Source organism: Magallana gigas, chromosome 6 (genome assembly GCF_963853765.1).
Source record: "Magallana gigas chromosome 6, xbMagGiga1.1, whole genome shotgun sequence".
NCBI classification, from domain to species: domain Eukaryota; kingdom Metazoa; phylum Mollusca; class Bivalvia; order Ostreida; family Ostreidae; genus Magallana; species Magallana gigas.
In genome coordinates this window covers 15757125-15826757 of record NC_088858.1, presented here as the reverse complement: position 1 = coordinate 15826757, position 69633 = coordinate 15757125, and the positions used below count along the sequence as shown (strand labels likewise).

At 33.7% G+C, this 69633-nt stretch overlaps 4 protein-coding genes and 1 pseudogene across 6 annotated transcripts in view; 2 read left to right on the top strand and 3 right to left on the bottom strand.

The window, feature by feature from the left end:
• The first annotated feature begins 9246 nt into the window (after positions 1–9246).
• LOC136276495 (protein mono-ADP-ribosyltransferase PARP11-like) lies at positions 9247–38732 on the top strand. 2 transcript variants are annotated; one of them, XM_066088612.1, is made up of 5 exons: positions 9247–9492; positions 9661–10200; positions 25390–25413; positions 37177–37791; positions 37922–38732. In XM_066088612.1, the coding sequence occupies exons 2-5, from the start codon at positions 10083–10085 to the stop codon at positions 38185–38187; spliced, it is 1023 nt and encodes a 340-aa protein (XP_065944684.1). In that variant the 5' UTR covers positions 9247–9492; positions 9661–10082; the 3' UTR covers positions 38188–38732. The 2 variants fall into 2 exon arrangements, 1 of the variants encoding a protein (XP_065944684.1); XR_010714965.1 differs by lacking the exons at positions 9247–9492; positions 9661–10200 and adding an exon at positions 11406–11489.
• Positions 38733–48427: 9695 nt separating this feature from the next.
• On the bottom strand, positions 48428–64277 carry LOC105324296 (mortality factor 4-like protein 1). 2 transcript variants are annotated; one of them, XM_034468395.2, is made up of 15 exons: positions 64167–64277; positions 61116–61162; positions 60743–60810; positions 60311–60397; positions 60079–60170; positions 59572–59684; positions 59080–59232; positions 54337–54456; positions 53923–54024; positions 52659–52760; positions 52138–52226; positions 51927–52026; positions 51716–51791; positions 51351–51435; positions 48428–49011 (listed from the first exon to the last, which is right to left on the bottom strand). In XM_034468395.2, the coding sequence occupies exons 1-15, from the start codon at positions 64192–64194 to the stop codon at positions 48927–48929; spliced, it is 1347 nt and encodes a 448-aa protein (XP_034324286.2). In that variant the 5' UTR covers positions 64195–64277; the 3' UTR covers positions 48428–48926. The 2 variants fall into 2 exon arrangements, with proteins under 2 accessions (XP_034324286.2, XP_034324287.2); XM_034468396.2 differs by having other exon boundaries at positions 48429–49011; positions 53932–54024.
• On the bottom strand, positions 55404–57114 carry LOC105323554 (uncharacterized protein KIAA1958-like). Its single transcript, XM_066086958.1, has 2 exons — positions 56247–57114; positions 55404–56029 (listed from the first exon to the last, which is right to left on the bottom strand). Exons 1-2 carry the CDS (start codon positions 56932–56934, stop codon positions 55404–55406), a joined length of 1314 nt encoding a protein of 437 aa, XP_065943030.1. The 5' UTR covers positions 56935–57114.
• Positions 62889–63832, top strand: LOC136276079 (uncharacterized; annotated as a pseudogene).
• A 1697-nt stretch (positions 64278–65974) lies between the features above and the next one.
• LOC105335272 (protein PALS1) overlaps positions 65975–69633 on the bottom strand; it is a 26070-nt gene continuing 22411 nt past the window's right edge. The window contains exons 15-17 of the mRNA XM_034468399.2: positions 69569–69633; positions 68387–68503; positions 65975–68080 (exon numbers count right to left, since the gene is read on the bottom strand). The exon at positions 69569–69633 is cut by the window's right edge and continues 138 nt beyond it. Coding sequence (XP_034324290.2) covers positions 67901–68080; positions 68387–68503; positions 69569–69633 — 362 coding nt within the window. The 3' untranslated portion in view covers positions 65975–67900. The remainder of the gene's footprint in view (positions 68081–68386; positions 68504–69568) is intronic.

Here is a 69633-nt window from a genome sequence, read left to right as displayed (position 1 = left end):
TTATTTTCAAGATTAAAAAATCTGAAAAATAAGAAAGGGGTTCATCAATGTCCTTTCTCCAACAATTTTTTGAGAAAAATATCTAAGATTGCTTATTTCAAACCTCTTATTTTAATATATTTACACTTGCAAATGTTTTCCCTTATATAACACTGTTTGAGCAATCCGCTGTTATTTAAGAAATAAAGTACGAGTTTTCGTGAATGTTGCAGAATAACCTCCGAGGTCGAGAAATGTTGTTTTAAAATATAAAAGCCGAGGCGTTAGCCGAGGCTTTTATATTTCAAACAACATTTCGAGACCGAGGAGGTTATCCTGCAACATTCACGATAACAAGAACTTTATTTCTATTCTTCTAACAGCCCATTATTTCTACAGATCGTTTCTTCTATAGAGAGACGATCTAGGTCATTTTGACGGCTGTTCCGTGTAACCCCAACGGTTTTGTTAGTAATGTTTACATGTGTATCGATCAAAGGAATCACATGCAGACGACAGACGTTTTCTTTGGATTTTTAATACTCTTCACTTATTTATAAAATATGTTCTTAATATTTTAAGGGCAATTTAATACGATTATTACTACTACACGTGATATATTTTATGTAAAAACATGCAGTGAAAATGTGTTAGGGAGGTCCTAGGAACAGCCGCATTGATCTCTTAAAAATAAACATTTGAGGCAATACACATCCTTTTGACTGGAACTAACACGTGAAATTGACATGGTTTTAAAAAAATTACGGTTTGAATTTGTACTTTCATGATCAGTGCGAGACAAATAGGTATTTCTGATCTGATAATTTACTGATGACGTTCGTGGTATATTGGAGAATAATGTCCGCGGCATCTCTTTGATCTCGGCAATAACTGTAGTAGAATTCTGCATAACATCATAATGGGTCAAGAGGTCAAAGTAGCGCATGAATAATATAGGTCACTACTTTTTCTATGTACACAAACTAATCGACTTGTGCTGAAAGACACCTATTAGATATCGTAATGAAAACATAATTTAGGCATAAAAATAAATGTATTTGTACTTTGTTATACGAAGTTTTATTCATTCATTCTCATAAAAAATATAACATTAATTGTGGGGATAAATGATTCATGTTAGATAAAACGTTAGGCATGTAAACAGAATGTTTATGGTTCGACGTCGTAACGAGGCGTTCTTGAAAATTACAATCGTAATTTGTCTAAGGAGTTAATTCAGTTAAAATTCATTTCTGATTTTATTACAAGCCTCGGTCAAAATTGCAAACGCAATATTACAGACCTTTCGTACATTCACGGATCACGGTCAAATTTAACTCCTTGTGTTTTCTGTCCGATTTGTTCCGTAAAAAGATCATCGAAGTTAAAATCCCTTTCCTCTATAATGTCGGAGGAAATTATTCTGCTCTTGAATCTGATTCTGCGATATATTTCCCCCTGAAAACGCCTAAGTATACTCTAACCCAACTTTCAATCGCTTGTTTTTAAATTTCTAACCGCTCTACGACTTCAACACATTCCGCCAAGCTTCAATGAGTTTTTTCAACTGTACAAGTGAATTTTCTTTTCTGTTTCCCTTTTTAATGATAAAAAACTGTTGTCTCCTCAAAAGTAGTGTCATATTCATTTATCACAATAATCAAATGCTTGCAACATTGTTGCACTATTTTTTGTTACGTCATTTTAATCGAAGCGGCTTTCTATAGGTCATCACAAAAGAGAAAGTATGGAGCATTGTTAGTGTCATAATTTGCAACAAATGTAAATATAAGAAATAAGGTATCATTTTTGGATGTCTATCGGGATATAGATACGGGTTGGTACGTGATCAAATCTTCCATAAAGCCCTTCGGGCTTTATGGGATTTGATCACGTGACCAACCCGTATCTATATCCCGATAGACATCCAAAAATGATACCTTATTTCTTAAATATATTCTGGAGCAGAACAAAATGACAGCGTCGAAATTTGCTCAAATCTCTGATGAGGAAAGGGAGAAAACATTTAAAATTGAATAGCAACAAAACGTTGTAAGTAAACATGGATGAAGCAAAGATTTTTAAAGGGTATTTGAAAAGTGAGATTGAAAATTTTAAAGAGTTTAAATGAGTTCAATTTGACGAAATGTTAGGCATCTTGTACATGGCTTTGCGTAGATCATCGCTATTTGTGAATAAATATGTCGCTTGATAGTCCTCGGGAAAACAAAACACTTATTAGGTTAGTTACTGACTCACTACGGAAATATATTGGATATATATATATATATATATACATGTATATATATATATATATATATATATATATATATATATATATATATATATATATATATATATATATATATATATATATATATATATATATATATTTGTTTTCCCTTGGACTGAAATGTCACACTTTCATTGGTTTAAGCAAAGCACGTGATTGCCTCATATATCTCTATATTCGTTCGGCGAGAAATAATATTAGGCAATATGGCCGTCATTGGCCGACGCTTCGCTTACTCATTTCGACATTTCATAGTATTTAATACATAAACCGCATGTCGTAAGTTCTTAAAGTATTTGGAGTAGTTGCCCGTTGAAATTCTTTAAAATTAGAGAAGTTGCTCTTAGAATATTGACGTCACATTGTTTTGTCTGGAGGAGAACGAAATGGCAGCGTCGAAATTTGCTCAAATCTTTGCAGAGGAAAGGGAGAAAACATTTAAAATTGAATAGCAACAAAACTTTTTAAGTAAACACAGGTGAAGCAAAGATTTTTAAAGAGTATTTGAATGGTGAGATTGAGAATTTTAAAGAGTTTAAATGAGTTAAATTGGACGAGTTGTTAGGAATCTTGTACATGGCTTTGCGTAAATCATCGCTATTTGTGAATAAATATGTCGCTTGATATTCCTCGGGGAAACAAAACACTTATTAGGTTAGTTACTGTTTTGTAACTCCGTCACTGCCCTAACCCCGTCACTTTTTGGAAACTCCTCGCCGTTTGAAATCAAGTGCAGTTATGGCGTCATCTTTTGCATGTCAAAAATCTTTAGTCAAATATAATCTAATTACAACGGCTAAATTTAAGAATGTGTTAAAACGTAACAAAATTACCACCTTGTTTATTTTATACACAAATGATTGCGTGAAATCAGCTAGCACTTTTTCACGGTTGCACTACAATATCGATATCTCTGCTCGATCATTTACGGTGGTCAGTGATTTTTTTAGAGAGGTCAAGATGAAACATTTCACATGTAATACAACTTTCATTTAGGTTATTAGTACATTTTTTTCAGTCTGCATTAGCGTTTATGCACTACATTTGATCATAACATCATATCGCTCATGCCGTAATTTTTGTTTTATACAGGGTATAGACATACAATATGTTGCTATTTAGGAAAAATGTAATAAAGAAATAATATATTCATTAATATATGCATTAATGATATGAAATATTTGAAATATGTAAGGACAGAAATCAAACGGCATCCCTACATTCTTAAAAGGTCATTGTGATTGTTGATACAAGGACCCATTTTTAGACGGGGTCATGTGGTTTACTGTCAGCAGAAGTCTCAAGCCGGAAGGCACGCGTAGAACACATGAATTGAGTCTACGCGTAAGAAAATAGTGCAGAAAGTTTTCATGCATTTCAATAAATATTTATTATAAAAACACGCATTTTGTTAAGTCATCTGTGTATAAACAAAATTCTATTTAGAAAATAAACAAATAGTTTTATTGATCAAAATATTCTTGCTCGGGTTTAAATGTGGAATGAGTTACGTAACTGAATGCACAGCGCCGTTGACGATTCAGTTGGTGAACAAAGTCATTAATCAATAGAAGAGGTTGATGGTGGAATCGAAATTAAAGTTCCCAAACGCAATGTGCCATTTTTGAAAAGTTGTGAATTTTATTTTGACAATCTTTCACCTTAATACTACCAAACTTCATGCGCAAGCCGAAGTTAAAATCGGGACGGTTACACACAGATGTTTACAAATTAAATAGGTCTTTCATTGGTTTCCAGTCTACTTGCGGTATGACTGCTGTTCGTCTCTAAAGGAATTTTCTACAAAGAAAATAAAAAAAAGTCTGAATTTGCCGTTTGTTGGCTATTTAGTTGATTAAACTGAATTTAAATTTTAAACAATGCATTGTAAGCAAAATCTATAATAGATTATACATTTTGGAAGACTTAAAAATCATATAAAATATACAATCTTATCGATTGAAGAACCAAGTTAAATGTTAATGTTTATGTTTTCCGGCTTAGTTGGAATCAGGCTTGGGGTGAATTACATTGTAAAATAATGCATTACATTACCATTACTTCATGAATTAGGGCATTAAATTACCATTACCATTACTTAATTTTCTTGAAGTAATACATTACATTACCATTACATGAGTAAAGTAATGCATTACCATTACTTTAATTGTGAAAAGTCAATAAGTTTTAAAAAAGTAATTTAAAAACTAAATAAAGAGTTTTTGTAAATACAGCCTACTCCGGATATATTGAAATTCAGGGGACCATGCAAATTATTTCAATATATCCGTATTTCAATATAAGCGAAATTGACTGACGTGAAGTTCTTGGAATCTTATTGTAAAAAAAATATTTCTAACGTCAGGTGCCTGTGTTTGTTATCGGTATACAAATGTTCACTTTGTTTGTTAATTCAGTAGTTTTAGAGTTTTCGGGGTTTTCATAAAACTTTTATTACGGATACCGTTTGACTTGTGGATTATCCCTTGGATCACAAAATTGAATTAATCTAATGATTAAAATTATCTACTTTGATATAGTTGTTTGATTTTTCCCGGTAAGTAGTAATTTTTAAAATTTTTCCTTGGGGTCTTATTTTACATAATATACTGTTGTGTCAATTTTCTACAATTATGAAGGCCGGGATTGAGTCAAATTTAGACAAAGTATCAGAAAATTGCAAAAAAGCTATAACATAGATTGTAAGAACTAATTCAGACTCATAAATTTTGGAAGCATAATCGAGGAAATCCAGGACAATTACAAATTCAAACTTTCAAGACCCCGTCTTTCAGTACTCTCAGTACTTTGATCATTCTGGCGATCATTTCATTTCGATGAAATTAAATGCTATTTAAACTGTATGCACCATCTATACTACTATATTAAAATAATAGACTCGAATTTTTGGGCTTTAATACCGATAAATCGGAAGAGTACTGTCTTTTGTTTTATATATTTTAAACATCACTGGTACTTAAAGATTACCAATTTGCTTTTATTTTTTTCTCAATCAAGCTTCGCTAATTAATAATTAGCGAAAATTCTTTTAAAAAAATCCTGAAATCATCTGAATTTTTAGCTCACCGGGCCAAAGGCTCAAATGAGCTTTTCTGATCACAATTTGTCCGTTGTCTGTCGTCGTCGTTGTAAACTTTTCACATTTTCATCTTCTTCTCAAGAACCACTGGGCAGATTTCAACCAAATTTGGCCCAAGCACCACTAGGTGAAGGGGATTCAAGTTTGTTCAAATGAAGGGCCACGCCCTGTTTAAAGGGGAGATAATTGAGAATTATTGAAAATTTGTTGGTATTTTTCAAAAATCTTCTTCTCAAAAACTATTCGGCCTGAAAAGCTTAAACTTGTGTGGAGGCATCCTCAGATAGTGTAGATTCAAGTTTGTTCAAATCATGGTCCCCGGGGGTAGGGTGGGGCCACAATTGGGGAATCAAGTTTTACAAAGGAATATATAGAGAAAATCTTCTTCTCAAAAACTATTTGGCCAGGAAAGCTTAAATTAAAATGGAAGCATCCTCAGGTAGTGTAGATTCAAGTTTGTTCAAATCATGGTCCCTGTGGGTAGGGTGGGGCTACAATAGGGGGATCAAGTTTTACATAGGAATATGTAGAGAAAATCTTTAAAAATCTTCTCAAAAACTATTCGTCCAGAAAAGCTCAAATTAAAAATGAAAGCATCCTCTGATTGTGTAGATTCAAGTTTGTTCAAATCATAGTCCCTGGGGTAGGGTGGGGCCACAAGGGGGGATCAAGTTTTACATAGGAATATATAGAGAAAATCTTCAAAAATCTTCTTCTCAAAAACTATTAGGCCAGGAAAGCTCAAATTTCAGTGGAAGCATCCTCAGATAGTGTAGATTCAAGTTTGTTCAAATCATGGTCCCCGGGGGTAGGGTGGGGCCACAATTGGGGAATCAAGTTTTACAAAGGAATATATAGAATAAATCTCTAAAAATCTTCTTCTCAAAAACTATTAGGCCAGGAAAGCTCAAATTTGAGTGGAAGCATCGTATTGCAGTAATTTTAAATCAAATTCCTTTAAGTTTCAACAAAGACATAAATGTCAATAAGGCATCTCTTTCTTCGTTTTTTGGTGTATAAAGTATACCTTTTTTTTTTAAGTAGCTCTCGCTCATATTACATTTTATAGATCTATATTTCAAAATCCCTGTCTACGCGATTCTTTGGACAAGTTCATATTATTCTTTTCGAATTGAAGGGCTATTTCAACAGAAGTAGCCGTAAAATTACTTAGTGCTAAATATTAAAATATATTTTTATAATTGGCTGAAATGTACATTCAGTATAAAGAATGTAAAAATAGGATTTCAAAAATTCTTTTAATGATCCATTTTATAATTTTGTTTTCATTATTTGATGCTAAAAGATCTTCTTTACTACATATCAGAACTGAAATTTAAATAACGACTGAATTGAATTCAAAAGTTAGCGACCTTATACATAGACATCATAAAGTGGGTAAGAACAACGTTTTTAACGTTTATTAATACATTCTTGTTTTGTTTAAGAAAAAAAAAACGAATTTAAAATTCATAGTGTATACTTTCATGTGATGTTAAATTGATTTGAACAATCATCGCTTTTCACCCGCAAAGTTGGGAAAGGGAAGAATTATGAAATGTATATGTGCCCTATTGAATCTTTTTGTTTTGTTATTTCAATGGCCGCGGCAGGTGCAATAATCCCCTTCAAAGATTGTTCCATACATTATGGATCAGCGCATGAGAAACGTCCTTGTCAATACCATCTGACGCTATTATCTTCCGTGCTGAAAGAGTGAATTGCCGTATCGGTTCATCGAAAATTAAACGAAATGTCAATTAATATTTCATATATAAACACAACTATACATCTAAATGTTAGATAAAATAAATTAAGAATTTATTTTTTCAAAGTGCGTTACGTGTCATGATGTAAAACATATTGGTCTACACTCAAAACGCACTTTGAAAAAATATTTCAAAGTGCGTTGAATTGGACCAAAATTTAACGCACTTTGAAAAAAAAATTCAAAGTGGGTTAATTTTGTCCAAAATTTAACGCACTTTGAAAATTTTTTTCAAAGTGCGTTGTTACACAACTCGTTTCTGGGCACCCCTTTCTGGAAAGTTCGTTCCATCAAAAACTAAAATCACTTTAAATTGTTCCATTTTATTTATTGCCTTTTTGTATTAATTGAAGTCTGTCCGCGATGCATGATGAACTCGTCCTACACTTTTCGTTTATTAGTCAACTCGCGTTCTAGGTTACTCTGTTCTGGAAAGTACTATCCCATGCATTCTCTCAAAAGTGAATGAGTATCAAAACTAATATAACCCACTGAAGAAACGAATTGGCTAATTTTATTCATTCAACATTTGTCAAATCTTATCTCTTTAAAATGTATTCTCTAAATAGGCTCATAGAAGAAAATATATTCACTCTTTACCCCTTACTTTGATCTGCCAAAGCGTGTTCACCACCTTACTCTCGTTTTTGCTATTTCAGGCTTTTTATCGAAAATGAAAGTAGGTCTTTGATTAAATTCACAATAATAACTTATCAGTTGAAATTCAATTATACCTTACGGACATCATCTCACATGTGTGGAATAGGTGTAAGCAGTTACTCTGGTGCGGACATTTTGAAGTTTATTTGCAAAATGTCTTAATTTATAAGTATGGATATAGATAACATCTGTATAACCCCTATTGTACTAGGGCCCATCCATTTTAGTCTTTTTTCTCATCAAAAAAGCCAGAAAGAATGTCACCGTTATCGGGTCTACAAAATAATCGATAATGCGAAAATCGTATAATATAAGTAAAACGTTCCAAGCCATTAAGACTAATAAAGAAATGTCACTTTACTTAATCCTCGATTTAAAATATCCAAAACCATTGAAAATTTTCTTTAAAGAATTAATATAATTTTGATTCAGTCAAATGAAAAAAAATATAAACGAAGATCAGTTATTTTGCTTGGCAAGTAGTTTATAATCTGTATTTGAATTACACACATTTTTATAATATGAATTCTCGGACTTTTTCGACAAGAATTTCGAGAAAACCTCTTATGAATCATGTTGTGTAATATTTAAAAATAGAATTGATTTCATCAAACTATGTATCGGTACTCGAAAATTTTCAAAAATTGTATGGATCCAACCAATAATGAACTCTAGTCTCGTTCAACAAGATGCTCGGCTGTCTCCGTTAGTCTCCGACAAGTAAGAGATACCACTGAGGTCACGTGATAGCTTGATGATGCGACCTCTAACTATAGACTGACTCTCTGCTTGTCGGAGATGTACGGAGACAGCCGATGGTTGAACGAGACTATATTGAACTCTGGCGTAGGAATACATACGACTGCAAAAAACTTCTAAATTGTTCGTACTATTTAAAATCTGACTATTTTCAAGGTATTTATGAATAAGTTTCCTTTAAAAAATTGCTTCAGTTATATTACATCGAATTTATCGATTATTTTCAAGAACTAAGACACTGTTTCCGTTTCGGTTTGCCAGAGTAACTGCGTAGGAGAGTTGATTAAAATCAACTCCCAAAAATCACCTTGTTGTTAGATATTTTGATAGATCCATTCAGTTCATAACCTCAGAGTCGTATTTTTCCGTAGGGTCGTACAAAAATATCCAAAAAGAACAGTTAATTCCATTAATTTTGCTACTCAAATAACATATCGTTGATTTTAAGATAAATAATAATCGATAAAATCAACTCCCGTCAGTACTTTGATTATATATAGAACAGCGAACCAGGATCAATATTCTATGGGAGTCACTTCACTTAGTTACAAGAACTACCGGTATGTTCAGCTAAAAATTGAAGAATAAACATTTATCATGATATGACAGTCGACTAGTTGTTTATAATTTTTTAAAATTCAAACTGCCTCAATGGTTTTCTAATTACACAGGTACTAGCAGAAATGAGTGACGCCGCCTCAAAATTCGTCGATGAGTTTTTTTCCGCTCGGAAGTCTTACAAGATCTGTTTTTTGAGTTCTCTGATCGCATGTTGTCTTCAGATACTGGCATTAGGAACACAAAACTGGTTAAATGTCAAAAATAGCAGTGTTGGACTTTGGATTCACTGCAATTATTCCGTGAAAGATTTCAAATGTTGCCAGCCACTGGACGATTTTTTAAGACACAGTTATACTATTTACCGCCTTCCGGGTAAATATAAGTTTATTTCTTACTATCAAGTGAACAATATTAATAATCTTTAATTTTTTTATTTTATAACAATCGATTATACATACTGCGTATTTTACAGTCTATTGACAACAATTGTGTATCATGTATCCTTCAAATTCTTTTCATCTGAGTGTCTTCTTATTTCAGCTTGGTTAACGGCTGTTCGGACATTCGAAATTTTTGGTTTGGTGACATCATTCATATTTGTAGTTACGTTAACTGTTCAATTAGCTGCCAAGGATGGTAATCTGAAGGGTAAAGCGAGAATCAGTAACTATTTCCTTTCTGTATCAACAGGCAAGTTCAAAAATTTCAATGCAGTAACTTCAAAAATGTACCATTAATGAAAAATTACATATTCTTTGTCCAACAATTTAAACCACGATATTACAATAATAAGGTAGTGATTATTTTATGAAATTCTAAGAAAAAATTAAAATCTTTTATAAAGACTGATTTGTTTGCAATTTAATTAGATATTATACCATTTGTGTTTGCTTCATTATTGAATGAAGTTTGTTACCTTTTAAGTTATCTTTGTTGGGATTGGCATATTCATCTGCTTTGGAATGCATGAAAACAAAACATGGTTGGACGGCGCTCTTTTATCTTCTTCATTTGGAATATGTTCAGCATCTGCTATTTTGCATCTCTTTTGTTTTCTCCTACTCGTTGTAACCAACGACGGTAAGTTAAACTGATAAATTTTCTTTATGTGTATGAAATGTAAATATGGTTTGTGTGAAATTTTATTGCATAATGAAACGTTGATTTAGTAGTAACCCTTTTAATGATCATAAATACCTTTCATTTTTTAAGTAACTATGCCATTTCAATAAAACCCCATACTGCCATTATTTTTGTCAAATATAGATCCACGTACACAGGGTGGAATTTTTCGACCGTCTTGGTTGAATTTAAATCGTTAGAGCTGACATGAATTCATAAATACGCATTAATTTCCTTTTATCTCCGACTACCGCCATATTAGTTCGATTTTTTTTGTTACGCTCATCGCTACACACAGTGTTCATCCTTCACTGCATTCAGGCATTCAGGTATTTCATCTTACACGTTTCATTGGACGGACAGATTTGTAGAAGCGCGTTTTGAATTACAACTACTGCACTGGTAAGGAATATCCAAAGAAAGATAAAACAAAACCACATATTTCTAAATTCCTCGATCATTGTAGAACGTTTCACCCTGTCGTACTCTTACATGTATATCATCGCACATGCGCGAACCACATACTTTAGTAGATCGTGCAGTGACAGCATGGGCTAAGAAAACTGGGTGTTTTGAAGAAACCATAAAAGCAATGTTACGTTGCTACTTTCTTGGTATTACTATCACTAAGTATTTTATGGGACGTAGTGCGACCGGGGTCTACAATAAGATTCAGACGTTGTGCTGCATGGATAACACACGTGTTCGATGTGCACGCGAAGTAAGACAGCGCAATCTGTGCAAAATAATGCTGTTACCTCGGAAATTCTCTCAAAGAATAAACATTCTTTATAGTTTATTGATTATTGTTTCCTTTATTTTGTTTTTTACAAACAATTATTTTATATATTAAAATTAAAATATTCAAATATTACTACAATGTGCAGTTCATGCATTTAAAAATCCTTGCAACTTTGATCAGAAAAGAATCTGGGGGAATAAGCCGTTGCAAATGCCCACGACCCTCTCATACGTCTTATAAGAAGTAATAAACGTACGGGTTAACTGGGCATTTAAACGGTGGACAGTATTGTCCAAATGAAAATGTCCAAATATACGAGAAAGGGGCAATCGACATTTGAAAGGCGCAAATGCGCTTAAATTTTGTAGTATTTACATATATACATTAAACTGGCAAATTTAGAATGACAATCACATACTCATTTCTTCTTCTTCATTTGGAATATGTTCAGCATCTGCTATTTTGCATCTCTTTTGTTTTCTCCTACTCGTTGTAACCAACGACGGTAAGTTAAACTGATAAATTTTCTTTATGTGTATGAAATGTAAATATGGTTTGTGTGAAATTTTATTGCATAATGAAACGTTGATTTAGTAGTAACCCTTTTAATGATCATAAATACCTTTCATTTTTTAAGTAACTATGCCATTTCAATAAAACCCCATACTGCCATTATTTTTGTCAAATATAGATCCACGTACACAGGGTGGAATTTTTCGACCGTCTTGGTTGAATTTAAATCGTTAGAGCTGACATGAATTCATAAATACGCATTAATTTCCTTTTATCTCCGACTACCGCCATATTAGTTCGATTTTTTTTGTTACGCTCATCGCTACACACAGTGTTCATCCTTCACTGCATTCAGGCATTCAGGTATTTCATCTTACACGTTTCATTGGACGGACAGATTTGTAGAAGCGCGTTTTGAATTACAACTACTGCACTGGTAAGGAATATCCAAAGAAAGATAAAACAAAACCACATATTTCTAAATTCCTCGATCATTGTAGAACGTTTCACCCTGTCGTACTCTTACATGTATATCATCGCACATGCGCGAACCACATACTTTAGTAGATCGTGCAGTGACAGCATGGGCTAAGAAAACTGGGTGTTTTGAAGAAACCATAAAAGCAATGTTACGTTGCTACTTTCTTGGTATTACTATCACTAAGTATTTTATGGGACGTAGTGCGACCGGGGTCTACAATAAGATTCAGACGTTGTGCTGCATGGATAACACACGTGTTCGATGTGCACGCGAAGTAAGACAGCGCAATCTGTGCAAAATAATGCTGTTACCTCGGAAATTCTCTCAAAGAATAAACCTTCTTTATAGTTTATTGATTATTGTTTCCTTTATTTTGTTTTTTACAAACAATTATTTTATATATTAAAATTAAAATATTCAAATATTACTACAATGTGCAGTTCATGCATTTAAAAATCCTTGCAACTTTGATCAGAAAAGAATCTGGGGGAATAAGCCGTTGCAAATGCCCACGACCCTCTCATACGTCTTATAAGAAGTAATAAACGTACGGGTTAACTGGGCATTTAAACGGTGGACAGTATTGTCCAAATGAAAATGTCCAAATATACGAGAAAGGGGCAATCGACATTTGAAAGGCGCAAATGCGCTTAAATTTTGTAGTATTTACATATATACATTAAACTGGCAAATTTAGAATGACAATCACATACTCATTTAAAGAGTTAAAATACAAAAATGTTGATTACTTTCTAACAATATTTAATTTACTAATTTACCTCAGTCATCGTATACAACCCCTAACGCAGGGGAGTCGACAAAGAGTATGGAGGAGTCGATTTTTCCGCTTCGCAGACAGAAGAATTTAGTTAACTCCTTTTGTAGGTATTCAAAACAAGTATTTTCAAAAAATATATACAGTGGCGTCGGAAGCAAATATAAAGTGGGGGGGGGGGGGGGGGGGGCTAGACTTATAAAAAATCTTGACAAGCAAAAAAAGATCTTTGCTAAGTATAAATTTGCAAAAAAGTGGGGGTAGGGGCTCAGGAAGACAGCGATAGTCAAACCAGTAAACAGGGGGTTTGTTATAGGTCACTGGTCAAACTTGTGTTGGTCATTGTCCTAGTGGTCTCTGTGTCTTTTGGTAGAACTACTATGCTTTTCCTTTCACAACGAAACACGCATTTGTAATGTGATTTTCCTGCCAATACAATTGGAAGTGAAATACATGCCTAGTTAATTGTTGAATTTTCTTTAGGCGCATACTGTACATTTGACTTAGCTTGTATTCTGCATTTTGTGCACAATTACATGATTTTGTCCAGCGTATGTCCTTGTTGTGTTAACAAGACTCTCAAGGATTAAAAGATGGAACGTTTTATCTTGCCATTTAATTGTTTCTTGCATGCACAACAACCATTTGTTTACAATATAAAATCGAGCAATCTCAAAGAGAATAACATACATTTCATATTCTATAAAAGTAGTAGAAAACGCATATCAAATAATTTCAAGTTATTATAAACAAATTTTTATTATTAAGAAAAAAAAGAAGAAAATTACATTTTAACAATGTATATTATTAAGTAAAAAAAGAAAATTACATTCTAACAATGTAAACAAAAAAAACCCATAACGCGTACGATTCGAACACCCACTTTTACAGTTACATTTGTTTAAAGAACTCCTCACTTACCACCACACCACCGATTCGCTTGTTTAAACGCTATAATATAGCTGATTCTATTGTTATCAGTTCTACGCAAACGACTGGACATAGTCATTTAAAGACCAAGCTTAAAAATTTAAAGAAGAAAACTTACTTTTTACCATAGAGTGGGGTTTCGTACCATTTTTTTTGGAAAATTGAAAAAGATGGACGTTTATATGTGTTAACAATATTCGTTCTTTAAAAAATGATACAATGACCCACTCTATGAAAAAATATAACTTGAACATCCGATTTCAATATCATTTTGTTGCCAAATTAGCATATAACTGCTTTGTTGTCTTAATATCAATTAAATGTGAAGTTCCTTTTTGTGGGTTATGGCAGCACTGAATGTATATGATCACATATGTTTAATAAATGTAACGAAAGTGAAATTTGCTAGAAATAAAATATTTTTTTTTAATGAACCTATGTGGTTTTCTGCCTCGGCTTATTCCCCCAGATTCAAATTTTGTCGGCAGGTACATATACCCCAGTAACAGTTCACCCCTGCGAATGTAATTGTCATTTAAATTTAAACCACGTGGTTTTATTTGACCCTTTAAGTTTCGCATTAAAAATCGTGCCACGTGTCTATAGTATATTTCCTAGAATCTAGGTACTTGTAGTCTCAGGGGCGGATACAGGATTTGTAGTTGGGGGGGGGGGGGGGGGTGGATAAAATTATTGAGGCAGGGGGTCTGGGGTCCAGGGTTTTCGTGTATTTTGAAGGTAAAACCAGGCTCAAAATAGTGGTATTTTTTTAGTTATGTACACTTTTAAAAGATGAAATAAGCAATAAAAATAAACAAACAAGATAAAGTTTTCATTTCTTTTTTTAATCACCAGTTGGATTTTCAAGCAACATCCGTCTTGGATTTCTGGAAACAAATATGTCAATGATTTTACATCTACCTTGATGTCTTTATGTATAAACAAAAGCATAAGAGCATTAAATCGCTCTCCTCCAATCGTAGAGCGAAGATAACTCTTGATAAATCGTAAAGATGAGTTGGCCCTTATTGTTACTGAAACCTAATACATATATTGGATTAAAAACAAAATATTTTAGGCATTTATGAACTCCCAAAATTAACCAGGTTATCAAAGTTACAACATTCTAATGACGTTACGGTATCCGACCCACTATTAGCTGTTAGAAATATCTGATGCATCAAATCTTCAATATTCTTATAATAAAATAGTCTATTTACCTAGAAAAAAATTCAAAAAATATACAGTAATTAATTAATGATTACACATAGACCATCTGGTTTTAAAAGCAATTATATATTTACCTTCGAGCAGCTTTTAAATATTCAGAATTTTTTGCTTGCATCGCAATAGGAAAATGACAGCGCAGTCTACACTTGAAACAAAACTGCTGGGATTTCCAGTCGACTCTTGGTCGAAGCCCCAAGTTCAGGGCCCTGGGGAATTTGATGCAGCCACCATAATGAAATGACCAACACTGTTTGTTTTAAACACAGTTTAATTGGTTTGTTATCTGTCAACATGCATTAGGATCAGATGTTTATAGATGTTTATAGAGCAGCAGAATTACAGTCAGCATAGCACAACTGGTATATCAGTGAGGTGTAACATTGAGTCAGGCATAATTATAAATAAAGTGAAACACAAAATGCTAACTTTTCTATGTAAAGGTTACCAACTCATCTACAGTCATGCATACTTTGAAAATTTTAGGGGGGGGGGGGGGCGTGCCCCCTAAATCCGCCAGTGAGTCTAATATAAAATCTAGAGGTTTATTGATTTTAAACTTTATCTTCATTTATTGGTGGATTAAATGAGTTCTAGAAATAAATCTGACAATAAAAAATATAGGTTTTTTCTGCTCTTGTAACAATTAACATGCTTAGAAGCGACCCCCCCCCCCCCCAAAGATTAATTTTCGATCCGCGCCTGACCTAGTAATAGCATCAATAGTGAAAAATACTATACTATTTTATGCAGAATGTTTCTTTAAAATGGCTCGATATACTAAATTTTAATACAAAACAGATACCCAATCAATTTATTAAAAAACATGGCATTGCACACCAAACGCATCAAACATTGCTAATATGATTTTATAAAGCAACCCAATGTTTATATTTTCAACCACGTGTAGAATGGTTGAACGCGAACTCTTTTATAAATATCATTGTTTAGTTCAAATACCCGCTAGAAGACGAAATAAGACATATATCTTAATAGATTTTCATGTTTAAACATAAATCAAAGAAGGAAATGATATGATGAAAACCGACCAGTACTTACGTATTTTAAGAATATTATCCGAACACATATATACTTCCGCTCGAAATTTCACAGGAACTGCACAAATCTTTGGGAAGTCTCGTGAACTTTAATTCGAGCACCTCTGGAGTTATTACATACTTAGCAACGATAAAGAAAACATTCCGAACACATTCGCAGGGGTGAGTTTAGGAGCGATCGAAACTAATATGACAACTAAATGTTTAATGAATGTCAGCTTTGCCTGGTTAAGGTAGTTTGAAACACCCCTGAAAATATTTATTTTAAATATTTTCTCAAATACAGAAAACAATGACTTAATATTATGTAAAAATTAATTCAATCCATTATCTTAAGAAAAAATATATAAGGTAGCAAGGGACAGTTTCGGATAAAGTACTCCTCAAATTTTTTTGTAAAATTGAGAGTTGCTGTACTTGAAGGCTTATGAGTGTTGCTAAAATTCATTATATAAATGATTTTTAATGATTATCATTAGTTAGAGGGGTGTCTCTTGTTGAAATTGATATGCAATATGTAGGCCCCATATGTTACGTAAATGATAATCAGAAGTAAAATGCGAAACCTGCGGCTATAACTGTTGTGTTGACTTTACACCGTGAAATTGCAAGTTACAGACGGGAGGTAAAATAACACGAAAAGTAGGTGGATGGGACATTGTAAACTATACACTGGTAAGTTTCTGACATGTGATAGTGCAACATAAACGCGGTACGGAAGGTCAACCCTCTGCAGGGAATTAGCTGGAGAAAGTCTAAAAAGCTGAAAAATTAGCAAAATATGAAAGGGTCAAAATCTCATAAAACCAGTATGTAGAGAATTTTACAGGTTTTGACTAGTAATTTTCTTCAGAAATTGGTAATTAACCTTATAAAGAGTGAATTAAAGGTATTTGAGCTGAATGGGAACTGAGGAAATTCTAGTTACAGAGTTCCGAAGACATGCATCCCTTGGCTACAATGAATTGTATCCAAAAAAAAAAAAACTGTCCCGTGCCACCTAAATCATACCCATCGATTACTCAAGGCTAAAAAAATTTTGAGATACAACATATATATTTTGATAATTTTGAAACATACATTTGGATGGTGTTCATAAGTTTTTTGTGCAATTTAGCCTTATATCATTTAAAAATGCGTAACTTGTGTTCTTTTCAAAGTAAAGACTTGTTTGGATACAACCACCACCAGGGTTAGGCTTTATGTCAAACATATTTCAGGGTCATATCAACTGGTCAAAGGTCATATATGACGACGTTATCTAGGATTTTTATCAATTTTAACCTCCGTCAAATATACTTAAACCTTAATCAATCGAAAATTAATGGTTGAATTTTCTTTTCTTTTTTTGTGATATATTTAAATAACATGGTCATGAGAATTTTACTGTTAAATTTTATTCAAATTTGAATTATACATTTTCATTTTAGATACCGTTAAATGCTGCAAATTTTTGTCTTCAAAGAGAATTCACAAGCGCTAGTTTTACATTATATTGCATCAGAAATTATCATAAGTTACCAGTTAGAATTTATTTTAGTATCTTTAAGTAACAAGAAGGTCTCCTGTATATATAGCAGCTCAAATATTTGAAAAATAACTTAATGTATTAAAGGGGCATAGTCACGATTTCGGTCAAATATTATTTTTCCGCTTTTAATATCTACAATGCTTAAGAGAGGCATTTTTAATAGGCAACCGAAATTTGAGTGTCATTCGTTGAGTATTAAGCGAGTTACAGAGCTTGAAATTCTTCGCTATGTAAACAAAGCGTTTGTTTACATTTTGAACGTATAACACTACCACGCGTTTCTTACGTAAATAGTGTACACGTTAAGTAAAAGTCTTAAGTGATCGTATAGTGGTTTTATTCGACAAAAAGCAAACTAAATACACAGTCCCAATTCGGGGAAGTCAGAGAGAGATGTTGAGAGTTCGAAAGAGCGTCGGAATTTTACCTAACTTGCGAGAAGTTAGTAGTTTTATACTATTTGGGGAAAACAACTATCAAAGTAATACAAGTGTTCATTGGGTGTTGAAAAGCCCATTAAGAGGGCGCCACCACCTTGTTACTATGATGCTCCAAGATGGCGTCAAGCTGGTCAGTCAAGAACCCGCCCTTAATCAGTGTACTTAGGGTCAATCAAGGTTACGACAGATATTTACTAGTGGGAGGGTCACTGTATCGTGACCAATTACTGTCATCTACCTGAGCTGATCAAAGGGCTAATTGACTTCGATTAGCCGAATGATGTATGTAATTATTTAGTTTATATCAAACTTTACCCCCTCAGGATATTTGTGTACAAATCGGGAACATAATGTCCAAATTGGAGACATACTGACCAGCAAGGATTTAATTACGGTCATTAAAGGATCATCACCTCAAAACAATACACCCCATAAATATGTAAACATGGTAGCTATTGGCTCTCTCTCTCTGACCTTCCTTTAAAGCAATAAAGTCTTTGATGGACACAGAATTATCGTGATTCAATTTACATGGAATATACATTAAATAAAGGTATTTACTTTACGAAAGCATTCTATACTGATTCTGAAATTAAATGATAAGTCAAATCACAATAGTTCAAAGAATAATATGTAACGTCCAATCAGTATAGTCAAAGTTATAGGATACGTAAAATATAAAGTCCAATCACCAGTGTTCGATTATATAATAATAGGTAAATATAAAGTCCAATCACCAGTGTTCGATTATATAATTACATGTAACAAGGGCTATTTTGTTACACACCTCCACCACATCGGGAAAAAGTTGCTCAATACACTGCAACTTTTTAAGCACAGTCTCGATACACAAAAGAGACTTTTTAAGCACAGTCTCGATACACAAAAGAGTCTCTTTACACAAAAAAGTCTCTCTACACAAAAGAGTCTCTTTACACAAAACAGTCTCTTTACACAGAAAAGTCTGTATAGACTTCAGCGTCCGGTATTATCGGAGAATTCATCGAATAGCGTATGACACTTCCGGAATCATCGGAAACGAAACACAGGTCTGGTGTAGGTTCGTCGTAGTCGGTGTCATCGGTAACATCGTCGAAGTGATACTAGAAAGTGGATACTTCTAGAATCATCGGTATTTCCTCGGCTTTGGTTGTGATTATACACAATATACACAAAAAGTAGAAGGTAATTCATCCTTCCGTCATCATCGGAATGTTTAACATATTCCATTTCCCTCATCTGCTTCACTATACATGATTGTAGTTTGCTGTAACAAGTATTTAAAAGTTATTGGCTATGGGTAAGGTAGCACATACCCACGGAAAGTTCTTTAGGAAAGTCCAGGTCGTTGATGCAAGTCCAGATCAGGTCAAATAAAAATAAGGCCGTTGATTTACATGAGACGTGCCTAATACATCCCATGTCCGGTAAACCGGAGATGTCCTAATTTGCCTTAGTCAGTAATAGATGTCGGAGCTGACCCAATTAAAGATGAGGCCCGGCTTGTAATCAGTTCAAATCTTGGTAGGTTTTGGATAGATAGGCCCGTGTTCAGCAGTCATCCTGAGCGTCTCTGGAGATTGTTGAGGTAGCAAGGTCGCAGTAGGTTCAGTCTCTGCAGGCGGTGCAGTGGATAGTGTAGGAATGTCACCACCTTGGGTCTTGACCGCTGCATACGTCGGCAGTACTGACATCTTATATTCCCCACTATCCCCCTTTGCATTCCAGAGCCCAATTATTCTACTCTTGATTCGTTTACGACATTTAATACCAATTAAACATACGACAATGAGTAAGATACCCAAAATCCCTATGAAAGGAAAAGACCAATGGGGTAAGTAAAACTTTTTTTCAGGTGGAAAATACATGTACTTTAGCTCATTTTGCAAATCATCCATTTCAATGTGTTTAATTTTGTTTAATTTAAAAGGATAAGTAGAATAGGTAAAGTTTAGTAAGGTTCGGTGAAATTGTTCCCAAATATTTTTGGTGTTGAGGGTGTGTACAATTGTAATATTAAGGTGGTTTTCAGGGAATTTGACAGTCGTTTCTCGGCGAAAATATGGGGATAAGGTTATTTGACCGTGTACAGCTCGACGTGACTTCGGTAAACGTAGCACGCCAACCGGAGGCTTTACCGAACGAATCGTGGTCTCTGTACCGCGTTCACGTGTTGGGCAGACTTGAGGAAATTTAACTCTTGGACTGTCGACACAGCCCACTGACCATCGCTAATATACTGCACCAGCGGCAAATTACTCACATGAACTACTTTTTCACAAAACGTTTTTATTGCATTCGCCTTTTCCATAAAGAGGGCCACTAAGCAGGTTTTACTCAAATGCACGGGATAAAGGGGACTCTTAATAGTACAAAAATCTTTGACAACATTGGTACACTAATCTTTTTCGTGTGAAGTTAATAGGACATACTGGATTTGGTCTGAATTGATTGCTAGCATTTCATTTTCAAGCGCGTATCTTGCAACAAAATTCTTATCATTGGAGTTAGGAGAAAGCGGTTGTTCCGCAGCGGGAACGGAAGAAGTGGTCACTATAGGAACAGATAAATTGTAAACTTGGTAAACTTCAAACGTAGAATATCCGTCTAAGAGAGGGCTGTGAACAATGGGAAATAACTGCTGGGCTTAAACGTCCCATGGCCAACATATTTAATTCATAAACAAACAACAACAAAAAAAAAACAACCCAAAACAAATATACTTTACTAACAGTGCTTCAATCATGTGTCTAGCTATTCCCACCCATAAGTCAGTCATTATGACCTAAAGACGTAAATATCGTCCGGATTTTAAAATCCACGTGGTGAGGGTATATACGAGTTTACAAAAATTGATACAGTGCTTTCAAGAGACCCTTAGCCTTACTGCTCCTTGATTTGGGCCTCTTGACCTTGACCTCCACAATTGACATGTCTTCGTCCGAATTTGACATTATATAATCCCAACTAAGTTGCTCGTCTGTCAGTGGTTCAACGTCACCATGCACAGTCTCATCGGTCTCAATGTCGTCGGGGTCAAGTTTTATCTGGTCACTACGTTCATCTAGCCTATCAGCTAAACGTTCCTCCCTATGTCTTATTCGACTCTGTAGTTCGGCCAGTGGTATGTCATCCTCATCGGAGGAGTCCGTCCGTTCGTCTCGGAACTTGTCACTGAGAGCCTCTGGCCCTTCGTCTTCGATTGTGGAGTCCATATGATCCTTAGGACGAAAATAAGGACGAAAATTAGAAGAATCAAGGACTCCGATCTCGTACGTCTTGTCGCTTACATCCGGTCCCGTCTCTGTGCAAATATCAGAGTCATCAGTCAGTAGTGAGTGATCTATCCGAGAGAGGAGGTCAGCACAAGAGTTTTCTGTACCCGCAATATATTCTACGATACAGTCATACCCAGCCATACACATTGCCCACAGATGAATTTTCTTGTTCGGCATGGGGGATTCCAAGACATACTTCTGTGGTTTTATTTTAACTTTACCCGTGGTTCGTAGCAGGGAAGATATGCACAAATCATCATCCAATGGTACGATAGTATCATTAATTTTCAGTGAGGCCAGTCTGCAATTCGTACCTTTTTCTACAGAGGAGATGTGCACATTCTCCTCCAGGGGTACATGCGCATTCTTAATTCTTAAAGATTTTAGGTCAAAATACAACCTAACACCATTACTAAGCAACCAATCACGCCCAAGGATAACATTTCTGGACATTGAGCGTGTTACATAAACATCTTGTACAACACTATTTCCGCCAATAATAAAAGAAATTCTAGCCACTCCATCTATGTCTAGTGGGGAACCATCCACACCCATTATATTTAACCTTTTTCTTTGTAGTTCCGGTTTGCATTTTAGTGAATCGTAACTTTTCCGTTTGATAAGACTCACCTCTGCTCCAGTATCCACCAGAGCCCTAAGTTTCTGGTTCTGAACTTTAATTAAACAAGAATTTGGACTACCAGCAAAATTAATAAAAGCTGATTTTAACTTCTTGGCAGGTGATTGATTACTTAGTTCTCCTACTCTTACCTTTCCTCCTCCGCCGCCGGCCTCATTGCGACGGAGGGTTTCTAGTTTAAACGGTTTTTCGGGATGGGACGTTTTCGAGCTTGGGGCTGTCCTGGTCTTTCGGGGCAATTTCGAGCTATGTGACCTTCTCTTTTACAATTAAAGCATGCATTCTCAAATTCTTCAGTTCTGGGCCTTCTTCGGTACCGCATGTGACCTATTTCCATAGGCACAATTGTGCGAGGGGCAGGGAGGGGGTTTTGAGGATTTAAAGTAGGGGTAGGGTAGGGCGGATCAGGCGCGACAGGTCTGAGCCTGGGAAATACCACCTCTTCCGGATCTCGCGTCGGGACAAACTCTTTCCCTAACCGCATTTTAACCTCGGTATGAAAGTTCTGTATTGAAAGCGCGCTATCCGCGGCAGCCGTCAGCGTAGTCGGCTTTTGATGCATGATTTTGATTTTCATGTGATCGTCGGACATACCGTTAATGAATAATTGTACCAACTGGCGCTGTACCTCAGGAGGGTCAAGGCTGTCAAATGCATCGAGGGCAAGTCGAGAGAGTCGAGTGCTGTACACTTGGACATTTTCGTCAGGTTTTTGTTTAATTTTGAACAGGGATGCATATGCGTGATGTTTGTCATTACATTCCCCAAATCTTAAAATTAGTTGGTTTTTCAGGTGCCCCCATCCCCTTTCTACAGTTTGGTCATGCACGCGCTGTTCAATGTACAGGCCGATATAGTCACTTACATCCCCCCTGCTATGTCTTAGAGCAAGACGGACTTTTTCATCATCTGTCAAATGGGGATTTAAGACCAAAGCTTTGTTTATTGCATTTATCCAAGCCCGGAATTCCGACGGCTTCCCCGAAAAAGGAGGTGTATCAATTATGATTTCTTGCTTTTTAATGGCAATTTTAATTTGTTTGAGTTTCTCATTCACTGTCGTACTAAGTTCAGTAAATCCTTGCTGTATCGTACCAGCAACAATATTTGTGGCTTGTTCTAAACCTTCAGTCATGTTTACCAGACAATAAATACCCAAAAGAATAATAGAATAAATAAGAATAAATCAAGAGTAGATGAGACTCGGACTTACAAAACAGGACAGTAAAGAATAATAAAATTGTCTTACCGTGACTGGTTGGATAGATCCAAAAATCCAAAGTCTTTTAAAGAAGGTACGAATCCTGGTCACGGCACCAATCAGCCCGTATAACACTACCACGCGTTTCTTACGTAAATAGTGTACACGTTAAGTAAAAGTCTTAAGTGATCGTATAGTGGTTTTATTCGACAAAAAGCAAACTAAATACACAGTCCCAATTCGGGGAAGTCAGAGAGAGATGTTGAGAGTTCGAAAGAGCGTCGGAATTTTACCTAACTTGCGAGAAGTTAGTAGTTTTATACTATTTGGGGAAAACAACTATCAAAGTAATACAAGTGTTCATTGGGTGTTGAAAAGCCCATTAAGAGGGCGCCACCACCTTGTTACTATGATGCTCCAAGATGGCGTCAAGCTGGTCAGTCAAGAACCCGCCCTTAATCAGTGTACTTAGGGTCAATCAAGGTTACGACAGATATTTACTAGTGGGAGGGTCACTGTATCGTGACCAATTACTGTCATCTACCTGAGCTGATCAAAGGGCTAATTGACTTCGATTAGCCGAATGATGTATGTAATTATTTAGTTTATATCAAACTTTACCCCCTCAGGATATTTGTGTACAAATCGGGAACATAATGTCCAAATTGGAGACATACTGACCAGCAAGGATTTAATTACGGTCATTAAAGGATCATCACCTCAAAACAATACACCCCATAAATATGTAAACATGGTAGCTATTGGCTCTCTCTCTCTGACCTTCCTTTAAAGCAATAAAGTCTTTGATGGACACAGAATTATCGTGATTCAATTTACATGGAATATACATTAAATAAAGGTATTTACTTTACGAAAGCATTCTATACTGATTCTGAAATTAAATGATAAGTCAAATCACAATAGTTCAAAGAATAATATGTAACGTCCAATCAGTATAGTCAAAGTTATAGGATACGTAAAATATAAAGTCCAATCACCAGTGTTCGATTATATAATAATAGGTAAATATAAAGTCCAATCACCAGTGTTCGATTATATAATTACATGTAACAAGGGCTATTTTGTTACAAACGTTTAGGTAAAAATTTCGGCTTTAAGCCGAAAATGTATGTGTTAAACGTTAGGGACTGTTTATCTATGCCTACAATAAATAAAAAGATAGACAAATAAGCGGGAAAAAGTTTGTACTGGTATATTGAACCTATGTAAACAAAAACAGGGCACGAGCCTTGTTTACATAACAAAGAATTGTGAGCCCTGTATATTACTTAAAACTCAACGAATGACTCCCAAACCTAATTTGATCATTCGAAATGCATTTCTAAAGCATTGTAAATAATAAAATTTGACCAAAATCGTGACCATGTCTTTTTAACAATGACTATTTCATTTTACACTTCACTGAAAGGAGATTCAAATGGTCTGTTTTGGGCGATGTGGGCAAAAATTGTGAGGTCCGATTTTTTTCCTTCAAATTTTACATATTTAAAGATTTCATTCCAAAGAAAAAAATATAAAAAGAACTATATATGATATTAGTCAAATTTGGCCCCCCAAATTCGCTATTTTTAAAATGATTCAGGTACATTAATTTGTTGTGTTATTTTATAAAAGAGATGACATGAAATATGTTTTTCACCTATTTATTTGATTGATATGCACTCACTGTTTGTATATGACGTCAGAAGTGACGCTATTTTTATAATTCAATCAAAATCATTCAAAAATCGACATTTTTCTTATCTTTTTTCAAATAGGAAATATAGAGCGACTCTTTGAACAAGAACAAACTTTTTGTCACTTATAAGTATTGGAGAGATACATCTTTGGGGAAAATATTTTGTTTGTTCAAGCAGTCGCTCAATGTTTCGTTAAAGAAAAACTGCCTCCAAACAAGCCATTTTATGCTAAAAATTTGAAAATGGCGGGAAAAGGTAAACTTTTTGACGTCATATTTTTAAATTGTGGGCACTTGAATCAAAATAAAAATTATGAAAAAAAACCTTCTAATGTATATTTGTACAAATAAAACAAAGGATTACAGTAAAATGACAATGTTCATTTTAGGGGGCCATTTTAGGCTCAAACCATATTTAGTCCTTCCAGAAAAATTGAATTATAGGAAAAATTTAGCTTATCTGTTTTGTACTACCTTATGTAACTAGAAATATGTTGCATGCCATCAAAATCGGTAAATATACGTTTATTTATCTTATTTATTTTATTGTCTTAATGTACACCTGCTAAAACTCAAAGCAACACAAATATAAGCATCTTGGGTTTTAAGTATTTCTCACTATTTTTTTTTAGATGCAGTTCAGAAAATAGATGTCGGTAAGTTTATATGATAGTTCTTAAGGGATCTATTGCGAATAACAGAAGAATTGATTTATAGGGGAGATGGGTTTCCCGCAAAAAAAGGCACTTTTGAAAAAGTTTTTTTGCTATTTTCTATAGTACATACTTCTAAATTTTTCGATTTGCATTTTGAACCTGTCTTATTGCTCTTGCAATTTTATTAATAATCTTCAAAGTTGGCTAAAACAGCATTTTCTCAGTAAAATGGTATATTTCTGCATAGTTTTTTGCCTAAATATCCTTCAGGACCGGCCTGCCCCAAAATCTTTGATATTTTGATTGGTTTTATTCAATGAAAAAAAAATGGATAGACTTCTTTTAGAGGCAACTCGGCCATGGGGTCGAAGTTTGCAAAAACCCGACAAAAATTTCAGAAACTGATTTTTATTATTACAGTGGTATATATTAACTTCGAAAATGATAAGAGCTGGATAGCTGAGTATGTTAAACCGCTGGTTATGTCACACATGATGATTTTTGTGCCAAGCAAATCAATTCCTTCAGTGGGCATACTTTTTCTTTTTTTGAATTTAACGGCATTTATTAACACTGTTTTATTTTTTATGCAGAATTGTGCATATTGTTTAATTTCGATCTTCTTCCTTAAATGCACATATGTTCTTTGAATAAAAGATATTGATGGTATAAGTATATACTTATCTACATGTAAAAGCAATCAACTGGAACTATAACTTAGCACGCTTTGTTTGAGGACAAGAATCATTCACTCTGTGTTACTCGAGACAACTGTCACGTAAAAAAAAATCTTGTCGAACAAAACATGACGTGCTTTGCCTTTCCAGAACATCTATAGGAAATAATACAATTTTGGGAGAAGTACTGAAGTTATAAATGCCGTATATAGTCTAACGGGATAAGCAACTTCTTTACCGCCATGTTTACATTTATCTCCGGAAATATCATGCACGTTTTGAAAAAATCGCCAATTTTGCGTTATCCTCTGACATTAAGGACCACATCGCGTAAAACATCCGTACAAACTAGAGACATTATTATAAGAACTTGCTTGTCAATCGTTGTGAAATAAATAAGTTCAAATAAAACAAATCTTGTAAAAACATTGTTCCTGATTAAAGCAAGTGAATGGTTCTTCTTGTTGATACGGATCTGTTTCATAAATTTTGAATTATCATGTTCAAATCTGAATGAGATATATAGAAAATAGATACCCGATTTTAACGTCAATGAGGACAGAGCTCATGTGAGAATTTAACCATCGTAACTATGATCATATACGGAAGTAAAATAACACATTCCTTATATTTTTAAGAATAATGTTTTATTGTTTTCAAAAGAATAAAAAAAATGATGCATAAAACGACCTTTGAAATCGCGTCCCGCGAGACCTTCGATAGTTGCTAATATGCCCATGGTTGTAAATAAACGCATATAAAGTACATGTATCGTATTATAGAAAGTAAACTGAAAATTAAATTTAAAGATAAAGTAAAAAAGCGCCCATAACTCATACTGCTCGGACAATGACGGTAAAATTTTTTTAAATCACTATACATTATGAGAACTAGAACCTATGAGTTTTCTGTCTATGGCCTAAAACCAAGAAGTGGAACGAAAATCGCTTTTTTAAGACAGAAACCAATACCGGGTGTAACGTAGAATAATGAACCCCGTAGAATAATGACCGGGGGTCATTTTTCGACGAAGAATAATGATCCCCCAGTCATTATTCTACGTAGAAAAATGACCCTTTTGCCTAAAGAATAAGAGTCATTTTCACAAAAACGAGCACACTCTACATGAAGAAAAGTGACCCCTGTAGCATAATGACCTCTTTTAGATTAATGTTTTTTAGTATATTTTTTTATTATTTGTGAAATAGTATTTACAATATTGTAATTTTTACTGCAGTTTATAGAAAGTAACAGAAATTATAATTCATATTCAAATAAACTTTAAGTGAAAGAAGGGGTACATCTTAGAAAATAAAAATCCTTCAGTTATTACAAGATACTGACGTATTGTATCGGGGTATGATCGTCATATCTTAACGATTACATTTACATGTACAATGTATCTATGGTGTTCCGATAGGGCCACTTCGACCTTTGGCGAAGTTGCGAAGACGAAAGTGCAAGGGTGCGACGGCGAAGAAGAGAAAATGCGAAGATGCGACGGCGATGCGCGAAGATGCGATAGCGAAGGTGCGATAGCGAAGGTGCGAAGGCGAAGTAGCGACACTACTATCGCTCCTTCGCCTTCGCACTCTCGCCTTCGCATTTTCTCCTTCGTCTTTTTTAATTGTATTCAGCAAGTCTCGGTCGATTCCATAGAATTTGATGCAGGCACCGGACTCGCCAAGGTTTCCCGATTAATCCATACTATTATTGGTACGCATGCGCTAGGTCATCGTGCTTAGTATGAATGTTTATAAATATTTTAATGTGTACATGTGACATATATGTTTACCAGTGCTGGCATAATCATTATATACTCCACATAAAATGTAATGTCCGCCATAATGTGTACATATGCACTTCCAGACTCACTGGATCAAACACAGTAACAGTCTACTTTCATTATGCGACACTCCTTGCTCATGCATGGATCTGGAGGGGGAGGGGGGTCCGCCCCCCGGAAAATTCAATGTTAATAATTTCACACGGTAAAAGAGGAGAGGGAGTCTGGACCCCATCCCCCTTGGATAATTAAATTTTATTAATCTTATAAAATAAAATTTCCAAAATATGCCTCGGAACCCTTTAAGCGATCGAGAGCTCTGCAATTATAAAAAGGCGAAGGCGAAAGCGCGAAGATGCGAAGGCGAAGGAGCGATAGTAGTATCGTCTTCGCACTTTCGCCTTTGCATCTTCGCGCTTCGCCGTCGCATCTTCGCACTTTCGCTCCTTCGCCGTCGCACTTTCGCCATCGCAACTTCCCACTCTCGCATCTTCGCCCTATAGGTCGAAGTGGCCCCATCGGAACACCATATGTATCCCATTATTACGAGTGGCAACACATTAAAATTATTTCGAGATACAAGAAATTATAAAACAAAATTCTGTTAATTGACGATGAAAGAGTAGACTCGATATTGTTCATGAATTATACTTGCATTGACGATTTTCCCCTACTACAAACTGCTGGGTATGTAAATGCATCACCCAGAATTAATGATGAAACCAAAATTATGAAAAGTTTACTCCACTGTTAGGCATTATAACCAAGCTGAAGTTAACGGCCAATAAGGAAAATCGTCAAAGTACTGAGAGTACTAGATCAGAAAATAATTAATGCATCAATAGTTTATATGAGCATTGACAACTTTGGATGCAGTAAAGATCGTGTGATCAAATCAAGGGGATATGAACCCCTAATATGAGCCCGAACCCCTTATTAACGCTTTTAGAAACAATCTCTTCTTATTACAGTATATATAATCGATCATTGTTTATTATCTATTTAAGATTTACTATAGTCAAGTACTCTTCACACATTTGCTCTATTCATGATCACAAATACAACACTACAACATATGTTTGGAATATCGATGTTCATGTATTACGTAGAAGAAAACAAAACTAACGTAAAATGATATCTAAAAATCACTTCCCCCCAGAAATGTAAATAAATAGTATTCATATTCCTACGTTACCTGCCTCCTTAGTCTTTTTCCATAAACATATATACACGTATCATTCTTCGACTGACAATTCATTCACCAATGAACAAGTTGTCGTGTTGTAAATTTTGTATTTACACCCACCCAGTAAAATTTACAACATGACAAATGCATGAATTGGGTTTTCTTTATTTGCGTCATCATCCGCCATATGTCGACGGGAGAAGTGGCGTAACTGTTAACAATCAATTTGTTGCAATGTAAGAGTGTTTTTTTATCTCATACACGTGGTGTATTACCCCTCTGGTAAACCTGTGCTATATATCAAACGGGTGATGCTTTATCAAATACTTCCGGTCCGAACTATTTTTGTGACACAGCCCTTCGCTTCAAAGCTTCAATGACCTATTTTCGAAGATTTGCTAGTACTTTCAACATAACTATATGTACTACAAAAATTGATATAAATTGGATTTTGTCAAAGATTTAAATTACAAATATGAAGGAAAACACATTACTGCGTAGCAAAGGCGTCGGAACCGGAGGGGGAGGGGGGGGGGGCGATCCTGACGACGCGATGAAAACGGAGCGCTCTGGTTGTATTTATATTCAAGAACTTACCGAAATAATGTTTTATAAGACTTTTATTCCACCACCAGTAAGCATCTTTATTCACTATTTTCAATTTCGAATCATTAGGCTGGTGTTTGTTTTATAAAACATCAACAACTGTTCCTCGTTCGAGTCAATTCAAACTAACGAGCATTCCCAACTTTGTGTATGTCAACAAACTTGATTATTCAAGTTTTCTGATCAGTATTTCCATTTAATCAAGTGAATTAGCTCTAAGAAAAATTATTTAGAGCTAAAAAATTATTTCAAGGTTTATTTCAGTGAAACCTTACATTAGAAGAGTAAGATTCATCTCAGAAATGACGTACTATATAAATTGTATAGCACAAGGTCACAATAACCGCATAAAACAAAGTTACATCATCGTTTTTAATCTTTGCGAAAAAAAATTAATTCGGGTCATATAAGGGACTGTCTCAAAAGCTTCATAATATAAATGAAATTGTATGAGATAAATAGAACATCTGTAATTGTGTGATTTTATATTTGCTTTTAATTATCCAACTCGTTGAAATGGTTATATTCGCTCGGCAAGCCTCGCGAATATATGCACCATTTGAACTCGTTGGATAAAGCAAATATAAAATCATGAAATAATAAAAATTACAAATATGAAAGAAAACACATAACTGCGTAGCACAGGCGTCGGGACCGGGGGTGGGGGCTATTGGTGGGGGGGGGGGGGGGCTTAGCACCCACCCTCCACACTTTTTTGCAAAGTTATACATAACCGTAACCAAAAGACTCTTTTTAAAGTGCTTAGCATAGCTCAGCGTTTTATTGTTGTTAGACTTTTACTTCCGGTGCATCGAATAACTGCCCCCTATGAGCAGAAATATAGATCATTTAAACTGGTTGGGGAACCAGTTTCATGGGTTTACGCACATAACTGCAATGGTTATTGTGAATCTAATATGCAGGGCTTACGTACATCATTGCAGGGGCTGCTACGAAGTGATTATAGTCAGCCCTTGGGCTGATTAGTTAAGTTGTGATGAAACTTCAAATGCGCCTGCGTAAATTGGAATTCTGGGGAGGAATCACTAGACAGTCCTTGTTAGAGAAATTCGAAGAAGTTAAAAAACTGATCAGTTTTAGATCAAACTGCGCATCGTCGCATTGTATTATTCAAAATATTTATATCTTGTATTTTTATAGATTGTGTAGTCTCTTGTCACCTAAAATGGCTGAGTTTATTAGCTTCTTGAAAAGCTAACTTTTATACTGATATATTCATTCCATGTAAATAAATAAAATAAGAAAAAATGATAATTTATATGTGCTTCCGGTGACGACTAGAGGTGATGACAAATCAAACAAAATAGTGTAAACACGGATACATTCATACGGCTAGGATCCTAGAAAGATTGGTTGTTCAAGTCGTCACCGTTTTTGAGATCTCATGGAGTCAATGTTTTTTGACAATCGACAGGAAACGGACAAACGGAAATGCTTAATGAAAATTAAAGTTAGTACTTTTTGAACAGTAGACAGCTGTACTTTATTGTTTATTAATTTTACTAAAATTTTCTAACTAAAACAGTTAAACTTTCAATCAACTTTATTTGTTTCAACCCTTCTGGTGAAGACCGGAAGTCACGGTTGACAAAATGAGACCAGTCAAACGAACTTTTTATCAAATGTCTATCATCCATGTTAGTTTTGTGTCTTGATCACATACACATTCGGAGATCTCGTGGGTAAAACATTTGTTTAAAAAAAGCTACCTGAGATAATTGAGATCTCACCCGAAGCAGAACTTTTTGGTTTATTCAACATCGCATAAATGACATAATGTACGTAAAGATTTATGCTAATGTATTCATTCGAATATGTTAATAAATTAAAGACGTAAAAAAATAATTTTTTAATTACTTCCAGTTACGACCGGAAATTACGACAAACAAAACAAAATAGTTGAATTACATTTACAGACATTGGTCTATCATCCTACAAAGTTTGGTTGTTCAAGTCCTAATCGTTTTTGAGATCGCGAGGAAAAAAGGTTTTTTTGTTTTTCGAATAAAAAGAAAAGATATATATTTTTTTTTTACAAACATACATTATTCAACCATGACTGAGAAGGAACGATGTCAATCAATAATGAAGATAAACGCGTACAAACTTCGGTATATAACAGTAAGAGCAAATTGCAAAGAAATGTTGACACTAAAAAGGCTTTGGCATTGACTTCGACTCCATTTGAATATAACTCTGGTATTTAAAAACGACATTTGAATCTAGTAAATAATACGGGCATACATCAATTTAAACTTACTTGGATTTTCCAAAGTCCCAGGCCATCATACTCATTTTTAGCAGTTTCTAGAAGTAGAAACAACAGCTGCTTTTTCTTACCTTTATAAAATAAAGTGATCTCTTAACTGAGTGCAAACAAAGTATAACATCTATTGAGATATATTTGTTGATCAGTAAAAACGAGATATAAAAACTGCTGTAAGTGGACCAGATTGCATACACAAAGATTCATACATACCAAACTTACAAATCATAAAAGAACGTGGACCTGTTATTCCTGATCATATCCTACTGTTTACTTGTATAATAGAGATTATCTTGAGTTTACTTCCTCTAGCTAATAACTATTGAGAGAATAAAGGCTGCAAACTTATGTACAACTTATTATTAGATAAAAAGAGAGAAACAAGTACATCTATATCAAAATGGAGAGAAAAGGTTCATAACTGTGCACAAGAAGCATGGAACAAAAATTTTGAACTCCATTTTAAATCTACACAAGAATCAAAATTACATTGATTTCAATTCCAAATTCTTCATAGAATTTTTCCGACAAATAAATATCATTTCAAAACAAAAAAGCAGAGTCACCTGTGTGCTCTTTCTGTAAAAAAAAAAACCAAGAGAGTATTTGACATTTATTTTATGAATGTACTGTAGTAAAAGAATTATGGACTGATGTTGAAGAATAGATTTTGAGACGGTTTGATTTGTTAGTATCATTTGATAAACAATCAGTTCTTTTTAGAAAATATGAAAATAGAGAAATTTATGAATTTTTAACTTGGTATTTCTTATTGTGAAGCAATATATTTTCTCTAGTAAATATAAAAGTAACGCAAATCCAAATATACATGAATTAAAAACTGTCATAATAGAAAGGGTTTTGATCCAAAAATATATGCTAATGAAAAATTGTAGATACATGTATAAGGAGTATGAAAGCTATCGCAAAAATACGTGATAAGCTGTAGTACTGAAGAATATATGGTTAAATTGTTTCTTTATTGTGTTTTTTTCTATTTTGTTTAAAACTGCAATGGGGTTTTTTCTTTATCCTCTTTCAAGTATCAAAGTAGAACAGGGTCCTATCACGTGAATATGGTTTATATATTATAAACATATGTAAACAATGCCCCTACCCCTTTCCTCGTTCTCTCCCCTACTCTCTCTCTCTCTCTCTCTCTCTCTCTCTCTCTCTCTCTCAAAATTTACTTTTACTACACAAGGACTGTACAGTATCAAATAGTCAAAAGTTTTCCAAAATGATTGTATCAACTTATGTACGAGATATGATACGTATGTACATGTATATGTTGTGAAAGTGAAAAATTCAATTAGAAAAAAGAGTAAAAAACGAAGGCATCATCAACGTGTTGCATATTGCATACAGAAAGTCGGGAAGGTGGGCCCTTTACAGCATTGTAGTGTACATGTACTTGACGGTTCGTTATAAATCTGATTAGTTAAATACAGTTATTTTAGGCAAAATGCATCTGTAAGGTAAACAATAAAATCTGTTAGAATCAATCACTCAAACATGTACCTGTAGTCATAAATATGTTTCAATAGAATGAACACTATAAGACACTAAAAGCCATATAGTGTGATGATTCATGTATATTGCACTTAAATCAGTAAAATTCTATAAATCATCAAATATGTAAATAAAATATGTAAATAAAATAGAGGACCAAAATTTTTTACAGGTCAAATTTGAGGCCAGGCCAGAATTTGAGGCCGAAACCAAAATTCCTCATTAAAAAAAGTGGGTTTTAAAAAAAATTGTTCTCTAGCTTTTAAATTACAAGAGCTGGCCACTTTGTTTATGGTTAAAACAATAGTCGAATTCCAAACCTCTCCTCGTAATGTAATGGCGGCGATGCAGAGTTTGAAGTTAAAGTTATCTGACATTTAGTGAAACGGGATATATCCAAAATTCCGATTTTACACGCAAGTTGCTATCTTATGTGCACCTTTAAGGTAAGTCTGTTGGTGTGACGGTGTTTTGTTTGGTTGTCAGATATTCGGTGTAGTTAAATAGAACAGATACTAAAAAATCTGCTTTATTTGTCGAAATTTCACATCTGTCTTCTGCATGGGTTTTTTCTTCTAAAAATTTGCAATACGTATATATAGTCATTACGTAGTCATTAAGTTTAGGTTTGTTTATTAAATCATCTACTCTTATAATGGGGCCATTTTAGCAAAGCGAGCATAATGCAAAAAGGGAGCGCCTGCGAGCACACCATAATGCATAAACTTCCGGGGGGGGGGGGGGGGGGGGGCACAACCCAAAAAGGATTAAGCGAAGTGATTTCACAAGGCAAGGTGACAAGTACTTCAAGATGAACACAGACATCGCTTTGTTCAAAGTGATGTTATAATATTTAAAAAGGTAAAACGGGATCGCATACTTACTTAGTCTAATCTTTTATATGCTTTCGCTCCCCCTCCCCCTCCCTGACACTCCCAAACATGACTGCTCATCGTATCATCTTTAATTTCTATAATTTCTATGTAGTTTATAAGTGAGGTCAAAATGTTATGGGGGTCAGTTCAGTTTTCAACGTGTGGGGGGTCGTAGATCTACAGGTCTAGAATGGTTTTCTACGGTAGAAAAAGGACCCTACTTGTCATAGAATACTGACCCTGGGTCAGTTTTCTCCGTAGAAATTTGACACCCGGGTCAATATTCTACGGGGGTCACTTTTCGTCGTTACAGCGGCTGCCAAAGGGATACCCCTTATTGTACGAGTAACTCCTCCAACAGTTTTCAAGATAGCAAGTTGTTGTTTTGCAGTACATATATCAGAGACGTGCATATTGTAAGAATTTTGATATCTGATAATTATTTAAAAATACTAGATGTTGAACTTAGTCATTTTCTCGCTGAAAATTGCATCTTGGTACCCCTTTCATACGGATAACTCCTCATACAGTTTTCAAGATAGGAAGTTGCTGTTTTGTAAATTAATTGTACATATATCAGATTAATTTGTGCATATTACTTGAATTTTGAGTTTTGATAATTTATGAAAAAATACCAGCTGTTGAACTTAGTCATTTTCTATCTGAAAATTGCAGGTGGGTATTCCATTTTGCTGGATACGGTAGGTAGGGTTTTGACATGGATTATGGATACAGTTCACATAAAAGAAAACCCAGTTTGCTGTCATATTGACAGCTTTTAACTTGTCTTTAAATTTGCAGTAAATTAATTACGGAAACATGGCGTTGTCTATAGAATATACGAATTCTTGAATATACTTTATTCACGAGAACATTAACAACATGCTCATAACTTGCATTCACACACTATCATGAAGCGTGGTTATCTGTCTGCAAGCATTACATTATTCATATTTGGAAGAAAAAAATATGGTTTGTTGCCTCTTTTTAAATTATATCGCATTATATCACACTTGAATAATTATCATGTACTTCAATTATCTTATAAGAAACTGATTTCTATAAATTCCAAAAGCAACCTACATGTACTATCAAAACACAAATTAGATCTGTCATCATTTCAGTAGAACGATATCTCCCAAATTCATATAATTTTGCTTAATTCTTAAATGGGCAGAAACTTATGTGCAGGCATTAATAAATTAATAATATACTTCATTGGGATTTCTTTGGGATATTCTTTTTATGGCAAAAAGTGGAATTATATAAAAAAAATTTCGAAGTGCGTTACTATTGACGATATCAACGCACTTTGAAAAAATACTGTTTAAAACACTTTGAAAAAGATTTGACAGTTAAATCCTTGAAAATGATACATTATGAATGAACCCTTATTTCCCAGGCTTTTTTAAAGCACCAAACCTTTTGTAGAAAATAAAAAATTGTCAAACTTAATTTAAGGAAAGGGTCTAGAAATAAGTCCTAATTTGGGTCCTTTGTTTAATTTTTCATTAACAACAGTTTTGTTGTTTTACACTGAATTATGATTCATATGTAATAAAGTATTTGTTCACCAACACAGCCAAGCCTAAACCCAAATAAAAAGCCATCAACGAGATAGGTATTTAATGTTTGATTGTAACCTTTAAGCTCACGTGCCAGCCTCTGTGTCAAAAATATATTTTTATGTATAAAAGAGCCCAACAAACATTGAAACAACACTAGCTTAAAAAGTTTCGCTTCTTAGGTTTTGGTAGCCATTTTGGGTCATCTCTAGTCTGAAAATTCTAGTAGTATATTTATATTTCACCATGCCAAATAAACATTATGGAGTAAACTTGTTTTGAAAAAAATACATTTTTACAGAGTTTAGTAAGGGACTATATTCTGTGGTGGAAGGTTTTCAAGAAGGAAATGAACAATTTTCATAACTCACTAGTCTTAGACTACTGTTACTTTAGCTTCCTAATTTTCAGCTCAGACCAAACATCTAGATAGTTTGTGTATTACAATATATTCGTGATGTTCTAAAAAACATATTTGAACAATATTTTGATATTTCAATCGATATATTTTGGCATATTTAGCTTATATTTCATAGAAGTTAAGAAAAAATTAACTCCAATTTTGGCCTAAAATTAGCTTATAAATTTCATGCTCTATCTCAAATCTTTGAGATTTGACCCCTTCTTGTTTTACTTTTAAATGATACATTAAATGTATGTCTATTTGTATTCAAAGTTTTGGAAAGATGACATTACTATAATTTTTTTATTTACATTATAATTTGATTACCCAAAAAATTTGTAACATCTGTTGTTGTGTTCATTATGAACTGCCCTTTGAAGCCACCAGTAAAGCAAGAATTTTAAAACTTTCATTGACTTAGATTTAACTTTTGTAGTCACTACATGTTTTCAACTTCATACTGTATAAAAATCATAATTAAATAATAGTTCAAACTATATACATTTGTTTGATTTCTTCAAATTATCAATTTCCTTGTCAAAAGCAAAAATTTCAGGAAAATTATCATTTCTGTTTGGCTCCCTATGTTTAAAAAAAAATGGCATGTGACATGGGTCACATATAAAATAAATGAACATTTTAGGTCCCTATCATTATATCCAAGTGGTTTTCGAATGATTGACATTAATTACTATTATTTCAGGTACCAACCTCCTTAAATATTTGTACTAGTATTTGACTTACATATAGTTATGGCCATACATGTATGATCGATGTAGACTATGACCTTTTGTATTTAGTTGTTAATAAATAAAATGTAGTAGTTCCCAAACAGTTTTATTGAAACCTCTTTTTAAACACTGTAGGACAACGCTGGAGTGGACCAAAATGTATTCCCGGTATTAAGGAATTTTGGGGGGAAATTATTGATCATCCCACAACACCTTTGTATTGGGAAATGTTTGAAGGTGGATACCACGTAAAAAAATATCTCATTAATAAAGAGTTTTGTCAAACAATGAAGACCAGTCCAAGCGAATTTAACGCTGTGAAGGACTTAGTAAAATATACCTGGGACAAAAATGTGGCTGGAATAGGTGCGGATGCACGCAACATACTCACAAATTCCATTTTAGTTACCGATGTTAAGAGAATTGAAAATGTACAGCTGTGGGATAACTATATACACGAAAGAGAAAAGCTTATAAGAACAATTTTAGAAGATGGTCCTAGGCCTTTCGAAAAACTAGAGACCATGAGTCAAAGAGGTCCGGTGTTAACCTCTAGGTACCTCGATAAAACCTTGACTCGAGAGCTGTACTCGGATTTGAATGAAGTTTACCTTTTCCATGGTACTAAACCTGAACTTGTTGACAATATAAAAACAAAAGGAATGGATCTGCGTCATTCTTCGCATCAATCAATGATGGGAATGGGAAATTATTTTGCAGAGAGCTCAACCAAATCCGACCAGTACGCAGGTATCTGTCTACATGTATCTATATGTCTATCTATTTATCTATCTATCTAAAAGCATATGTATGTCTGTCTGTCTTATTCAACATGTCGTATCTTTATATAACAAAATATTATTTTACCTTTTTCCAACAGATGACAAAAATAACAGAGGATGTCAAGGATTAAATATGTTTCTAGTGCGCGTACTCTTGGGTAATATTTACAGGGCCAAGGGCAGACACCAGTACAAGCATCCGCCTTGCACGAAATGTCTTAATGACGAGTGCACAAACCAAAACCATAAACATTTTGATTCTGTTGTAGCTGATTTTGGTGGCGGTTCACTCTTTAGAGAGTTTATTGTTTACAATGCAAGTCAATGTTATCCAGAGTATATCATTACGTATAACCGAAAATAGTTACATGTGTTGCATATTTATACATATCTCGACTTTTTAGTGAAATTAAAAGGAAGATGTATATTTGTAACTGATATAGGAAAATTTTTATCTTTCTGTAAATGACAATTTTGTTTTATTCGAACAAAGACGGTCAAAAAATGAAAGATAATAATTGTGATTGCGACAATAAGAATATTTTCCTTCATTGTGTCATGTTGTAAACTACATGGCAGTTCTTTCAACTTGGGATCTGTTTAGATAATTCCTTTCGATTACCTTTAAATACATATAATTAGTATATATTTTATGTTGGAAAAGGTTTCAGTATTATTTAGATTTTTAAATGTGCTATGTTTTATTCATAGACGTTTCGTAACACAATTATATTATTTTTTTCGCTTTAAGGGTACATAATTTCATTAATACATGTAACACATATGCTCAGAATCCAGTGTTTATCGACAGATTTAAAGATTTTACGTCAATTTTACTTTGATTGTTTTCCCGATGTTCTTTGTGTTTGATTTATTTCTGTATTTCAAGAGACTTCGAAACAATAAATTATGACGATAAACTGAAATCCTGTGTTGTAAGTTATTTTATTTTTTGTGACTGAAACTGAAAGTTCAGATAGGCTTACAACTATTTTATCAAGACCTTGGACTTTAAGTAGGGGTTAGCTATCTATACTTCTTGCGTCAAAACAAGTTAAGAATGACGTGGTTTCAAGCGACATATTCGACAATTGTGTAGTCTTATCTCAAAAGCCAGACAAATCTTGTTGATTTCAAAAGAAATGGCTGATTGGCTAGCAATGAAATAAACGGGCCTATGTCACATTGCTGTTTCACACAACTACTCAAAGTCCAAGCTCTTGTTAAAATGGTTGTAGTTTATTATGTTTGATGTTCGCAAACCATGTACTGTGGTTTCATCAATATTCGTTGAATACCAATTTTCGTGGATTTCGTTCTTAAGTTGATCCACGAAATTAAATGTTCAACTAACATTTTGTATTGATAGGATCATTGGCTACGAAATTGCGTATCCTTGAAACTGTGGTTTTCAGAAAATCCACGAAAATTGATACCCACGAACATTAATGAAACCACAGTATATGTCAGGTATTTGTCAAGTATCTCAGATCACAAGATTAGCTTATCTATGGCCAGGTTTTAATTCAATTAAAACTGACTTTACATGGAAAACAAAATTAATGTGATTGTTGTTATTAATAAACCTACAAGATTTTTTTTTGGTTGGTGTGAAATATAGTTAGCGTTACACAGCTTAAAGGGCATTTTGGGTTACATAGGTGAATAAGACTTTGAATTTGAATTAGAAATTTAAATGCAAAGTTAATACTATAGTCAGAATGGTTGATCTTAACATCATATACTCCTTATTGCATAGAAACAATTTTCTGATGTCCTAGTCAAAACCAGATTCAAGTGATTTTATCCAGATCATATGAACATTGGAAACAATAAGTGAGAGAAAAAACCCTGAAAAAAAATCGGATACCTCTTGCATAATCAATCGAGCTAACTGTGTATTTGGACTAAGGTTTTGTACTAAGTTATTTCTTTGTTCAATTTATCTAACAATTGGTCTTCATTTTCTGATAGTTTTCTTCATTTTTGGATAGTTTTGTAACAGAGTGCACCCCTGCGAATGTTATTGTCATTCAAATTTTAGACCACGTGGTTTTATTTGACCCTTTCAGTTTCGCAGTTAAAATCGTACCTCGTGTTTAAAGTCTATTTCACAGTATCTAGGTTCTTATAGTCAAATATAAAATCTAGAGGTTTATTGATTTTAAACTTTATCTTCATTAATTGGTGAATAAAATGTGTTCTAGAAATAAATGTGACTATACAAAAATTAGTTTTTGTCTGCTGTTGCAACAACTAACATGCATAAAAGAGATCCCTCCTGAGGATTAATTTTCGATCCGCGCCTGACCTAGTAATAACATCAATAGTAAAACAGACTATACCATTTTATGCAGAATGTTCCTTGAAAATGGCTCGATATACTAAGTTTTAATGCAAAACAGACACCCATTATTTTTTTTAAAAGATGGTATTGCGCACCACAAGCATCAAACATGGCTATGATTTTATTAAGCAACCCAATGTTTATATTTTCAACCACTCTACACGTGTTTGAACACGAACGATAACTCTGTTCTGAATATTATCGTTTAATATAAATAACTGCTAAATGATAAAATAAGACATACATCTTGAAAGCTTTTCCCGTTTTAACATAAATCAAAGTAGGATATGATATGAAAAACGACCAGTACTTACGTATTTTGAGAATAATATGTTTTACGGTGCTACCGTTCTGGCGAGCGCAGCAAGAATTATACACATACCTTGCATCATTGTCAACTTATAGTTTTATTTAGGTATCAACGAATGTCAAAGAATTTTTGAGAGAGTATATTGCTCTACAATAAGTATGCCAAAGGTACTAATTTTAATGGTTATGATACATACAGCGCAACCCACTTCCCAGAGAGAGAGAGAGAGAGAGAGAGAGAGAGAGAGAGAGAGAGAGAGAGAGAGAGAGAGAGAGAGAGAGAGAGAGAGAGCCCGGTACCTGTTTGTAGGTGTGTAATTTCCCACTTTTAAATTTAATGGTCTGACTATATCCCATATCTACATAATTTTTTTAACAGTTTATTTTTTTATTTTATTCCTTTTTGATTTATTTCAAAATGTCCTATTGTTTATTTCCTCCCTACTCATTCATGCACAATTAGCTTAAAAATGGATCGATATGACAGTAAAGTATGGCTCTTGCTAATATATATACATAAAATCTCTATATTAAAAAAAATTAAAAACAAATCATACGTCAATGAGGCAGGTATCGCAGTCTGTACTGAAATAGCTAGTACACGCATTACAGATGTTTGATCCACCTCTAAATTTATCGCGGGAAATATAGCGCGAGTGCACTGTGACGTCATCCATGACTTTGTTCGTCTTTGTTTACGTTTCTCGACTCATTACGGAGGTATGGAAGCATGTAACAAATCTTTTGAGTCTCGCCAAAGCATATGCGGTACTCAAAACGTGTCTTCAAACTTTAAGTCACTATAATTACGAGTTAAAAGTCGGCCATTTTTGGCATAGCACCACGGATGAAAACATTAGAGAGCATTATGGGACGTAGACAAAAAATTTTGTTTGATGAACTGTAGGTTTAGCTTGTTCTTTTTCCCGCGCACACTGGTTCTTAGAGCTCGCTTCGCTCGCTATTATCCGAACACTTATACTTCCGCTCGAAATTTCACAGGAACTGAACAAATATCGGTGAAGTCTCGTGAACTTTCATTCGAGCACCTCAGGATTTATTACTTACTTAGCAACGATAAAGGAAACATTCCGAACACATTCGCAGGGGTGGAGTGGTTAATGCAGAAACATTGACTGGGGTGTAACCTAAATCCCGATGACTTGGATCATTATTGACGAAATGGCCTTAGAAATCTAGTTAATGAGGATTGGCATTGCCTTGTTGGCTGACACTGTGGGAAACCTTTTTTGAAATACTAGTATCATGAGTGGTTTGATTATTGGAAAATGTTTTGACCACATTTAAGACAATTATGTGAAAATCTACTGTCTCATTTGAAACAGGGTCCCCTCAAATTGAAATCATTACAACGCTTGTGCTAGTGCAAGCTAGGAGCAGGCTTCTGCTCAGGCACGGATCACTGACCCATATATAAAATTTTAACGACATTTTTCAAATTAATCAAATGGTTCTTTGCCCTTCTCAATCGAAACTGTATGTCATTGTCCCTCCACCCCATCATTGTTGTGGAGCGTGATGTACCTAGTCATATATATATGGAACTTATATACATGTACATGTACTTGATTATACCCTGGACATGCTGAAGAAACTTTTTTCAGATATATAGCAGCATAGATTAAACATAGGTAATCATAAATAACAAAGCTCACCAAGGCGAGGCATCACCTTTATGAGGCATCACCTGTACGAGACCACCTTTATCATATTATATGAAAATCAAAGTTAATGATCTTGCATGTTCGTGGATACTGTTTTGACACAATATCGTATATCATATGTTTAAAAACTGTATGATAATCATATCGTCATTTAATACCAAATTAAAAGATACAGTGTTTATCAATACAATAATATAAAATGTGATATTGCATCCTATGATACTTACAATATATATCATCAATATAATACTGTAATGAATAATCATACAATATGATATTGTAACATATAATATGACATTGTATCATGTTATTAAAGCATTGAATCATTATTTTTTGAAAGATATAGTCTTATAACTGCAGTGGGGTGTGCATACAAATTGAGTAACGCGCGCTAGCGCGTTATGAACATTTGTATGCACACACCACTGCAGTTATGAGACTACATCTTTAAAAAAAAATAATGATTTAATGCTTATATTTACATTTTTTTAACTTCTTGCCTTGTCTGCGAATGTGATTTATACGTCAAAATTTCTGTTTTATCCCAAGGGTAAGTTCAAATTAAAGAGGTTCGTTCCTCTGTTTTTGGGGAGCCATTTTGGGTCACCTCTATTCTAGAAATTATGCATCATATTTTGAATCTACTCATAAATTCAATGTTTATAATGTCAATTAAATTATCTTAAATAAAATAGTAAAGAAAAAATCACATATTTACAGAGTTTAGTATGGGACTATATTTTGTAGCGGAAGGTTTTTAAGAAGAAAATGAACATTTTTCATAACTCAGTTGTTTTAGAGTACCGTCAATTAAAAATTAAAATCAAGAGAAATGTTTTCTTCACCTAATTGATATTTTGACCTTTTTGCACTGATAAAACGCTATTTTTATCCATTACCAATTCAACATGTAATGAAATTATTTAAAAGTCTCAAACTTTTTCTCATATTATGATAAACTTGTCGGAAAAAGCTTAAAATTTCAGAAAATAAAACAAAAAGTAGAGGTCTATTATGTAAAATTTAAGATATGGCATGAAATAAGCTGATTTTAGGCTAAAATTGGAATTCATTTTTCTTTGACTTTTATGAATTATAAGTTGCCAATATATATCGATAGAAATATTAAAAAATTGTAAAATTATGTTTTTCGTCACAAAATGAAGATGTCCTAATGCACAAAATATTTGGAAATTTTGTTTGAACTGAAAATAAGGAAGCTAAAGTGACGGTACTCTTAAACAACTGAGTTATGAAAAATGTTCATTTTCTTCTTAAAAACCTTCCGCCACAAAATATAGTCCCATACTAAACTCTGTAAATAGGTAATTTTTCCTTTACTATTTCATTTAAGATAGTTTAATTGGCATTATAAAATTTGAATTTATGAGTAAAATCAATATATGATACATATTTTCTAAAATAGAGGTGACCCAAAATGGCTACCCAAAAACACAGGAACGAACCTCTTTAAACCACTATACGATACATCATGTGTTTTTCTCCAACTCCCTAAAATTGATGTATTTAAAACAAGTTTTATATTAACATTTTAAAGGAATTACAGTTATAACATATCATTGATTTTGTTAACAAATCTATATGAAGTAAAAAAAAATACATTACAGTCTGAACGTTTATTTTGCTAAATGTCAAGGTTTAACGTTAGGCTAATGCAGGGTATTTGCGAGTGGTAAAATGCAAATATATGTAATAAACAACGATAATTTAGTGAACATGGCGTTATGAATAGCAACTGCTCTGCTGGCATATTTTCCATGATGCGCTAGCGCGCATCATGGAATATGACAGCAGAACAATTGCTATTCATAACGCCATGTTCACTAAATAACGTTGTATATAATTGTATATTACTGAAACCAATATCATATTATAGAATATCGTATGATACAATATTATAGATCGAAATATAATGTTATACATGTATAATATTGTATCATAATATATACCACTATACAGAAGAATATCATGATACAATATCATATCATAAAATACTTTTAAAAAATTGATACAATATCATATCGTATCATATAACTTCTTTACAACATAACATATGATATTATATTGTATCATATTAAACAACAGTGTTTCATACCATACAATACTTTATCATAGGAATCATGTAATATCATTTAACAACAACCACATCTTTCTATCATGCAGGTTTAAGTGAGGTTGGAGATTTCTTTAGCATCCTTGATAATGGAGATCAGGCTCTGCATCTGAAGCAACCTCTGCGTTTCATTTATAATATAGTTAAATCAACTATGCAAGCTAGCATCTATAAAACATGTGACCTGTTCTAAAAAACTAAACCTCATCTAGCATCCGTAAGGCCTAAAAAAAAAGAGAGTTGTGTGTTTAGGGTAACCCGACCTAACCTACAAAAATGCCCCGATCCTACCATTTTTAGATGTCTGTTTTTATCCGATTGTGAATTTTATACTATTTTATTAAAAAATCCGTTTTTAAATATGACACAAACAAACATTCTTAGGATTCATGCAGAAAAAAATATGAAAAAAAAAATCCCTACCTACCTAACCCAATTTTTTCATCAGTGTTACCCTAAACACACAATTTTTTTTATAGGCCTAACCTATGGCTCATATTCAGCATTCAATTGTCAGTTGCATCAGTATCATAAGACGCATCACCCATGCAAGTTTGGTGAAGTTAGGACCAGTAATAACTAAGATATCATCATCAGAGGGCACCAGCAATTAAAACCTTAACCTCCTCCAGCATCTGCAACCTATGGCTCAGATTCAGCATTCAAGCCTGTCATGTGCATCTGTATCATAAGACACACCATCCATTCAAGTTTGGTGAAGTTAGGACCTGTAATAACTAAGATATATTTTTAGCATCCTTGATAATGGAAATCAAGCTCTGCATCTGAAGCTTCCTCTGCGATTCATTCATATTACAGTTTAATCAACTATGCAAGTTTGAAATGGTACTATTATCTCTGTAACATGTGACCTGTTAAAAAAAACATAACCTTACCCAGCATCCGAAACCTATGCCTCAGACTCAGCATTCAAGCCTGTCAGGTGCATCAGTATCATAAAACGCACCATCCTTGAAAGTCTGGTGAAGTTAGGACAAGTAATAACTAAGATATCATCATCAGAGGGCACCTGTTTCAAAAACTTTAACCAGCTCTTAAAACTTTAATCTCCTCCAGCATCCGAAACCTATGGCTCAGATTCAGCATTCAAGCCTGTCAGGTGCATCAGTATCATAAGACGCACCATCCACACAAGTTTGATGAAGTTTGGACCAGGAGTAGCTAAGATATAATCATTAGAGGGCACTTGCTCAAAAAACTTTAACCAGCTCGAAAAAACCTTAACCTCCTCAAGCATCCGAAACCTATGGCCCAGATTCAGCATTCAAGCCTGTCAGGTGCATCAGTATCATAAGACGCACCAACCATATAAGTTTAGTGAAGTAAGGACCAGTAGTTCTGTAACTAAGATATTGCTATCGAAGGGCACCTGCAACAAAAACTTTAACCAGCTCTTAAAACCTTAACCACCTCCAGCATCCGAAACCTATAGCTCAGAATAAGCATTGAAGCCTGTCTGGTGCATCAGTATCATAAGACACACATAATCCATGCAAGTTTGGTGAAGTACGGACCAGCAGTAACTAAGATATTGCTATCAAATGGCACATGCAACAAAAACTTAAACCTGCAGTTTAACCTCCTCCAGCATCCGAAACCTATAGCTCAGATTCAGCACTCTAGCCTGTCTGGTGCATCAACTGGTATCATAAGACACGCCATCCATGCAAGTTTGGTGAAGTTAGGACCAGGAGTAATTTAGATATTGCTATCAAAGGGCACCTGCAACAAAGACTTTAACCTGCTCCAAAAACCTTAACTTCCTTCAGCATCTGAAATTTAGGACCCAGATTCAGCATCCAAGTCTTTTAAGTCCATAAGTAGGTCCAGATGCATCATTTATGCAAGTTTGGTGAAGATAGGACAAGTAATAGCTTAGATACAGGACCTGCAACAAAAACTTTAACCAGGTCCGGACGCCGACGCCGGGGGTATAGCATAAGCTCCCCTTGACTTCGTCTCGGTGAGCTAAAAAGCAAGATAAAACAAACAGAAAATATGCAAAATTATGTTGACTAACAAATAAAATTTACTCAGTTTTGCTAAAATTCAAACTTTGTCAGAGCCTAATTCCATAATTTAGTAAATATATCGATTGTTATGTCAATAATAATTCATTTCATAAATACCTTTTGTATTTAAAACAAATTTTACTCATGAAATTGAACTTTTTAACAATTCCGATTTGAAAACTCAAACCCTGAGTAAACAACGTCCTTAAGGTTTTAAGACTTGATTAAAGGTTTTGAAACAGGTGCCCTCTGATGATGATTTCTTAGTTATTACCGGTCCTAAATTTACTTGCATGGATGATGCGTCTTATGATACTGATGCACCAGACAGGCTTGAATGCTGTATCTGAGCCATTGGTTTCGGATGCTGGATGAGGTTAATTTTTTTTGGAACAGGTCACATGTTTTATAGATAATAGCTTGCATAGTTGATTTAACTATAACATATTTGAATTGCAGAGGTAGCTTCGATGCAAAACCTGATCTCCATTATCAAAAATGCTAAAGTAAATCTCCTACCTCACTCAAACCTGCTTGATAGATGTGTTTGTTGTTAAATGATATAACATGATTCCTATGATATAGTATTCTATGATACGATACACTATTGTTTAATATAATACAATATTATATCATGTTATATTGTAAAAAGTTATAAGATACGATACTTTACTGTATCTATTTTTTTTTTATATTTTATGATATGATATTGTTTCATGATATTGTTATGTATAGTATTGTATATTATGATACAACGTTGTATAATATGATATTGTATCATTATATACTATTTTATCATGATACTGTTACATATGATATTGCAATATATAATATTGTATCCTATGATTCGATATTGTATATCATATAATCATATGATATGACTAGTTTATATAATATATTATTATATCACATGAAATTGTATTATATGATATTGTAATTATATATATTGTATCATGATACAATATGTATAATATGATATTGTATTATATAATAGTTTACTATATCACATGATATTGTATCATATCATATTCTGTATCAAATATAATACAGTATCAAACAACACAATATCATATTATATTATTCTATATGATATCATGATGTACAATATTGTGATGTATTTAGTGATATGATACTGTATCATATACTACTATATTTTATCATATATTATGTATTATGATATTGTATAAATGTTACATCACGTGTTACAATATCATATATCTTATCATTATTTATTACGATATTTTATTGTATCATATGATATATATCATTGTAAGTATGATAGGATGCAATATTGTTTTTTGTATTGATAAACATTGTATCTTATAATACATTGTACTGTATGAAATGAACATACGATTATCATACAATTTTTTAACAGATGATATTGTGTCAAAACAGTATCCATGAATATCCAAGATCAGAAAGTATGATTTTCATATAATATGATAAAGGTGGTCTCATAAAGATGATGCCTCATAAAGGTGATGCCTCGTCTAGGTGAGCTTTGCAATCTGTGATTACCTATGTTTTTTAATTGAAAAAATTGAAATAGAGGATTTGAAAATTCTTAATTTGTTTTATATTCCAAAATAACCTATCATGTGTAATATAAGCAATACCGTCGTTGGTAACTTTATTTTGTATTTGTCATTAAAGAATGTGAGCAAAATATAGTTTTAGTTTTTTTTGCCCCTTGTGCAGATGCAGAAATTTTCTTTCAGGGATGGGAGATGTTCCATGCTTTTCTAAGTATTCTTACTACGTGAATTTTATAAAAGGATTTGGGGGGGGGGGGGGGGGGGGGGGTCGTCTCGGAACCTAGATCAGTGTATGGGCCCTCTTTGGTCAAAGACTTAACATATATAACCATTATTTTTCTAAATTTGAGACAGAAGTATGATATTAAAAGAATCATACACCATACCAGATCAAGTGAGAGCAACTATCGCAGATCCTAATTATTATTAAAAATCATATCATTGCAACTGCATGTTCTATTAGGTGCATCTGGATATATAAAAGCTGTAATAAAAATTAAAGACCAAACTTTTATAATTTTACTATATTTGCATGTATCTTAAGTGCATGCAACCAGTAACACATAGAATCATGAACTGTGCTGGAGTTGTCCCACCAATAACTACTGTGTAATTCTGAACTACAAATTGTAATACATGTTAACAACTGTGCCTCTAAAATCCAAAACCATATTGAATACAGGATCACTTTCTTTCTGCCCTGATTCAAATATGGTATCTGTACGAAACAATATCCTTCATTCATCAACAATGGTGCATCATTCACACATGTGACAATAAAAATCAAGCATCGAGATGTAAAACTTCTCTTACATTAGTTCTCTGGTAATAATCCAAGTACATGTACATCAAAATCAAAGCATACTCAAATAATGCCATGTTTTTTTTAATACTACATGTACAACAAACATGTATGTTGTAAACATATCTAAATTGTTCATTTTTTAAAAATCTCACAAAATACATGTAAATGGTAAAACTTGGAGAGAGACAAGGAAACCAACAATTGTCCCACTATTCCATCATGATATCACTTCCAGGCTAGGTGAATAACGGGTTATATTGCTTTACGGTGGTACTCTGGGGGTGCCACAATGTAGTCATTTAGGGAAAATAAAGTGGACATATTTTTCTGCATATACCTGAAAGAATAATGAAAACAGATAATGAAAACTGTAAAGCTTCATTTTCATTAATCTAAAGGATATCAGTAAAGTTATTGACCTTAATCTTTACTATAAGTGGTAGAGATTTTACAAAATGTATACACTGAATGTTTTAATTTGATAAAAAAAATACAAAGCTTAGTAATTTTACATTGTATTAGATCAACACACAGAGTATGAACAGGGCCATAAAACTTCGACAAGCTCACTACTAATCTCAGTTTCACTTTTATTAAAAGAACAAATAGAAGAAAAGTGAGACTGAGATCAAAAGTGAGCTCGTCTAAGTTTTATGACCCCTGGGCCAGTTATTTATCTCTTTTCCCCCTGATGCCACCATATGACGCATTTGTCATTTCCCTACAAGGTATTCTTAGCTTCCCCCTGAAGCTTTTTTCACTGTTTGAGTGGTATTGTTTTACTATAGTTATTGACAAGAATTATTGTCTGACCATGTCATATGATATACCATTGTGATCGGGAAAGATTGAACTTTAACATTATAACTTTAGAGTACACAAATAAATTAACAGAAATTAATTAGGTGAGTTTATTCAGGTAATTTTACCTGTACGTTAAAAAAAATTACTGTAAACATGAAAATTAATGAATGAAATTTTAACATATGATCAAATATTGTTCAAAAATATTTTTTCATGTTTTGAATAATTTGTTTCTTGTTTTATCTTGCGAATTGAGACCAATACACAACAATCAGATTTAATCAAAAGTGTAGAAATTCATCCCTAGAGTAATATTCTATCAAACTATCATGGTTCATGTATCACTGCAATCAGAATTTTTCTAAGTTTTGCATTTATAATTATTTTTTATATAAATTATATCAGATACCTGTAGTAAAGGTACAGAAATTCAGGTAAAAATACCTGTACACTTTTGTATCTATTGTCTGCACAGTTACATGTATAAAGCAATATTTATTTCAAAATAGTTATTGTAATTCAGTCAAAACATTATACTATTCAAAGGGGGATTTCAAAACATTTAGTTCAGACCCAGGTATGAACTAATAATTTACCGACTTCGACAAGTTTCGTTTTTTGGCACCCCCCCCCCCCCTCGCCGATGTATAGCATATACAGCATTGTATATTAGTTTCTATTGGGTTTTATTTCTTAAATAATTTTATGGAACAGTATAACTACAAAATACTGGGAAAGATCCACAGTTAATGTGTTGAATTTATAAGTTAGATTATGCCCAGGCTGACGCAATGCACATGTGCCGATGTTCGGAGGCCGCCATTGTTGTTGTCATGCAGGTGTCATGAATTAGCCCTAATTCACCGCTAATCAACCAAATTCCTGTCATAAACTTCAAAGGAAGTGGATTGGTCATGTTTATTTCCACTTGGGAGTAATTTTAAACACACAGAATCATCTAGAATATCTAAACCAATCTCTGTCATGATCGTCCGATGCCGCCATTTTTTTAAACTTCACAGGTGTATGTATCACGTGATATCTGTCAACCCATTGCATAACCTGACTGTGTATAATCGTCTGTGTAAGGTAGACACCATTAGGTGTTATTTGCCACTCAATTTTGCTTCAGACAAGTAAAATAAACAAAGAAAATTGGGGTTCTATACGGACGCGTCATAAGTCGTCATTAGGGAAATGACCAATGCGTCATATCGTGGCATTAGGGGGTAAAGGGTAAAATGCTTCAGGGGGAATAGAGTTATATGCATATACATAATTTCATTTTCTGAAAAGGACTATGTGCGGTTTTATGCATTTTTTGCACCCAAAATCAAAGTTTTAGAAAGAGTTTTATAAATAAGGTGTAAGATAGTTGAAATCATATTGGAAATGTTATCACCACAGTGACGTCATAATGTAGAAATGACGTCATGAAGATTGCATCATTTTGATAAATTGATGTTTTGTAACAAAATATGGATGTTTTTCGACTGGGAAACGTCGAGCGAAGGCTTGCTCAAGTACCATTTTTTAGTATAATGTGTATAACTATCTGAAGAAAAACATGTGTTAAAATCGCACTTGAGCAGACCTGCGCTCTATAATTCCGAATGCAAAATATAGAGCAAAAATGAGAATATTTTCTATTTTTTGCAAATTTGCGGGAATTAGGTCATTTGTGTGACGTCATAGATAATCAGCGAATGAGCAATGATGACTAAAATCAAGATTAACGTTATAGGCATCCTCTATACAATGATTTGTGAAGATTTTATTTTTATACGATACTATCTAAAAATTGGTTGAAATCGGGGGCAGATATTTGACCATACCGCACATAGTCCTTTGTCCGACAAATATTTTACTTACTTCAAAAAGTCATGCAGATGATTCTGTAAAAGTTGTATGCTTTTCTCATCCAAAGATGTATAAGCCAACATTCCTCCAAGTTTAACTGCAATAAAAGGATCAATTAAAAAGCCATGTGTATATGCAAGCCACATATAACATGTACATGCGTATACAGGTGATCAAATCTCTTATAAATGTACTTTGACTGAGAAAAGTTTCATTACAGTAATGTCTTCGTCGGAAATCCACAGTTGATTTCTCGTCATTCCTTTCTCCATTATGATGGAAAAAGGAACGATGCGTAATCAACCATGGGTTACCGACAATGAAGTAATGTTAAAGGAAATCAAATTAAAGGTGAAACACATTTTCACTATTCTTACCAAAAAGTCTAAGCAAATGGACGGCCCCATAGATTTCACTCATTGGTTTACTAGTATCTTGATTTTCCTTCATAATCTGCAAAAAAAAAAAACATTCATGGAAATACATCCTAAAAGGTTGCTTTGAACAAGAATAAGAAAAGTATTTTCCACCCCCCCCCTCCCCCATATTAAAATGATAAAATACCACGGCAGTTCAAATAACATGTACCTCTCCGTACTGTGGTCTCTCGAACTTGTACAACAGCTGGGTACCTAACATAACGTTGAAGTATTCTCTAATACCCTGTGTGACCTCTACAATTGCATCTCTGAAAAACAAAAACAATAATTATTCTGATAATCTTAAAGTAAATACCAGTAATCCAAAAGAGAGTTTACTAGTTTATGAATTTTGATATAGAACAAGTAAATGGACATACTTGTTTACATTGCTGGCTTTTGCAGATTTTGTGCGCACATAATCATCCAATATGCTATCCACCGACATCTTACATGGCAGAGAAACTACCTGGAATGATATAAATATTCTTTGAGTGTGACTGTCAGACAAGCATCAAACTTTTGTGTGGAATCTTACTTGTTTTGTATGCCTGTGTGTGTGTGTGCTTTACATTTCACTGATTAAATAATCATGTGGGAGGCCTCAACATAACAAACAAGTTTTATACTGTGTTCAAACACAGTTGTGATTATACTTTATAGGAATAATCACTTAAAAATTGTTGTTGTTACTTGTAATACAGTATGTGTTTAGTATTCCAGCAGATCTTGAACAAATTCAGTTATTGAGATTTTCAAATCATTCCATGACCTTCTTCCTCGCTATGTATATGTTATTTATACGAATCATTGTAAAGCAGGTCTTTAAAAAAGCGTGTTAAAATCTTCTACCGGTACATATTTTACAGGTAAATCTGATTACTCCTATATAGAGAGTCACCTGTTTCTGTCGTGTGACGAGGTCCCAGTCATCCACCAACCAAGGCTTCAGTTCCTCTGGAATCTTGATTTTTACCTCTATCTTGGCTAGGAATGACTCCTCCTTCAAAGAAAAAATAATTTATCATAAACTCAGAACTATGATAAATTATGCATGTGCAACATAATGATCTTATAAGAATATCATTTTTCTTCTCATAAGAACAAAACATACACAAAATGGCATGTACTTGTACATTGTATTTGTACATACATCCATTTTTATATCATAAAAAAGGATGCATTGCTAATTGGTAACAAGCAATAGGGAAAACATCTACCACCGAGTAAGATGAGATGCAGAATTGTACATACTCAAACATTGAAGTTACCGGTACACAAAGTTAGGCCCAAGGGGAGAAAAAAGGCTAAGTATAATCCTTTCAATGATGACATCTTTAATGTACATACTTTTTAAAATAAGCTATTAAAATACAATGCGTATATAATGCAACAGTTTAAACTGTTATGGAAAAATCTATAGTGAAATCTGATATTGCCTTACAACACCATACACATGTACAGTAAAACTCGTTTAGTACAAACACGGATAAAGCAAATTCTTGGATATAACAAAGTTTTCTTGAGTCCCCGGTAGAATTCTTTACATATCTTTGCAAAATTTTATGGTCATAATGAATTCGGATATAACAAATTTACGGACATAGCAAACTGATTTTGAGTCCCTTAGAGGTGAATAATAACGAAATCTAACACTTTTATAACAAATTTCTAAACTAAAAAGTTTGCACTACTATTTAACATGATAGTTTGAATGAATTTATTTTCATATAAATTTTTCAATTCACAATCCGATAATTAAAGGCATCAAAGTAACGTATTTTTATGTTAATCCTCAATTAGCAAAAATTATAGTCTGGTGAAAGAAAACATATATATAGCGAATTCGCTATAATTGTTATTACGAATTCGTTATAGGGATATAATGAATTACAAATATAACAAAGTAAATCAATTAGTCCCTAGAACTTCGCTATAACTGAGTTTTAGGTATTATTTTAACTTATTACAGTTCCTAAATTCTAAAATATGATATGAGTGTGATGTTTAATGATTTTAGTGAAGTAGGGAGAGATTAGGAAATCAATATTAGATTGCTTGTAGTGGGGTAGGTTCTGAGGGTTGTGAGAATGGGATGGGGGAATTGTGTGGGTGGGATAGGGGGTGTGGGTGTACAAGCTGCAGTGTGGGTCGATCAATAGTACCGATTCTACCGTAGGATCTGGTCTGGGCCGTTTCCTCTTCTGTTCTGTGGAGGGGGTCCCTGTCCCTGTTGAGGTTGTTGATTCATGAGATCCTTGAGATGACTACATCAAAACAAAGTACCAGTAGTTAGATTACAAAGTACAAGTAGTTAGATTACAAAGAACCAGTAGTTAGCTTACAATGTAAATATATCAACACTTCATCACCTTGTGACCTGAATTTGTTTCTCTTCTCTCAACCAAAATTTCTACACTTTAATGCATTAATTGAGAATTATTTGATGTGAATAGGTTCATTATGCAAAGTAAAAACTATTTTATCTACACTAAATAACCAACTGATAAATAACATGGTCATCTACATTTATAACTCAGTGAAGCTTACACACTGTTTTATTAAGACAAAGTCCTTACTGTGTCTGTGACAGCTGTAGCTGGTGGTCGTCCCCGTTTCTTTGCTGGTTCACTGGTCACTGGAGTTGAAGGTGTGCTAGGGGTAGATTCTGGACCAGGTGCAGGGGTGGCTGGCCCAGTCTGAATAACACAAACATCAAACAATAAGGAACAGATATACTGAAACCAGAGTCAGTTTAAAAAACTTCATTGACTTTTTAAAGATAAACGTGAAACTGCTCTTCTGCAGCGCATATTGAAGGATGATAGGGAAATATTATACAGTTGTTGACTGGGGTCGAGGGCAACAGTTGATCTGTTGGACCGGCTCGCAAACTGTTGCCCAAGGCCGAAGGCCGAGGGCAACAGTTTGCGAGCCGGTCCAACAGTTCAACTGTTGCCCGAGACACAGTCAACAACTGTTTTGTTATACCCCTCCTATTTTAATTAAAAAATCACTGATCTCATTAAAATTTAACAGGATTTTACTTAAACACTTGATATGGAGCAAAGAATAAATTGTTCAACTGTTACCTGAGACACAATTAACAACGGTTTAGTTATATCCCTACTTATATAAGTATGTTATAACTAATTTATCATTATATATATTTAATAAAAAGAAACACTCATCTCACTAATATTAACAAGATTTTATTTGAACACTTATATGGAACATATAATGAATAAATAATAGTTCAATTGTTGAATAATCAGGTAAATTATTATAAAAAAAAATATCACAGTACATCTGATTAAAATTATCACATTTGCAATGTGTGAAGATATTTAAAATGTGTTTATAAGCTTGAAGTAAAAGCAGAATTAATAAACAGTGAAACATTAGTTAACAACTTTAAAATAAAACTACAAAAAATGTACATGAAATTAAATTATGATCACAGACATTTTAAAAAATTGCACAAGTTTTAAAAAAATTGAGTACATTAAAAACATTTGTAGCTAACATTTTGTAAACAAATAACTTCAACAGCAAACTTTAATAAAATTAAATACATGTAACATCAAACACCCAAAAGATTCCTACAGGCACTTTTTTCATACATACAGCAAGTTATGCATACAATTTAGTTATTGTGTATTGTAATGTTGCAGCCATGGAAAGAAAAAACAGATTTAGCTGTTTTAACATTAGGAATGCTGATTCCAGTTTCATGAAGATTTCCAAACATGGGGTTGTCAAGAATGGCAGCTAAATCTCTGTCATCAACATCGACAATGTCCTGGAGTTCTTGCACATTTGAGGCTAAATCTGGCATTAAATTGTTCTCAATTTGTTGAAGGGGTGTATGTTGAATTGGCGCGGACTTGCATACGGATAATTTTGTTGTTAAGGCATCTGACATATTGCGTTTTTTGGAATTGCTTAATTTGGAGGAATAATGTTTTAAGCTGCTTTCTGATTTATGTTTAGAAATACCAATAATGTGTCGAGACTCGTAGCCACATTCATCCAGCATGGTTATGCAGGTGGCTCGTATGCAATGATTAGTATACACACATGTAAGTCCTGCATCTTTGCTAATCCTCTGCATCATACTTCCTAAGACATTCTTTCCAACAACCATATTGTCATACCAGACAGGTGAATGATCATCAATGCTTGTCTTTGGACGTTGCCATAGAGAGTCGCAGTCTGCATTTAGCTTGGCGATATACTTCTCAAAACTCATAACTGGACAATTGGAATTTCCTACAAAATATTAAACAGAATCACAATTTTTAATACATGTATTTGCATTGTCATTTTGTATATATATCATCTAAATATATATGTGTGTAATACATTTTAGGATAAATTAAATAGAAAAAAAAGTTTTAATTATGCACACATTTATTTTGTTATATATAAACTTGACATGAATTCTTAGCAAATATGAATGGACAATTAAGGGCTTATATGCACTCACCGGGTTGCTCATACATCCTTCCTCCATCCTGGTCATCATCATTACAATTCAGACCTCTATGATTCTTTGTTAGCTTTGCAGTGGTGCATGCGACATACCTCCTGCTGTCATGGTCCTTCCGGATTACATAGTCACTCTTTTTCATTCCACGAAGATTTTCTCTTCCTCGGTTGCAAAAGTACAACATTATTTCAAAGAAAACTTTCTGTTGAAGGGACTTAGGACTGTCACAACTAAACACACCGTTTTTGTACAAAATTTCCAGGTCTTGTTCGCTTATTACTTCCTTATGCTGCACCTCTCCAACACCCTCCTTCTTTATTTGGACCATGGCGGTGAAGAAAACGTCGTTTGCTGGTTTAAATCTAGCGTCGTTAATAATGTCAACTTCGTGCGATTTTTCGAACGATTTCTGTAATCCATACCTTATGGAAATCATCGACTTTTTGGCATACATGGAGCCGTCTTTCTTCCTCGCAGCGCAATAAAACTTCCTGAGAACTTCCACGATTTCTTCACATGATTTATCTTTTAAAAGATGTAGGGACAGGTCAAGCGTTGATAGATAATCATTCAGTATATTTTCTGCAGTTTTTACAACATTTTTGGTATTCTTACTGTCTCTACTTTCCAAAATTGATCTTATTTCCTCTTCTGAAGCTTCGCCAATCCGAGCAGCGGCAGCCATGTTTGTATACCAAACGACAGGAAAGATAACTCGTTTTCGCGGAATGTGACGTCACCAGTCAACAGTCTTTTTTAACAGTCGATTTTAACAGTTCCAATCTAACAGTTCCAGTCCAACAGTCAAAATGCTGGACTTTTTTTCGTATAGAGTTATATAGTAACTGTTTTACAGGGGTATAACAAGACATACTGTGGTTTCATCAATATTCGTTGACTACCAATTTTCGTGGATTTCGTTGTTAAGTTGATCCACAAAATTTAATGTTCATTGAAGTGCAATATCTATTAACATTTGGTATTGATAGGGTCATTGGCAACAAATTTAATGTCCTTGAAACTGTGATTTTCACTTTATCCACGAAAATTGATACCCTTAAAAATTAATGAAACCACAGTAACATAGTTTAAGAAACGTCATTAAATTATATTTACATCTATTAAGTAATTTCTTCTCTATTTCTTAAGAAAACCAATTGTATTTCATAGCTCCATAGAAACTGACAGAATTGAAATCTACACAATCCAGTTCTAACCAATTTATTGATTGATTGAAACCTTCAGCAACCTTAAGAATATCACGGACTGCACGAAATTATCATGATGATGTCAGACTCAATATCTTATATAAGACGACTTGGCTATTTCTTTTAACTAACAGACTGATGTAAACTAGCAATAGTTCAGTTACTTTTACCTACTTTTTAAGATTAATTCAATAATTTCTTGAAAGAAAGATGTAAATATAAACAATAGGATGCTTTCTTTTACGATTCATGCGGTTTATTATTTTTCTGCAATGTTGCTACCTTCATAACCTGCATGAATCACTAAAGAAAGCATTTAATTGTTTAAATCTAACACCTAAACCTGGTTTTAACATACACAGCAAAAGAGCAGCTCTGTAGTTATCATGAAGGGCTAATATGCATCAACTCTTCAAGTACCGTAATGTATCGTGTATAATATGCACCCCCCAAAGTTGACCAAAAAATGATGAAAAAACAGCAGGTCCTATGTATAACACGCACCCAAAAAATTGCGAAATCACGGCCGCCATTACCCCCCAAAATATCGATGTTTCATGATAATTTTATAATCCATGCGCAATCTCTTTAATTTTGTGATCGGAACATTTCACATCAATGAAAATCGCCGGCCGCCATTTTTCCAAATAACTATCGATGTTTAATGATATTTTCATAACCCAAGCGCAATTACTGTAAGTTCGTGATCGGTACATGGCCCAAGCGATATTAGAGTCAAAGTTCTTACAATTTTACTTTTAAAAAAGGGACGGCATGATTTACATAGGCGGTATCAAATATCATTAGACACTTCGTAAAGAGTTTCTTATGTACAACAGCGGAGAAGTTGAAGATCATCATACAAGTAGAGAAGAACTGCAACAGAGCTTAGTGCTTAAAAGTAATAATATTTGCAGATATAAACCAAAACAACATCAAAAGAAATGATTTAATTAATTATATTCAAACTCTTTGATTGTTGTTAAATAAACATTGTGAAGAAACGTATGTATGTCGTATATCCTCATTATCAAGACGTACAAATGATCGGTGTATTTTTAACAGTGTCTATGTAAAGCAATAACGTTTTTAAAACTGCATAATTGGACACAAAGTAATCGAGTTTAATAAAATCAGTATAATCGCTAATCTTCATGCACTTGAAAACACCCTGTTAAGTCCGACACAAGACAGGTGCATGCTTCTGACACCGGAAATTGTTAAACAAACATTGACCACGCGCCGAGTCAACAGGTGGCTGCTTACGTAATGGTGAATACACTCGCGATATTTAAACTCTGTTCATGCAAGAAATACTGTTGAGTGAGGATAAATATTTCAATACATGGAAATAAAACTAAGAATAAGGTACTTCTGATGCAGTAAAATTAGTATACACTCATACAACTAGCATAACACGCTATATCGACAGTCACTACTCCCGTGGTGTCAAGAATTACTGCTTGAAAAAATGGGGTAAAATTTTAGTCCTATGTACAACACGCACCCCCACTTTTGATCAAATTTTGGCTAAAAAAAAGTGTGTGTTATACACGCGACATTACGGTACTTCGGACATATCTTACTTTATTTTCAGATGATTGATCTATTTTTAACTTTACCTCTGTGGTTGGAGTTGCAGCTGCTGCAGCAGGTGTACTGTTCCCCGGCCGACCCCGTTTCTTCTGTGTCTCGCCCTGGGTGGGGGTGCTGGTGGCCGGTGTACCAGAGGGTGTGGACTCCTTCGTCTCTTGTGAGGGGGTACTTGGAGCTGACTGTCCGAGCAAAAGGAAACAATTAAATACCTTTCTAACTAATTTAAAAGCATGAAATAAATTTTAGCTTTTTCATCTGGAGAACAGGTTTCCTACTTCTTTTTCCAACATCTATAGAAGATATCAATATATGAAAAATACTGGTTTTACATGCTATTCACCACTGATTCTTGACCAGACTTTGTGAAACACATCATTGCGATGAATGAAAATTATCAAAAATATTCTCCTACTGATAAACACAAGTTTCAATAAGGTTCTCTGTAGTCCCAGAGAAATAGAAACTCCTACATAGGATATAAAGTTTTATACACAGATCTTACTGCTGTTAGAAAATACCTCAGTGTCGTTGCGTGTTCTCTTGCGTTTGGAGTCGGAGGGGCCGGAGGGGTTGGGGGTACTAGCTGTGGAGGACTCTTGTGAACTAGCCGCTGACCCAGAGGCACTGGAGGCTTATAAACATGAACAACACACTGTTAATAACAGCGCACCTTACCAAGTACAAACATCTCTGGCTCGCTTATTTAATGTTAATGTATTTTTATCTGAAGTACATGTGTACAGCAAAACTCGGTTATAACGAAGTCACTGGGACCTAAGAAATTACTTCGGTATATCCGTAATTCGTTATAACCGTATAAGAAATTCGTTAAATTTACATAGCTGGGGATGCAAGATGACTTCGCTATATCCGTGAATTCGCAACATTCGTGTTCGTACTAAACGAGTTTGACTGTACTGGGAAACAAATTTCACATCAATCAATCATTGATTTCTATTTTTACTGTTGGTTTCATTAAACAGACATGGATACTTTCTTCTCTTTAGCAACCATAGGCAATGTACCTGTTCCTTTCTGTTTGGATCCTCTCTCCGTTGGAGTGGATGCCCTTTCTTTCTCTTTTTCTTTTACTCTGGTTTTGCTTCTTCCTTTGCCCCTGTCAGTATGTTAACCATACATGAATAAATTATAACATTTCAAAGCTAATATTTCAGACAGCAAACTAAAATATTGTACTGTGTTTATAATTAAGGACATGTATCAAATAGATTGTTATTCATAATTGTATTAACTTACACATGAGCTTTTAGCAATTCTTTCTGTTTCTGCATGCTTGCATCATTGTACTTTAAAACTCGACTCTCTGGAACCCATTCATCCCAACTGCAATGAGGATAACAGACTTTTTATATTTTACTTATATTTTCTACATATATTTTACTCTTGCATTGCTTGTTTAAAATGCTTTGTATATTCTAGTCTGGTACAAATAAATTTTGAATTTGATAATGAAAACTTCAATTGTAATGCAGGTAAATGATTTAATTCTGGTTGGAACTTGCTATTTGATTGGTTAAACAATTTTGAAAACATCATATAACATCATCTTTACAATGCCAAGGTTTGTGATTAACTCCACACATGTGTTGCCTTTATGTATATTACAATATGACATGTGTACAAATTGTTTGATACCGCTAGTTGAATTCTGAATTATAATGAACTTACTTTTTGTTCCATCCATTGTAGTGTATAAAGTATTGATTCACTTTGTCTTTGACTTCAAATTTGACACACTGAAAATTTTCATCAAGTGAACTATTATTATTTCTAAAACATTTTTTAAATATAGTGCAATTAGTAATTACTGGTAAATGTTTTAATAAGCATCAAAATGTGAAAATTATAATGATGCATAATTATTATAACTGATGCATAAACTACAATGTACTCATGAGAAGAATATTTGATTTTTTTTTCTTCTTTTTTTTTTTTTTTTATTTTACGATTTATTGATCATAAATATGATAATGCAATACATTTACATCTATAATCATCCTAAATTAAATTAAAAAAAAAAAACAAACCCCAAAATGATTACCTTTGCTTCATATAGTAGAGGTCCATGAAAGCAGAGAACTTTCTCCCCTATGACAAATGATAGATATGGAAAATATAACATGGACATCATTAGAAATTTAATGTTATTAGCATAGATAATTTAGGTCATATTTCTTTATGTTTAATCATACAGTAAGAGTTTTGCATTGCAAAAAATAATCTATTAATGTACCTCAAAAGAACATTTAACAGTTCAGCTTTTAAGTGGTTTTATTTAACTTCCTTTTAAATCAATTAATTTTAAGATGCAAAATGAAACATTTTCCCATTCTCCTTATACATGTATTTACAATTTTACTTGTTTCTGGATCTTGAAATCTGTCTCAATATGTTTTAATTAAATCACATTGAACTTACAATTCTATGATATTTATACCAGTAAACACTTTAGAGTCAAATGATATTCAAACATCAAATTAAAAATTGCATGATTATTCCTCTTATATCCTCAACAAAGATTTTGCATGACAAATAGCATAAATATACCAAAATGAAAATGTTGAAAAAATTGTGCAAGCTAAAACTGAGGGTTAAAGATGCTTATTTAAAAGATTTCCAATCTCTCCTGTTAGGTAATCTTTTATATTTTGATAATGTCAATTTTTCCAGACGGAAAAAGATGACATAACAATGCGAAAATCTTGGATTATTTTCCTTTATAAATGGTATATATCGATTTCAATTAAATTTCACTGACATGTATGTGAATTGTTAGTGAATCCCAAGAATTCTCCCTTGAAACGCCCCCTCTAGCTTGTCTTTTAGAGCTTTTGCATTGCAAACAACATTAAAGTATCCAGATGATAATATTGTTCAGGGTCTGAATAATAAAAGATGGCATATTTTCCTAATTGAAATCTCTGTAAGACTGAGAAATCTGTCTTTGGTTCCTTTGAATTTCTCTACTGTGTAAAAAAGAGATGACTTGCCACTGAAGAAATCCTTGCTTTTTTCCCTTTTCGTTGATGTCAATTGTACATCTATTTCTTTGAATGGTACGTGTATTTTAAGTTCATTAAAAATTACCAAAAAGTGATTGATGGTAACAAAAACTTTGGACATACTTTCAAAAGAAAACCTGTTTGAAATTGATGTTGTCCTGCACTGATAGTAGTGGCACATATACATTGATTGGCACAAATGATTTAGTTTCATTAATTAAAAGTCAGAGGTTGATTTCAAAGAGCCAATGACTAAATAGAGAAGAACAAACTACCATAAATGTCTTTGAGATACAATTTTTAAGTGAAATGTGAATGGCAAGAGGTACATCCGAAAATGATCTTCATAAAAGAAAGAACGTTTCTTATATTAAAGAATATAGCAAATTGCCACCCCTATTATATTACAATAAAACACACCTTGTGTATTTTCTAGTATACTGGCGTGCGGCCAGTAAACACATATTGTGTTACAGTAAACACATATTGTGTTACAGTAACTAGCTAGAGGGGGCGTTTCAAGGGAGAATTCTTTGGATTCACTAACAATTCACATACATGTCAGTGAAATTTAATTGAAATCGATATATAACATTTATAAAGGAAAATAATCTATTCAAAATAGAATAGAACTGGACAGGCATTTGAGAAGTGGACAGGCATAGCCTACGTAGGTTTAGCCTGTCCACTTTTCAAAACAGAATAGACCTGAGTTCTTGCTGATTGCCATTTCTTGCCAGTTCATTGTTACGTCATTTTATCAACATATAAAATTATAAAGGAAAAATGATGTAACAATGCACTGGCGAGAAATGGTACTCAACGAGAACTGGTCGCACGCCAGTAGGGGTGGGCACATAGTAAGAAGACAAAAAGTTTGGGACGAGCCCCTGTGATCAGACTGTGATTAGTTTTTATGTTAATTCATGTAGAAATGAATGAGGTTTACGGAAATAATGTTTCCGCGCATATTTTTCTATTATTAGGCAGCAAGCCAGCTATGTCACATGTTATTTGTAAAGCGCGATTTTTTAGTGCGCCAATTTTTTTGAGCAACAAAGAGCAAGTTTGAGCTATTTTTTTGGGCGGCATGCCTGATAGCATTTTTTTTTACTTTTGCGCCCTGGAAACTTCTTATCTCAGGGACCTATCTGTGTACCGGACCGTGACTTGTGTATCCAAAACATAAGCCCGCACGCCAAAGGCTTCTTGTTATCCCTGAATTGGACGAAAACTTTGCAGTTTCGTGAGCACCAACTTCAAGTCACCCTCCTGGATCTGCACGGTCATCCACTGTGCCCTGCAAGCGCCCTGCGTAGCTTATTTTGGTTGCTTTTTGCCAACCCTTTGACTTCAGACACATCCCCTCTCCTTCAACGGACAGATGGCAAACCCCTGTCTTACAGCTGGTTTTTGTCTCGACTGCGAAAAATCCTACCTGGAGAGGGCATCACCGGGCATTCCTTTCGGCGGGGTGGTGCCACGAGGGCTTTCCAGCAAGGTTAACAGGGTGAACTTATCCAAGAACTGGGTTTTTGGAAGAGCAACGCCTATCTACGATACCAGGAGTCCAACTTGGACCAAAAATTTGCAAATATGTACCAGTCTGGTAGAGGACTACCTTCAGCCTTTAGTTGAATTTTCCCCCTTCCCTCATTCAAACATTTTCCCCCTGGGTCTGGGAGGTTACTTTTTCACATGTACATGATGTATTACATGTATGTTGTTTGTGTTTAATTGCAAATTGTATATTGAGCATTGCAAAAAATAAAATTTTGTAGGCCCAGGATACTGTTGTTTATTTGAAGTAAAATCGCTATTGTATGGTATAATTAGCCCAGTGCCTATATTTTGTAAAAACACATATTGTGTTACAGTAAAAACTAAACTAGATAAGTAATGTTTCATATATCACTAAATGAATGATGACATGATTCCATATAAATCTAGATGTATCTATCTACCAAATACCGTCAACAGTCTAATTAGCAAGCATAAGAGCGATTTCTGCGTTTGTCAGATACATACAGTAACGCTGATCAATTTTTTTATCATCTTATCTCTTAAACAAGATTGTAAAAATCATTTACCTTCTTGAAATTTCATTTTTGGTGGCATTTTAAGACAATACGTATAACATCGAGATAAATTTAGTTTCAAGTTTGGCGTGAAAAACTGTACTTCCGGTTTTTATAAAATAGATGTTAAAACCGATATAGGGCAAAACATCCGGATTCGCCCCCCCGCCCCCCCCCCCCATATACGGAGGTCTACATTATTGCAGCTTTGGAAACATGAGAGAAAATGTAATTATTGAGATATAAACTATAATTATCCCCCCTGAGATAAATATATCAAGGTACATTTTTATATTTTTGGGAAACAATATAACAGCTAGGGTGTGAAAAATAATAATGAGACCAGACTGGTGTTTGAGACCGGTGCCAGAGAGCTCAGTTGGTAGATCACCTGACTACAGTTTCAGAGGGTCTGGGATCGAATCTCTCTGGTCTTTCACTATATCTCCCATCCTGTTTCATCTGGTGCAGTGCCAACCCCTGGAACTGACAGATTCATTTACTCCTGCCAGGGAAAGAGCTTAGCTGGTGAGATCTTCGAAGGCAAAGATCATTTAAGGGGGAAGAATATGACAGTCAGACAGGTTCGAATCCCAGCACGAGATAGCTCAGTCAGTAGGGCCCCTGACCAGAGATTCAGGAGGCACAGTTTTGAATCCTGGTCTGGTCTGTCATTACATTTAATTTCCATCTGGTTATACACATGCATTAATTTTTGTTTATTCAATTCCGATAAACAAAGTTTAGAATGGTTTTTCATGTGTTAGGAAAATATACAGTCAAACTTTGTTATCTCAAAAAGAAGTATGTCAATTTTTTTCTTTTCACTATATATGTATTTTATTGAAAACAACATTTTTCAAAGATTCGTTAAAAAATACTCTGTAACACCTTGACCAATATTTGAAAAGTCTTGGATCGATAAATTCAGAATATCTCTAGATTTTTTTTCCAACCTTCAGTTCTTGAGTTTTTATTTTCACAATCCAAGGCAAGATTTTATGACTTGCATTTTGCAAAAGATATATACATTGTAGTAGCTGAGCACTTAAAATATCTTTGTGTTGTGTTTGAAATATCATTTTTTTTTTTACAAATGAGTTGTTAGAAAACTATTTCAAGTGCAAATTGAATTTAGTTCAATTATTAAAAATTTCTTCAAAGTCTGACAAAAAATAACAACAAAAATCCTTTTAAATGTAAGTCTTGTTTTCAATGAAATTTAAAGGGAAAAGAGAAAAGTTGACATACTTTTGGCACGTTAGTGTAGATAGGACTGCTTTAAAAACTTTGAGATATCTGATTATTTGAGATATCAAGGGCAAAATACTTAAAAAATAAGTGGCTGGGACTTCCAAATCACTTTGACATCACCATTGTATTTGAGATCTTTAGGTTCAACTGTATCTCATAAAATTATAGTAAGCTACTATGAAATATGGAGAAATATGAGAGCAACGGGGAGGGGGCATATAAAATTCATTTTCAATCGTACTCTTAAAAAATTTCAGCATATCTAATAACTAAGAAAACAATATGCATGTATGGAATGTTATATCAGAAACCATGTTTTCATGAGTAAATTTCCATTAATTTGGACAGTTTTTTAAGGGATTAAAATTTTGTTAATGATTGTGGTTATTTTCCAGAGAAATATACCATCTTTAGAAAAACCAGATCAGCATATAAAGTGAAGTTTGTCAATAGACAGTTAACGATTCCTATTTATCAAGGTAAACAAAAAATGGATAAAATCTAGGTGTTAGCTCGTCTCAGGTCTGAATTGAAACTACAAAATAAAAAAACAATGAAACATTGAATATCACATTCATCTTTAATATCAGGTAAAAATATTCCTTTTTAGAAGATACATTTACATGGAGTAAATATAATAATAATATATATAATGTATGTACACATGAATGGAGGACCAACTTAGTACGTTGTCCCCCCTCTTTATTCCATTGTTACAAATCTATACATATAGCACCATATTAATATTGAATAGCATTTCTGTGAAGCTAATTATGTGAGGTAACATTCTCAACAATGGGTTAAAATCCATGCCAATAAACTGATTTGGTAGAGAAACCTTGCAACAGAATTGAATAACATACAAAGGAATGAAAGAGTTACATGCTGATAGAGCAACATGGAATTTGTTCATTAATATATAAAAACACAACCATAAGGAATGTCTAGTGCATGTATATTATACATCAAAGGTTGCAGGCTCCTTTATCATGACATGAAAAATGAATACATTTGTATACATACCTATATGTGTTCTTTGCATAACATAATGGCTATTCTTTATTCTTTATGTATTAATTACAACTTACATGTATTTATACATCATCTTTAAATAATCTGAGACATCATTTACTTTTTGTGATAAAAATATTCTTTGCAAAACAATAGATACACTTTATATGGATGTAAGTAGACTCCTTTCAATAGTATACAACCGATGAACAAAATTTCAAAGGTTTATGCTGCACAATAATAAGACATTTCATTTCAATACACACATACATTTGGTGTATCTACGGTTCTCTACAACTCAATATATTCCTTTGATTTCCATTAAAATGTTATCAATTTGGAGAATAAGACTTCTGAAATATTCTACAAATACATGCACTGTCAAAAATAAATACATAGTATTTCTGTTCAAAAAAAACTTTAAAAATATTTCACAACTTTCTAAGTTTTTAAGGAGGAATGGCAATTTGACTGAAATATATTGATTAAAATTGACTTAGTCTGGATATGTGCATGGTACAATGACCCTGCAGTAATGCATTTCCAATAATTGTAATATAATCCATTTCCAGAATAGAGATCTACCTGAATGATGCACAAAAAGGGAGATAACTCATGGTTTAGCAAGATCACCAAGCTGAAGTAAAAAATATAACATTGAATGGGTGGTACTAGTTTGTTCACAATGACACATTGCTTAATGAAACATTCTAAAAAATGCTGATCCCTGGAAGACTACACAGAAACAGACTTGGCACAGAATAGTGGTCATGCAAATTATGTACATATTTTCTACATAGAGAATTAAGAAGCTCAGAATTTTAAAACTAAATCACATTGAAATCTACCTAATTTATAGGTCATTATAATTCTTTCACAATATTTAGGTTAGGGAAATTTTTTGTACATAATTTTGGTAATTTGTTGAAAGCTGTGTACCCTACCAGTAGCACTCTTATTTCATTGAATGTCAGCAGTAATTGGAATGATACTATTATAAAGTACAAAAATATTGTAAAATATTCCACCTTTTCTCTATTCATGGAATGTAACATCATCAAGAATATTGCAAACTGAATTCCGCAGATCAATAATCTTGTACATATAGATTATCCAGAATATCACAATAACACTTGTATACAGAGCAGATTACAATGAAAACATGAAGTAAACATATAACAGGAAATAATTTCAAATTATGTACACAAGAATTTAAACGATTCGAATAAAAAATGGTCTTTGATCATTATCTGAAATACAAATATTTTCTATGAAGATGATTCTCTTAATAGGGAAGAGAAGATGGCAGAGACTAGTGGATATCGAAATAAAAAAAAAGGTCCTCTCTGAAGATTTCCTATCACAACCACTTTTAGAAGTCCCACAACAGTTGATCCTTCTCCGTTGTGTGGCCCATACACAATAGCTGGCCATGTAATGTATATGAACAACTTATTCACTAGTTAATTCCGCTCCAGCGACTAGCTGTCCACCCACTGAATCGGAACCCACTGGGGCTCCACCTCCAGGCGATTGATTTCCTGCAGCAGTTCATCGTATGCCCTGTCCATGTCTTGGTTGACAAGAATATAATCAAAGAAATGTCCATATTTATCCTCCATTTCCCGACCTCTCTCAATGATTTCCTTCAACATATCATCCTGAAAGTAAAAATATTACAATTATTTATATATCACAGTATCAAATCTTTTAGATCTATTGACATGTTTATTACATTGGTCCTGTACAGTTCACTTTTTTTAACAACTGAAAATTTTTTGTTTGTACTTTTTCATCCATATGCTCAAATATGCACGTAATATTGAAAATTAAGTATGTATTGCCTGTAATGACATGTACAACCAGTTGTAGATCAATGACAAAATGAGAAAGAGATATGCACACACACACACAAACACAGAGGGAAAGAAAGAAAGAGAGAGAGAGAGAACTGATAAATTTCTTACCGTGATGGTGGTATCTGGATAAAAGTTTTTCTGCATTTGACGCAACTTTTCCATATTTGGAGGATACACAAATACTATGTATGGTTTTAAGTCTGACGACTTGAGAACTTGCAAAGACTGAAAAGAAGATATGCAATTATAAACAAACTGTATACTGCATATCCATAACATTTTGTTTACCTGATTAATCAGAGTACTGGTACATGAAAGTAAAATTCTAGGAATGCATGTTATTGACAATATTGTATGTTGTTTTTCCTTTCAAAAAGAATACATATATTTTAAAAGTATGTATAACCGTAGAATCCTTTCAATTTGCAAAGAAAAATTTTCATTACTGTAATAACTTATTTATAATGTTTCTAGGCATTTAGGTAGAACCATCTTAACAAGACCTTGGACTTTCGGTAGGATGTAGCTATATATATCTTGCGTCAAAACAAGTTAACAGCAATATGAGCTGTATTTTTTAGAATTTTATTTTGCTGCAAAAACCTGCTAGTATGATAAGTCTGCATATAACTTAAACTTTTATGATAAATAAGGTTTGAAAAAATCATTAATTTTTGTCAAAGGAAATATTTCTCTTCTAAGGAATATATAGCAAATCAATTTTTGTACAGGACGACAATAATTCAATTTTGCTCCAAATAAGGCTTCTTAACGGCCTTTTCCACAAAAATATGGCTAACAGAAATTTTAAAACCATGATATTTTTGTAATTTAAGTAGAAAAGAACATTTTAGTAAAAAAAAAATTCAACATGAAAAATGCAGCTCATATTGCTTTAAAAATGACGCTGGTTTCAAGTGAAATATACAAAGTTGTGTACTTTTAGCTCAAAAGCCAGACAAATTGTGTTGATTTCAAAGAGCCATGGCTGCTAGCCAGCAATGAAATAAACAGGCCTACATGACATTGCAGTTTGACACTACTACCAAGCTCTTGTTAAAATGGTTCTAATTGAATGTGAACAAATAAAATGGGAGACAACTTGTTTCATAGTTTTGTTATCTTTCTGGGTTATGACCTAATGGGATCCAAATAGAAATTGTGCCACCATGCATTGTAATAATTTCACAGCATTTCAATGTATACTGCATTGATCTACATTGAAGGTACATTTAGAAAGAAAGACATGTACATTGCACTTCAGACCACCAAAACAACACAGCAGCCTACCTCTGGGTGCAGGACAAGGATACAGATCTTGCCGGTGTTAATCACTTGTTGGACAGCGTCCAGAC

Bases quoted from the DNA above. Each gene is read 5' to 3' on its own strand.
- LOC136276495 (XM_066088612.1), top strand. From the start codon at position 10,083: ATGCATGAAAACAAAACATGGTTGGACGGCGCTCTTTTATCTTCTTCA. The intron at 10,201-25,389 runs GTAAGTTAAACT...ATTTTTTTTTAG, and splicing joins ACTCGTTGTAACCAACGACG to ATGCAGTTCAGAAAATAGAT. The intron at 25,414-37,176 runs GTAAGTTTATAT...TAAACACTGTAG, and splicing joins AGTTCAGAAAATAGATGTCG to GACAACGCTGGAGTGGACCA.
- LOC105323554 (XM_066086958.1), bottom strand. From the start codon at position 56,934: ATGGCTGCCGCTGCTCGGATTGGCGAAGCTTCAGAAGAGGAAATAAGA. The intron at 56,030-56,246 runs GTGAGTGCATAT...AATATTTTGTAG, and splicing joins AAGGATGTATGAGCAACCCG to GAAATTCCAATTGTCCAGTT.
- LOC105324296 (XM_034468395.2), bottom strand. From the start codon at position 64,194: ATGCCACCAAAAATGAAATTTCAAGAAG. The intron at 52,227-52,658 runs GTGACTCTCTAT...ATATCATTCCAG, and splicing joins TCGTCACACGACAGAAACAG to GTAGTTTCTCTGCCATGTAA. The intron at 51,436-51,715 runs GTAAGAATAGTG...CTTTTATTGCAG, and splicing joins CCATTTGCTTAGACTTTTTG to TTAAACTTGGAGGAATGTTG.